The following is a 72,089-nucleotide window of genomic DNA, read 5'->3' as shown; positions in this document are numbered from 1 at the left end:
GGCAGTTCAGTGCCTCCTCCATACCTTACAGCATTAGTGGCTCAGTTACAGCAGCAGCTAGCTGAACTGCAACAGGAGATAGCCACCTTAAAGGCTAATCAGCAGAATACTCCCACAGTCACCCTGAAACCAAACTTAGCAACGCCACTAGTCTTAGAGGTTCCACCAGTCCAGCCTACAGCACCAGTAGCCCCAGCAATAGAGGCAAGAAGAGAAGCCTATCTGATCCAGTGGCAAAGAGTCAAGCCAGAGAATTTCTCAGGCACCAGTGAACCATGGGATGCACAAGCCTGGTTCAAAACACTGGAGAGTACGATGGAGCTTCTGGACTGGCCAGAACACGAGAAGGTGAAATGTGCCTCCTTCTGCTTGACAGGAGATGCACGCATGTGGTGGGAGAGAATTAGAGCGAAGCGCCCAGTAAACCAGATGACATGGGCTGACTTCGAGAAAGAATTCTTTGAGGAGTTCTTTCACATGCGGGTCACAAACCGCCACTACGACGAGTTCACTGAGTTTCGCCAGGGCAACCTTTCAGTGGAGGAAGCCGTGAAGAAATTCAACAGATTGGCTCGTCTATGCCCTGAACTGGTCAGCACAGAAAAAGAACGAGTTCAGTTGATGCTCAAGATGCTGAGGCCGGAAATAGCGATGAACGTGGCTGGCGGCGTTCATAGGCCGCAAACCACCGAAGAACTAGTCAGCAGTGCTCTGACCACCGAGCACTACCAGAACAATATCAAGCAGCAGAAGCAAGTCCTCTCAGAGTCCAAAGGGCAAGGAGGCTCCGGTACTCAGAAACACCAGGGCCACAGCTCCCACGGCTCTAACTGGAAAGGGAACTCTAGCAACAAGCGCAAGCCAGGAAGTTACCCAAAAGGAGGACCCACTAGTAAATAACCCAGTTATCCCAAGTGTGCTACTTGTGGGAAATTCCACCTTGGAGTTTGTCGTAAGGGCACACGAGGATGCTTTGAGTGTGGACAGGAAGGGCATATGGCTAAGCAGTGCCCAAACAAGACCAGCTTTCCTCCACCACAACCGATTCAGTATGAAGTCAAGCCAGCACAGTTGCACCAGATGCAGGCTGCTTTAGATGGTCCACAGATCAGCCAGGGCAGACTAGAAGCCCCTCCAGCTACGACCAATGTGAGGATTTTCTCACTCACCAGAGAGGACATAGCGAATGCCTCGACAGTTGTTTCAGGTCAGATTAGTATATTACAGCAAAGTACAACTGTCTTATTCGATACTGGGGCAACCCATTCTTATATATCCAGGGCATTTGCCGAGGAGTTAGCAATACCTCCAGAGGTACTCAGTAGTCAGTTTCTGACGACGTTGCCTTCAGGAGAAATTATGGCATCCACGCAGTGCCAGTCATTATAGCAGACAGAGAACTCTTTTGTGATCTGATAGTGCTAGATATGACTGATTATGAAGTCATCTTTGGAATGGACTTCCTGATCAGATACGGTGCCTTTATAGAGTGCCGTAAACAGAAAGTCGTATTCCAACCTGAAGCAGAAGCACAGTTCGAGTTTATCGGAGAACCAAAGAGAAAGGCCAAGAAGTTTCTCTTAGCTATGAAGGCACAGAGATTAATGGATTCAGGATGTACGGGATTTTTAGCACACGTAGTCAGTACCAGTCAGGACAAGGACCAACAGTTAGCAGAGGTCTGAGTCGTATGTGACTACCCAGCAGTCTTCCCTGAAGAGTTACCAGGCTTAGCACCAGACAGGGAGATTGAATTCGAGATAGAGCTCATTCCCGGTACCAATCCTATTTCCAAAGCACCCTACCGCATGGCTCCAGCAGAACTGACGGAACTTCATGAGCAATTACAGGAGCTGCTTGACAAGGGCTTCATACGCCCTAGTCACTCACCATGGGGAGCGCCTGTATTGTTCATGAAGAAGAAAGACGGGAGCATGCGCCTGTGTATAGATTACCGAGCGCTGAACCAAGTCACAATCAAGAACAGGTATCCTCTTCCCATAATAGATGACCTGTTCGACCAGCTAAAGGGAGCAGCAGTGTTCTCTAAAATAGAACTCAGATCAGGTTATCATCAGGTGAAAGTTAAAGAGGGGGATATACCCAAGACAGCATTCAGGACCAGATACGGACATTATGAGTTCGTAGTCATGCCTTTTGGCGTGACAAATGCTCCAACTACTTTCATGGACCTCATGAACATGGTGTTCAGGGAATACTTAGATAAGTTCGTCATCGTATTCATCGATGACATCCTTATCTATTCAGGAACTCAGGAAGAACACGCAAAGCACCTGAAAATAGTATTGCAGACCCTTCAGAAGAACCAGTTGTACGCCAAGTTCAAGAAATGTGAATTTTGGTTAGATCAGGTGTCCTTCCTGGGTCACATCATCTCAAAGGATGGTATCATGGTAGATCCCAGTAAGATAGAAGCTGTGAGTAACTGGAAAAGACCCAAGAACGCTAGTGAGATCAGAAGCTTTTTGGGATAAGCAGGATATTACAGAAAATTCGAAGAGGACTTCTCTAGGATAGCCTCCCCACTGACAGCTCTCACCAGGAAGAACAGAAAATTTCAGTGGACAGAGGACTGCGAGAACAGCTTCAGCGAGCTGAAAAGAAGACTGACCAGTGCACCCATTCTAGCTCTACCAGAGAACACAGACAACTTTGACATTTATAGTGATGCCTCTAAGTTGGGACTAGGAGCAGTGCTGATGCAAGATGGCAAGGTAATCGCCTACACCTCCAGACAACTCAAGGATTATGAGAGGAATTACCCCACTCACGACCTTGAGCTTGCAGCAGTGGTGTTCGCTCTCAAAATTTGGAGACACTACTTGTATGGAGCTCAGTGCACAGTGTATACAGATCATCAGAGTCTGAAGTATTTCTTCACCCAGAAGGATCTGAATATGCGACAGCGCAGATGGCTAGAGCTGGTCAAAGACTACGATATAGACATCCTCTACCACCCAGGGAAAGCCAATAGGGTAGCAGACGCACTTAGCAGAAAGTCCAGTGCTACCTTACTATCCCTAGCAGCCATGTCACCGCCCCTACAGAAGGAGATCATAGATCTCGGTCTCGAACTCATAGCTAGGCAGCTCTCTACTATGACATTAGAGTCGACCTTGCTTGGGGACATTCAGACAGCTCAGGAATAGGATCCTGAAATTCAGAAAATCAAGCAAGGGATAGCAGAATCAGAAAGTAGAGAATTCAGAGTGTCCAATAGTGGGGTATTGTACTTCGATGACAGATTATGTGTTCCAGATCAGGAGGAACTACGGAGAAAGATTTTAGATAAGGCTCACAAAACTCCCTATGCGATGCATCCTGGCTCCACCAAGATGTACCAGGACTTGAAGAAACGTTTTTGGTGGTCTAGGATGAAGAGAGACATCGCTAGATATGTCAACACCTGTCTAACCTGTTAGAGGGTCAAGGCAGAACACCAGAGACCAGGAGGAGTTTTGCAGCCTATTCAGATTCCAGAATAGAAGTGGGAAGACATTTCTATGGATTTCATAGTGGGATTACCCAGAACCACGAATGGTTTTGATACCATCTAGGTAATAGTCGACAGGTTGACTAAATCAGCCCACTTCTTAGCTATCAGGATATCCTACTCCATGGAGCAGCTAGCACAGTTGTATCTCAAGGAGATCGTTAGGTTACATGGAGTCCCACGAACCATTATTTCAGATAGGGATAGTAGGTTCACATCACACTTCTGGGAGTGTGTACAGTCAGCTTTGGGCACTAAGTTAAAGTTTAGCACAGCCTTCCATCCTCAGACAGATGGTCAGACGGAGCGAGTAAATCAGGTACTCGAAGATATGCTCCGAGCATGTGCCCTAGATTTCAAAGGAAGTTGGTGCAAATATCTGAGTTTAGCAGAATTTGCATACAACAACAGCTATCAGGCCACTATCGGCATGGCACCTTACGAGGCTCTCTACGGGCGGAGGTGTAGATCTCCAATCTGCTGGTATGAGAGTGGTGAACAGAAAGAACTAGAACTTCAGACAGATCTAGTAGCAGACACCACAACAGCTATACAGCAGATCCGCCAGAGGATAGATACACGGCGCAGACCGTTAGAGTTCTCAGTTGGGGATTCAGTGTTCCTCAGAGTAGCTCCCATGAAGGGAGTAATGCGTTTTGGGAAGAAGGGCAAACTAAGTCCCAGATATGTGGGACCATACCTTATCACTAGAAGAGTTGGCAAGGTAGCATATGAGCTAGAGCTACCACAGGAGATGTCAGCCATCCATAATGTATTTCATGTCTCTATGCTGAAGAAGCATATCTCATATGCCACCCAGGTGATTGAGCCCCAGTCAGTACCAGTCCGCGAAGACCTCAGCTATGATAGTCGGCCTATTCAGATAATCGACCGAGCAGTTAAGAAATTGCGGAACAAGGAGATACCATTAGTAAAAGTCATTTGGTAAAATCACACAACAGAAGAGGCAACATGGGAGACAGAAGCTAGTATGAGACAGAAGTACCCAGAGTTATTTTAAGTTCGAGGACCAGCTTTTTATAAGGTATGGGGAATTGTAATGCCCGAAAATTCTCAAAATAATTATTAGAAATATACTAGTATTTTTATGGATTTTTAGGATATTTTTATGGAATTTTTGAATAGCGGAAGTAGCAAAAATAAATAGAAAACGAAAATAGCCTACGCGGGAATTGAACCCGTGACCTATTGGGTCCTACGACTTATAGCGGACTCTAGTAACCAAGTGAACCCAGCAGGGCCGTGCTGAAAGGAAAAGGAAACAATTATATTTATATTTGAGTTGGGTGAATTTAACCACTTGATATAAATAGGAAATTATTAAGTGGGGTTGGATTTTTATTCGAGATCTTCCTCCTCCTCACCCTAACCTCACGCCACCCCCTCCCTCTCCTCTTCCTCTCTCGGCGCACCAAGCCTAAGGGCTCTAGGAGCACCTTCCGGCGACGACTCCGACACGAGGACGCTTCCTTTCGCGAGAGGAACACGTAGGCACGAGGGAACCGTCGAGAAGATCGTCTCACTACTACAAAATGAGCCTAAGGTATCACTTTGGAAGCAACACTTTAATAAATTGTTGCTATATATCAAATTTTAGAAAAAACATACAACACTTACAAATAAGTGTTGCATTATAATTAAAATACAACACATTATTTAGAAGCGTTGCCTTTGTTATTAGTAAAGGCAACACTTTTGTAGAACTGTTGCAATTGATGAATGGCGCGCGCGGGATTATTTTTTGCCAAATAACTCTCGCGAACCGCCTGCCATTGTGAACAAAATACTAGCGAACTCCCTTTAATTTTGCGAGCTCACTCACAAAACCTAAACCGGACCTCCCTCACACCAACTCTTCTAATTTCGCGATCTCGCTCACAAAACCTAAATCGCGAGTTCCTCCCCTCCCTCCACCGAACTTCTCTCCCACTAACCCTAATCTCGCAACCTCCTCACTCTGTCTTTGCCGAACATCTCCGACGACGCCCTCTCCGCGAACTTAACATCTTCACCGGACTCCTTTTTTGGTTCTCTTGCAATCACTGTCTTTCTAAGGTTAGATCTTCACTTATTTGCTTTTATTTTTCTTGTATTTTATTTCTGTTGAACACCTTGGACCGCTGCCAAGGGTATTATGTTTTTGCAACTCCCTCAAGATTTTTTTCTCCCAATCCTTATTCTTCTTGTATTATTTTTCTTGTATTATGTTGTCTTTCTTCTAAGGTTGGATCTATTATTCTAAGCTTTACAAAATGAGTTATGCAAAATGAAACCACAACTTTAGATTGAACACTGATGAGGTATTTGATTCAATTTCATGATCATATTGTATCAAACCATTTGATTCAGCTTCTATTGTTGTTCTTATTCCTTGAGGCTCCTAAAATTGAATTAAGCTTGTTCCTATTCCTATATGTATGTGGTATGTGGTATTATAATTTTATCAGTCTTGCTTTGACTTGGGTAATTCTGTTACTAATAGAAAGCACTAATGTGACATTATTACAAATGCTTATATCTTTATCAAATTCCTCAAAATATCTTCATTCTATTTAACAATGGTAGTTTTATACCTAATAGGTGACCAAATTTGTCAAAGCCGGTTTATCAAAGTCATTTGCTCATACTATTAAAGATTGTTCTAGCAATTTATGGCTCTTTGTTTGTAGTTGTAGAATTTTAGAGTGATGGGTGAAGACAGAAGCTGGATGTATTTTTCTAGATGGGTGCCTGAATTTGAAAATGGATTGTTGAACTTTCTTAACATATCATTTGCTAAAGCATCTTCAGGAGGTCAAATTAAATGTCCTTGTAGGCGGTGTAAAAATCGATATTGGTATCGTAGAGATGAGGTGTATAATCATGTAAAAGTGAGGGGTTTGTGGAAAATTATGATTTTTGGATTTTTCACGAAGAGGATCCATCATCATTTAAAACTACAAGAGATTTAGATGACGATGTTCCAAGAATGCATGATAACATTGATGAATTATTGCATGATAGATTTAGAGATGTCGTAGAGGAAACAAGTAATGTACAACAAGGTCCAAATGAGGAAGCCAAAAAGTTCTATAGGTTGGTTGAAGAGGGTAAACAAGAGTTGTATCCTGGGTGCAAGAATTTTTCTAAACTTTCTTTTATCATTAGGTTGTTTATTTACAAGACACTTCATGGACTTAGTAATGTAGCATTAAATGATCTTCTACAGCTCTTAAGGGAAATGATTCCAGATGCAAAGCTTCCACCAAATTTTAATGAAGCTAGAAACATATTGAGAAATTTGGGTTTGGATTGTCAAAAAATTTATGCATGTCCTAATGATTGTATGTTATTTTGGAAAGAGCATGAAAATGATAATGAGTGTCATACATGTCATGCTTCTAAGTGGAAACAATCACAAGAAAAAGATGGCAAGAAACCAAATAATGAGGCTGAGAAAAAACTGTCAAACATTCCAGCTAAAGTATTGTGGTATTTTCCTCTAAAATCCCGATTGCAAAGATTATTTATGTGTGCTAAATCTGCTATGTATATGACATGGCATGATAGAGGATGTCCTAAAGATGGTAATTTAAGACATCTGGCTGACGGGAAAGCTTGGAAAGAGTTTGATATGTTGTATCCTGATTTTGCAAAAGAACCTAGAAATGTAAGGCTAGGCTTGGCTAGTGATGGTTTCAATCCATTTCGAACAATGAGTATTGCTCACAGTACATGGCTTGTGGTGTTGGTTAACTATAATTTACCACCATGGATGTGTATGAAGCCAGAGTACTTTATTTTGTCTTTGCTAATTCCTGGCCCTGAATCTCCTGGGAATAATATTGACGTCTACTTGCAACCCTTGATTGATGAGTTAAATGAGTTGTGGAATGATGGGTTAGCAACATATGATAAGTTAAAAAATGAAACTTTTCAAATGCATGCAGCCCTAACATGGACCATTAATGACTTCCCAGCTTACTCAATGTTGTCGGGATGGAAAACTAAAGGCAAGTTTGCTTGCCCTTGTTGTAATTATGAAACTAGTTCTTTGTACTTGAGTCACAGCAGTAAAACATGCTATATGGACCATCGCAGATTTTTAGACTTGGACCATCCATGGCGTCGTAATAAGAGTTCTTTTAATGGGCATACTGAGGATAGGCCACCTCCAACCCCTTTGACCGGGGTTGAGGCTTTGAGAGACTTGTCTAACTTTAAGAATGAATTTGGGAAGACTCGAAAGAAAAAAAATGATGCCACATGTCCTTGGAAAAAGAAGTCAATATTTTTTGAATTTCCATAATGGCAATTCAATTTATGTCGGCATAATCTTGACGTGATGCACATTGAAAAAAATATTTGTGATAGCTTGATAGGGACATTGTTGGATGTAGCTGGTAAGTCGAAGGATCATGCAAAAGCTCGATTTGACCTTATAGAATTGGGGATCAAAGAAAACCTTCAACCTGAGCTATCTCTTGATGGTGAGCATGTTGTTTTGGCAAAGGCATGTTATGCTATGTCTAAATTTGAAAAAGATATTTTCTGTCATGCCATAAAGGGAGTCAAATTGCCTTATGGGTGTGCATCAAACATAGCAAGGTGTGTACGCACTTCAGAAAGAAAAGTGGCTGGTTATAAAAGTCATGATGCTCACATTTTACTGCAATACCTGCTTCAAGTAGCGGATAGGAAATCCCTCCCCAAACATGTTGCTATCCCTTTGATTAGATTGGGTGCTTTCTTTCGATGTTTGTGTAGTAAGGTTGTTAAGCTTGAAGACCTCGATCAGTTGGAAATAGAAATTGTTGAAATATTATGTGAGCTTGAGAAGATATTCTTACCAGCCTTTTTCGATATTATGATGCACTTACCGATTCACTTGGTAAATGAAGTTAGGCTTGGTGGACCAGTGCATTATCGATGGATGTTTTCTGTCGAAAGATATCTGGGTAAATTAAAGTCTTATGTACGAAATCGAAGGTATGTAGAGGGGTCTATTGCTGAAGGGTATTTGATTGAAGAATGCGCAACTTTTTGTTCACGGTATATGGATGAAGGTGTGAAGACTAGACTAAACAAGGGTGCTCAAGATTCAGACATGCCTTGTGTTTATTCAAATGAATCCAACACAACAGTTTTTAAAAATTCTGGACACCCTTTAGGAGGAAAGAAAAGAAGAAAAGGCAAACTCTTCACTCTAGATCCAGTGTGTGGTGAACAAGCTCATCGATATGCCTTATTCAATTCTGATTGCAAAGAGCTTGACAATTATATAAGGTAAATAGTTTAACTACCCATTATAAACTAGCTTCATGATTTTGCTATTTTTTCAATAAATAATTAATTGTATAATGAAGTGTACATCATTTGGTAATATACATGTTCTTGATTAATGCAGTGAACATCAACTTCATATTAATAGACAGCTAGGAAGAAGTAGATGGGCACGAGCACAAAACCACAGCAACCAGTTTACTAATTGGCTGAGAGAAAAAGTGATTAACCATAGTGTTTCAGATCACATTTTTTGGTTAGCAAAAGGTCCATGTCCTACAGCTAGGAGATTTACTGGGTATTATGTCAATGGATATAGATTCTATACAAAAGTGCGTGACGCAAAATGGAAGACTCAGAATAGTGGAGTTTTTGTAAGAGCATCAACTCCTAGCTTTGCAATCTCAAGGGACAAAAATCCTGTGGTTGGAGATGTTGACTACTATGGTGCAATAATTGAAATAATAGAACTCAATTATTGGTCCAAATCCAAAGTAGTTTTGTTCCATTGTGAGTGGTACCAAGTGGAGAAAGATGACTATGGTCTTCCTTGTGTTAATATGAAGAAGCTGTGCTCTTTGAATGATCCTTATGTCATGCCTTCTCAAGTACATCAAGTATTTTATGTACCAGATCCTCTAGTAGACAACCTTCAATATGTTATGAATCGTGTTCCTAGAGATCTATATGAGGGTGATTATGGTATAAATGATGGAAACACATACTGGTCCGAACTTCATGATAATGAGATACATCCAGTTTTACAAGTTGGGGTTGAAGACATTCAGTTATCAAGAGAGGATATGCGTCCGATCTTTATTGGTGCAAATACAAATTTAGAAGACATAAATGGAGATGATGACAACGATGATGATGATTCTGTTGATGAAACTTTATGGGATTGGATGAATGCCGATGAAGAACAAGAAGCTGATGATGATTAAATCATGATGTTGTAATGCTTGAACAAATGGCAATTAATGATTTGAATGTTATGCTGTGATATGTAATCAACCCATGATAATTAATGATTTGAATGTTATGCTATTGTAATGCTCAACAAATGACAGTTAATGATTTAAATGTTAAATAAATTATGATATTTTATATCATCTTGCTGGGGTATTCTTATCTTATTTTATAATGTTACAAAATGCTTTACACTAATGATTAAAGTTGCTGATTTCAATTCCAGCAATTCAATCACTAATGGGAAATAAACGCCAGAAGGATGATTTAGAGAAAAATAGTATGACTGCATATGAGAGAGTTAGAATGCTAAGGGTTCAAGAGAACCAGGCAAAAATGAGAGAGCTTGGACTGAAGGATATTGGTAATACTATGCCATCTTTGGCGACCAGTACTAAATTGAAGAACAAAAAACAAAAATCGTTGGGTACCAGTGACTATGACGCTGAACAGTTTTTGGATGAAAATGGTGGTGGCAAGGATGATGAAAGCAGTTCCACAGATGGTTTTATTCCAACAAAGGTAACCAAGTATTCTGTTATGTACTTATGAGAACTTGAAAACTAATTTGTCCAGTTTTATAACATTAATACTTGTTGTTGCTTTATTTGGTTATTCAGTGTGATCACATTCTGTGATGTGTATGGTATTGTATAGGTACAGACTGCCAGACAAAAATACATTCCACCGATGTCAGTCCAAAAATATGTGGAGTTACGTAAGAAACATAGAACACCTCCTCCAATGAGCAAGGAGTTACCAATTGCTTCACGTGTGAAGGCAAGACACAATCAGACTTCTCGTCAAGTTGTGCAAGATAATGTTGCAAAAAATAAAATGAGTGGAGATGCAACTACTGTTGGTGAAATACTCTCACGGACAAAACAATTAAAAACACCAATTGTGCATTCCAAGAAAGGAGATTCAGTTCAAGTGCTCCATGACATAACAAGGCCTAGGATATCACTTATGAGAACTGAATCTCCTGATAAAGGTATATATTTTCTCTAATATATTTGTTTTAACTATTGACACTAATTTAAGGACCATTCTATCTAGATGCTAACCTGGATGTTTTAACTCTTGTAAAAAATTGATAATGCATTATTTTACATTTCATGGAAATTAGATGCTAACCTGGATGATATAGAAGGGATTTCATGGGATAACAATGATAATGAAGAGCAAAATCAGATTGGAGGTGAAGATGATGCAAATGACAGAAATGAGAATGACATTGGATGTGAATCTATGGACATTGAAGAACAAAGTGTGTCTAGTGAAGATGACACCAATGAACTTGATGAACAAGCATTTTTAAACATCGAGTCACAACCTACAGGTATAAATATATATATATATATATATATATATATATATATATATATATATATATATATATATATATATATTCAGCTTTACTAATTCTCATATAGCCCTATGTGAACCTTAAAAATATAGCCTCATAGTTATCATATATATACAACATACTATTTCTCTTTTGTGTATCATTTAATGTGAGTATATGGCTAAGATGCAGTTCTTAATAATAAGTACTAATTTCTTCCTAGTATTCGTCTCTATAAGACGGTTCAATCAACCAATTAACCCCTTGTTTATCTTTCATTATTTTCAATTTTTCACATTACTAGGCTTTATTGCTAAAATGAGATGTGGACATTCTACGATAGATATGCTTGTGGTGATAATGAAAACACTATGTTATTCTATCATTGAAGGGTAGGGTGAGACCTTTTACTCTTTTTTGTCTCCTAGTATCTTAAGCAATGATGTCAGGACTAGTATCTATTATAGTAGAAGTGGTGTGGTTGCTTTCCTCAATTAGTGATTCATAGTGTTGTGGGTTCTCAATCTGTGAAATTATGCACCTGAACATAGAAAATTGAAATATTGTTCAATAATGCAACATTGTGTCAGACGACCTCTTTTATCAAATTGAGTGAACTAGAACTTCACCTCTTTGAATGTTAGATCTTGTGGACTAAATTTTTTTGAAACAAAATAAAAACAAATTATAAATTAACCAAAAAAAGTAAACAACTTTTTTAGAAGTTGCTTTATGTCGTGTTTATGCCAATAAGTCTATCGTTGAACTTTCCATGCCTCATATATTGATTAATTCAGTGTAGATTTGCACTCGGTAGGCCATGATCAGACTATCCTCTTTCTTGAATTTATGCATTTTCTGTTTATAGGGGATCTAGTGCACTGTATCCCTTATATTTAACTCCTCATTGCCTGTTGCTCTCTCTAGTAAGAAGAGAAAATATGAGAACAAAATTTTATTGGCCTAAACTAATTAGACCTATCAGCATTGGGAATGAGTCATGACACTGTCCCATGCGACCTAAACTACAAGTTACAGAGAACACAAGAATGACTTGAGACAATTATGTTTTACGATAGACAGGTCGACTTGTTTATTAAATAAATTAAAATTTTAAAATATTTGTAATTTTTACATTATCTGAATTAGTTTCTAGAACGTAATAAAGCTTGGCAAGGAAAACAACACTGGCCTGCAGAACAGGGAAAAGTAGTGGTTATAACAAGAACGTAGGGATTGTTTTTATTCAGGGCATTGTGGATTTTGTTGTGTTCAGTGCATAACTCATTGTGGTTATATATATTTTCATATGCAAGATTCAACTTTACGTCATGGTTTCTAATTTCAGCTAAAGATGATGCAAAAAAACGAGGGCCAACCATGATGCATCATGTTCACAGTCGCGGAGCGAATGAACGTAAAGTCATCATTTGCAATGAGTTTGGGCAACCTATTGGACCAGTGATACAACAAAAAAATGTTGTGATTGAGTTATCTCAATTTTTGGGCACAATAGGTCGTGAGTATAAATATGCACCCTTGGTTTATCAATCTTGGAAGAAGGTACCTGATAAAGAGAAGATGTGGGAGTATGTGTTGGTATGTATTCCAATTACTTGATTCCTTTTTTTTTGGCACCTATTTAACTACCTATCTTTAACTATGTGCATAGGAGAAATACATTATACCTGATGTATGTAAAAGTTGGGTGTTGAAATCTACCGGTGCTGCATGGAGAGGGTACAAATGTCGGGTAAAGCGAAAACACTTCTCCAAGTACAAAGATAACAAGTCTAGATGGAACAATCGACCTAAGACAATTCCAGAAAAGGATTTTCTTAAACTGTTGGGAGTATGGAACCAAAAGGAAGTGAAGGTATATTTAGTACTAGTCTTGTTGATATTCTTTTTCAATACTATCCTTCCTGTTTTCAACTCTTAATTACATAAGCTGCCAAGTTGTTATACTTCTTTGGGTAGAAATGTTCTTCTATTGCAAGAGAACGATGTAAGTCTCAAAGGAATAGGCACACGACTGGTCCGAAGAGTTTTGCTAGGGTTCAAGAGGAAATGGTAAAGGTTTTTTTTCTCAAACTTTATTATTGTCTTATTGTTTGGTTTCATTTGATAGCAATTTTTTTAATATTATATACATTTATCATCAAAACAGAAAAATGAAAATCCAGACAAGAACCCACCTTCTTTAGCTCAACTTTTTGAGCGCACACGCCAACGAGTAGAGGGAAGGCATTATGATGAACCATATGATGACATCGCGAAAAATATTGTAACTAAATTACTCCACTTTCTCTTTATATACATGTATATGTATTCACTGTTGGGATTGTTTTGACTGAAACAGTTAATTATATATGTGAAAATCTATTATTGATAATATTGTAGGAAGCTATGAAGAACTACAAGCCTTCAGCTATGGAAAGTGGTGATGCAGATCCTTTTCTTGCCGTTATGGGCAAGGATTATGACGGACGTTGTAGACTTTATGGTAGAGGAGTTACTAGGAAGATGTTGAACAAGGTCAGTGCACCGACGCCATCGTATATGGTATCTGAGGAGGTCTTTGAGTCTCTAAGAAGTACCACTGAGATTGAACAAAGATATAAGAGAGATAAGGCAGAATTAGAGCACTTGCAAAAAGAAATTGAAGCTAATAATGAAAGGCAAAGGTTGGAGCTGGAAAAGATGCGAAGGGACATTGACCTTCAACGTGACAAAATTGTTGAAGATGCAGTCTAGAAAGTTCTTGTAAAACTACCTCCGGAAATTGCAAAACAATATTTTTCCTAAGGTATGTTATAGTTTTATATGTAATTTCTTACCTATATGTTTCAGTTACTTGATCATATGTTAATAATAAGGTTCCAGCCTTTTGTGTAGGATTTATAAGATTCTTTCATGTTATTATGGTTTACTGAATAATTTTATTAACTTTCAAAAATAGTCATTTCTGCAATCTAAACTAACTTTTACTCCACGTTTTTTTGGTATCTTTTACAGCCTTTTGTGCCTATTACAAAATTGTTTCAGTTACTGGATGTATATGGTATCTTTTACTGCACTCTATTATTTGTTCTTATTTTCTAGATAACTCATGCAATCTAAACTAAGGCATTTTAATATCTCATTTTGCTATCATGAATACCTTTGAAAGTCTTCATCTGTTAGTATCACATCATTGATGTTTCATTGTCAAAATTTATTTATTTATATTTTTCTATGCCCATAGTACATCCAAAAGAGGTAAACTATATTTTGTTGCTTGATCTTCCACGTTTTTTTGTGGTTCTCATTTCTGTTGATTGATCTTCAACTTTTTTTGATCTTCCACGTTTTTTTGTGGTTCTCATTTCTGTTGATTTATCTGCAACGTTTTTTGATCTTCCACGTTTTTTTGTGGTTCTCATTTCTGTTGTTGATTTTTAAGGCAAGCAAAAAATTTGTTTAGTTGCCTTTGTAAATGTATAGTTGCCTTTGCTCCATATGAGAAAATCACGTATTCTGGTAACTTCATATTCCTGATCTTAATAGCAGAGAGACCAAAACAATCCATATCATGACAATTCACAAAGCAAACTAAAAAATAATACTTCATATTCTGGTAACTCTACCTTAGTTTATCATTCTTTATATGGTTGGTTCCTAGTTGTGCTATGGGGTTTGGTACTTCTTTGCGGTTGCTTATTCTGATATTCATTTTTAACTTTCATTGCAATGTGTATTGCCAAATTTGAGTATTCCCATACTAAATTTAGTAGATGTTATTTTCCAGCTGAAGGATGGTGGTTGGATAAGGTGTGTTTAGATATATTGTCAATTGAGCACAAATGTTATTACTTTTGCTACATGATTAAATCTCTATTCTTACTTTTATTGTCCACATTGTGATGCTTTTCTTGTAGGCAGCAAGCATTTTGGATAGCTAAGCAGCTATTACAGTTGGGAATGGGAATGGGTGTTAAATTTTGGATACCTATGTAATTTTATTAAGGCTGCAAGCAAAGAGTTTGTATTGTTAACTTTTTGTAAATGTATAGTTGCCTTTTTTGGGGAAATTTATGAATGTATTAATTGGTGGATTTTGTATAGTACTTTTGTTGGCTATATATATATTTGTAGATGACAGTTGTTGGGTTTTTGTAAAATTCTTAAACAGAATATAATGTGGTATAACTTTTGTAATATAATGATCATATTTAGAATAATCTATTTTATACAAATGTGTTTGATTGGATAATATAATTGCATTATCAATAATATATTGGTGAAAAAAATAAGTGTTACTATTAATGGATAAAAGTGTTACATTTAAAAAAATAAAACACAAATATAAGTGTTGTATATGTATAATAAGTGATGTGTTTAAGAGGTGAAATTTTTAATAAAAAGTGATGCATTTAATTAAAAAAGTGTTGCATTATTGGGTTAAAAAATTGTAAAAAGTGTTGCTATTAATAGTCAAAAGTGTTGCAATTGTCTAAGAGTAACAAAAGAATAATTGTTGCTGTTGGAAGAAAAAAGTGTTGCATATAGAGAAGTGTTGCCTTCGCTATGTATCGCGACAGTTTAAGAATGTGTTACATAAAATAACAAAAGCGTTGCGTTATATCTAACATGACAGGACCTGATAAGATAGAATGAAAAGTGTTATCTTAGGTATAATACAACATTTATATGACCAAAAACAACACTTTTGGGGTGATATCTTAGCCTCAATTTGTAGTAGTGGATCTCCACTGGAAATCTAGCAATTAGAATCGTAAGAAAACTAGCACAGGAGGTAAGAAACCCCTCACCTGCAGTATAAGTAGCTATTCGTATGATTTTTATGCATTAGTTTAGTCGTCTGCAAATTTTGGCACATAGGGTGTGCACTAGCGCACACCAAGTTCTCGATAGAATGTTTAGCACAGTCAAATGCAATGTAGGCATTTTAATAGCTTAGATAAAATGCAATAGAAGCATTTTACAGCATAATTAAGTCTTGCTACCGCTTTTACAGGACTAGATGTCCAATGGGTGGGCTCCCACAGTCGCCTCTAGGCTTAGACAACCTAGTAAAAGCAAGACAAGAATTATTAGCTTATATTCAGTATTTTACTTTTAGCAGTGACACTGTACTGGATTAGATATCCATTGGGTTGGGCTCCCACAGTCGTCCCTAGGTTCAGATAACCTAGTAACCCTACTAAATTCGGGACTTGCAAACCCGGGTCTAGTTAGGGATGTGCGCATAGCAAGTACAGTTGCCGGGCCCAAACAGCAGCATGATTATTATTTTTAATCTATTTACGAAAATAGCTTTCAAAACTCCACAGATAGTTATGTGAATTCAGTATAGCTTAGCACTAGTCTAGAATTAGCTCAGCTCAGTTTTTGTATCAGTTTAGTCTTTCTGTTGATACAACATGATAGTTTATAATTAGCTTTATTGCCATTTGCTTCTATGTGTTGTATGTCATGCCATGCTTAGCATATTCAGAATGTATTTCAAATAGCATATTTTAAAAACATAATTTGCATCGTATGCATGTTTTAGTGAGGTAGATGGTTTCTTACTAAGCTCTCAAGCTTACAAATACTATTTTCCTTATACTGCAGATAAAGGTAAAGGAAAGATGGACTAGCGGAGGCTGGAGGACAATGCAACCAAGATGTGTGTGGAAGAAAAAGGAACTTGGAATAAAGATACTTGGAAACTAGCAAACTTGAAACTTAGCATTTATAATTTTAGTTACTTCTCTACCTTTTAGATTGTTGAGTAGTATGAATTGTGTAGTATGCATTAGATTTGATATTAGATAGCACTCTATGAGTAATGTTATGCCTAGTAATTTATCTCATGCTTATAGAGTGGATGTATGTGATTTAGGCACGAATTAGTGCTGAAATCAGAGCTCAGCTGCGAAATCAGAAACCCCCAATCGATCAGCCGATCGATTGGAGGCTTCCCAATCGATCGGTTGATCGATTGGGTAGCTATTATTCGCAAACAGAAGGTCTCAGGATCGATCAACCGATCGATTGATTTAGTTCAATCGAACAGCCAATCGATCGGGCCTGACACCAGCGAACAGAACCTTGCTGAATCGATCCTCCGATCGATTGGCGAGTCTGGATCGATCAGCCGATTGATCCAGAAATTTCTACCGTGCACAGAAGCACGCTGGATCGATCAATGGATCGATCAGGGAATTAGCTCCCGTGAACAGAGAGCTCCCGAATCGATCCTTGGATCGATTGATTAGCCTGGATCGATCAGCCGATCGATCCAGAATTTTACCCGAGTACAGTAATGAGTTGGATCGATCCGTGGATCAATCGGAGGTCTGGTATCAGCTGTGAACATCTAAGTTCAACTCTGGGTGATAGCTAAAGCCCAGAACACCTCCTCTAGCCTAGCTACCACAGTTCAAGATGTAGTTTGGACATGAATTTTAGATTGTTATAGCGATTCACAGAAGAATTTATATTAGCTTAGCAAAACATTTAAATTATTTCAGTTTTCCGCACAGTGTAGCTTAGCATAATGTGACGTTCCGGCCTTACAGCCTAGTTAGTAGAAGGCGGGTCGTTACATTAGCTGGGTACCATTCAGTCGTTTGATCGAATTCTCGTTGTTGGCTTTCTAGACTCTCACCTGAAAATGAGTTAAAAGCGAGCAAAACTCTCGTGGCCAGCGACCTCTCAATCGGGCATAACAACTAGTCGGCCAGATTCTCTCTATGATCAGTTGTTGGTCTCACTTGCCGCTCTATTCGATACTCATCGCCTAGTCGACATTCATCTCAGTCATCACTCACACCTCACTCGCCGCTTTGCCCGGCACTCACCATTCGCGTCTCACTCACCGCTCCCGTATCACTCACCAATCACATCTCACTCGTCGCTTTGCCCCTCATTTGCCGCCCTATCGACACCTGTTTTTACTTCTTGCTTGGCATTTTCATAATCGCCCAATCACTCTGCCCAGTATCGCTCGACCGTCTTCTCGATACCACTCGGTCTCCCTCGGCTTTCGCTCGATCGCCAACATGGCATCCGCTCGACATTATTTTTCGTGGCTCGGTCGAAACTCATCTCACTCGTCGTTCAGTCAGCACTCATACCACTCACTGCTCGGATCAAGGGCTCTACTCTCATTCGCCTTCGATCATACGGGCTCCACACCCACTCCATTCATGGGATTCGCTCCCACTCACCTCACAGGTTTCGCTCCCGTTCGCCATTGACCTCTTGGTTTAGATTGACATTGTCTTTGTTGCCTGGATGGCACTTTCTCATTCACGCGCTCAGCTCTGCTTACCCTTCCTCTTTCCATCCACTCGGCATTAGCTCGGTCGCTCGCTCGACATTCTTTCAGTCGCTTGGTCGACATCTTCGTAGCCGCCCGATCAGTATCACCCGGCTATTCACTAAGCCTTTCGCTCGACCACTCACTTAGTTCCATTCAGCCTATCGCTCAATATTTCTCTCGGTTGCCCTCTCGGTGTCACGCCCCGGATAAGTCCCTGTCCGAATAAATTTTGACAACACCTCCCCTGTACGGGTGACAATCTGAAGCATTTCTACAGACACAATATACATCAGCCACATGCAGTTGGAATATATACACAACCACGCAGTTAATAATCTCAGCCTACACGGCTGGACAAATATAACAACAACCACGCAGTTATATATATTTTTATCAGCCCACTCGGTTGAAATCAAAACCAACACAGCGGAAAAACATAAATACAAGCTCATACAAAACAAAACAAAACACTGCTAGCCGGCTAGGCTTACACCACACAACAACATAACACTCCGGAAACAAAACCGGAACACAAAGCCAAATACACACATTCATCTATCAAAATACAATTAAACAAAAATGGAGACAGGTCTTATGATGTGACGTGGGGACCAGCAGACAGGATGCTCCAAGCGACTCCATAAACAACCTGGTACCTGAAAAAGATAGTGTCCATGGGGGTGAGTTCAACAACTCAGTGAATACCAATAGACATGCCTAGTAAGATATATCTAACAGCAATAAACATGGAATATAGCTTCCTAATCATATATAGGAAAAATACAAAACTGAAAGGTAACTGAGGAAGATGTACTCACCAGGAACTCCTATCCAGAACAAAAGGGTCGTCAAACCAAGAGGGTCATATATCCTGTATGCATGTCAAACAAATGCATCCAACCAAATGCAGCAAATAAATGCAGCAAGCACAAGCAATAAATGCATCAATGCGTATGATGTCAATGACATGTCCTGGTCACCCCTACTCTCCAGTCAGCCGTCTCACACATGATGGTGAGACCGAGTGGGTAGGGCTGTGACAACCGTGCACTCTGACGTCACTGCTCCTGATAAGTGACCGAGTGGACGGGATGCTGTTGGAGTACACCTATCCTCCTACCCCAAATCATAAATGGGGGAGCTCAATGCTCTCATCTCTCGGTACACGATGACGGGGAGGGATCCCTGTCCTGCTACAACACTGCGTCACACTAACCCATGAGTGGACCAACGGAGCCCTTGACAGAGCACCTGCTGCAACACACCCTGCCTGAATATACCACTAACCCATGAGTGGTCGTGTGTGCAGATACATGTAACTGGCGATGTGCTCAACAATAATAGAGTCGACAATCGCACAACATGCAATCATGCAAATGGTGCATGACACTAAGCATAGCAATATCCTAAACCAAATCCATATATATATAAAAATGTGTACCCTAGTACCAGTAAGTCAAATCCACAGATCTAGGGTATACATGTCCTCTATGGCAAAACAACCTAGGTCATGAACATTCCACCTCCATAAAATATGTACCAACAATATACATGGATCAAAGCAAAAGGGTCTAGTTATACAGATCAGATATGATATAAAAATATAGGTACACATGCCAGATAAAAAAAATCCAGAATCTAGTCCTAAACTCAGTAAAGCATGGTATGTTACTTACTCTAGGAACTAAGGTACTCATGGCAATAATCACGAGGTATAAACATGGATACATAACAAACGACAAAACAGAACATGCTATGAGTATCAAACCATGACATACCAAAGACAAACATGATCATTGCTTGTAGCTATAAAATACTATACATATCCAGTTGACAATATCATAAAAGATAAGTCAAGAGGTACCCGCCTCAAATAGAAGGGTCCAATCCGGTAATAGATCCCTCGTCGAGACACTCGTCTCGAATCCAAGTCCTACAAATCAAACATACAGATTTAGCTAATCACTTATAAGTTAAATAGATAAATCACATCCTCAAACCTAATTAGGATAATCATAATCAAATACGATTATTGATTAACCACCTAAGCTAGAGTTAAACTGGTTTAACCCTAATAAAGCCATCATCTACCTTAGATTAGTTTAGGTTAAACATAAACCCCTTTCCTAATCTAATAATCTATATTCCACAATCGAAATTGCATTAGATCTATGTAAAAAAATAAAAAACCATCCATCACCCAAACTTGTACTAGGGTTTAGTGAATACCTCTAAGATGACAACAAGGTAGCTGCTAAGGGGTAATCGAGTCTGTCCAGCGATGACAAGGTCCTGCAAATCTGGTGAAGAGGAAGCAATGAACCTCCCTGATGGAATCCATAATGCAAGTTCCACCAAACACATTAACACTTACTGGACGGATCAAAAATCAATAAGACAGTCTATTAACAGCTTACCACAGTTTGTGTCGGTAGTGCCAGGAGCTAACCATCACCCAAAATCGGAGGTAGCTATTGGCCGATAGTAGTCGCAAGACAACTGTAGAGATTGGCGATGATGGGATCAAAGGCGGCCGCTCAATATTGGTCACTGGAGGAAGAGGTAGCCGTCTGAAAGCCGATTGAAATCACATCCAGCAAAACTTGGACTCGGATCTTCACCTAGACCGAGAGATTGGAGACTGACGGCTTCGCCTCGGTTGGTGCCAAGTGCTCAACGCTAGGGCAAAGAGAAGGCAGCTCTGCTCAGCGGCCGGAAGAAGAAAACAGAAGGGAAGAAGGGTTCGGCCGGCGGAAGCTCGCGGCGTTGCGTCGGTCATAGGAGAGAAAGAGGGCGTCGGGAGGCGCTAGGGCACAGGCGATGTGCTGGCTTCCTGTGGCCGGTGATCGGCGCACGACTCGGCATGGATGAGGGGGAGAGGAGATCGACTCTGGGAGGAAGAATGAGAAGAGAAGAAATTGTGCACAGGCGCCGGTAGGGCAAAGATCGGCGTCGCAAGGGCTCGGGAGGAAACCGTCGGGCACAGGTAAGAGCACGGCATCAGGGAGAAAGAAAAAGAAATAGGAAAAGAAAAAGGAAATTAAGAAATACATTTCCTTGCTTAAATGGGTAGCCTAAACAGGCTTTCCCGGGGCCCAATTTTCATCCCCCTAAACTCGCTCATACGGTTTTCGAAAAATTCCAGAAAAATTTCTGAAAATCCCGAAAAATTCCCTTATCATTATTCCCCCATTTTTCCGGTATTTTACATTCTCCTCCACTAATAAAACTTTGGTCCCCAAATTTCGGTATCTACCATCAGCAAATACTAACAATAGGTAAATAGTATAAAATGCTGAGCGGTAAATTAAATCACATACCTCAAGTGAAAAGATGGGGGTATCGAGCTCGGATAGTATCCTCGAGCTCCTAGGTAGCCTCCTCGTCCGTATGGTGCTGCCATCCGACTCCAACCAGTCGGATAGTCGTGTTCCGCAACTGACGCTCCTTCTTGTCCAGAATCCGTACCGGAACCTCCTCATAGGTAACGTCAGGTTGAACGGAAACTAAGATATCTGTCAGCACATATGTCGGGTCGGATATATACCTCCTCAGCATAGACACATGGAATACGTCGTGAACGCATGTCAGGGACGGGGGTAGTGCCAGCCGGTAAGCTACCACTCCAATCCTCTCCAAGATCTGGAATGGGCCAAGGTATCGCAGAGCTAGCTTACCTCTGAGGCTAAATCTCTTCACCCCTTTCGTGGGTGAAACTCGCAGAAAAGCATGGTCGCCAATAGAGAACTCCAAGGGTCTGCGTCTCTAATCAACATAACTCTTCTGGCGGTCCTGCGCCTTTGACATCCTCCGTCAGATAGTACGGACCAACTCTGCCTCATGCTGAGCACTATGAGGTCCCAACCACTGGGCCTCCCCCAACCTCATCACTGAGGGTGGGTGTCCGACAAGGCCTACTATACAACGCTTCAAAACGGTGTCATCTGGATGACCGAATGCAAGACGTTGTTGTGGGCGAACCCTACCAATAGCAAGTGGTTCTCCCAACTACTTCCAAAATCCAATACACATGACCTCAGCAAGTCCTCTAGCGTTTGAATGGTCCGCTTTGACTATCCATCTGTCTGAGGATGGAAAGCTATACTGAAATAGAGCTGCGTGCCCAAGGTCTGCTGCAGACTCTGTCAAAAATGAGACGTGAACTGGGGGTCTCTATCCGAAATAATAATCAACGGGACACCACGGGATCTAATGATCTCCCGGCAAAACAGATCTACCAATCGATCCAGGAAATCAGTCTTCCGGATCTCTAACGAGTGTGTGGATTTGGTTAATCGATCAACGATTACCCAAATCGCGTCATGGCCTCGTCGTGTCCTCAGCAAACCCACCACAAAGTCCATGGTAATGTGTTCCCATTTCCACTCGGGAATAGGAATCCGCTGAAATAAACCGGCAGGTCTCTGATGCTCGGACTTCACCTGCTGACAGACAAGACATCTTGCTACAAATTCTGTGATGTCTTTCTTCATACCGTTCCACCAGTAGGAACGCCTCAAATCTCGACACAAGCGGGTTCCTCTTGGGTGGATCGTAAATCGAGAGCGATGAGCCTCCTGAAGTAGCTCCTGTAAGACTGGATGAGACTGAGGTACGCATAATCTACCTCGGAAGTATAAAATACCCTCCTCGTCTCGTGTGAACTCGGTCTGCTGCCCGGAAGCTATCTGGCTGCCTATAAACTGCAAATGCTGATCACTGGCCTGAGCCTCTCGGATCCTCTCGCCTTGATCGACGACTGAGCAACCATGGTAACAAGAATACCCTGCTCTGTCTGTCTCTGCTCCTTAAGGTCTAACTCAAAGAAACCCTGAACCACGTCTGTAACTAAAACTCGGTGGCAAGCCAAAGTCCCTCTGGACTTCTTACTGAGTGCATCGACAACCACATTAGCTTTCCCCGAGTGGTAGTACAATCAAAATCCTTCAGGAACTCCATCCATCTCCTCTGTCGGAGATTAAGTTCCTTCTGGGTGAAAATATATTTGAAACTCTTATGATCAGTGAGAATCTCAAATGTAATACCGTATAAACGATGCCGCCAAAGCTTCAGAGCAAAGATGATGGCAGCTAACTCCAGGTCATGAACTGGGTAGTTCTTCTCATGCTCCTTCAACTATCGAGAAGCATAGGAGACTACCCTGTCGTGCTGCATCAGAACAGCGCCCAAACCCTATAGAGATGCGCCGGTATAGAGCACGAATCCGTCCTCTTCAGAAGGTAAAACCAAAATCAGAGCCGACACTAGTCTCCGCTTCAGCTCCTGGAAGCTGGCCTCGCAATCCTCAGTCCAAGTGAACTTCACGCCTTTCCTGGTCAGACGTGTAAGTGGCATAGCAATCCGAGAGAAACCCTCAACGTATCTCCGGAAATATCGAGCCAAACAAAGGGAGTTGCGAGCCTCCTATATAGACTCCGTCTACTCCCAACGGTAACGACCCCTATCTCCTGTGGAACCACGGTATACTCCTACTGGTGACTGTGTGTCTCAAATATCTCACAAAAGATAACCAAAATACGCCCTACTGATCTTCACATATAGACGTTTCCATTGAAACATCTCTAGAACTATGCGAAGATGGTGTACGAGACTCACCTTGGATCCGTAATAGATCACAACATCATCAACAAAGACAATGAAAACCGATCCAAACATCCTAGGAATATCTAATTCATCGAGTCCCTGAAAATATCTAAGGCTCCGCAAGCCCTAATGGTAAAACCAAGACACATAATGTCTGTATCACAAACATTTCTAACCATAAGATCCCCGACAACAAGTCAGGAATCTGATCACCAACGATATAAATCACCAAAGAATAGATCCTCCAGTGTGAGAGCAACGCTCCATCACACGAAATACCACATATGTGGGAGCAATGCTCTACCACAAAAAATCCTCTATATGTGGGAGCAACGCTCCACCACAAATAATCCGAAATATGTATCTACTATATATATATATATATAGGAGCAATACTCTACTACAAGCAATCCACAATATGTGGGAGTAACGCTCCACCACAAACAATCCATAACATGTGTGGGAGCAACGCTCCACCACAAATAATACATAAATGCCAAAGGCACCTAACTATCCAGCTAGAGACTGCATGAGATCTCTCTACCACAGATCACTGTGGGTAGCCTAGGGTATAACAACCTAGTAAGCAATTCAAATCCATAGTTAACTCTATCATCATCCTAGTGGGTCGGTCACCCACTAATAGGAGAATTAGTTGACAGAGTAATACCACAAATGTCATAATGTAGACATTCAACATTCTACATTCAACATAGGTAGAATCATCATGATGCTACCAACCATACACCTGGCACACGTGCACACACAACATATGTATGATCGACATAATCCTCCAATTAGTACACACCAAACATACTCACAACAAAGGTATAAACCATCGTGATACCTCCAACAATGCATACTGAACCCGTGTGCACATATCAATATAGGTATAATCGACAATACACCTCAAACAACACTCACATGACATATATACACCTATGTCAAGAGTAAAATCAACGTAATACTTCCAACAAATCATAATTGACATGAGTGTACACACAGAACAAATATAATGAACAAGATACCTCAAATATTATACCGAACACATCTGCACATATCACAGCTCAGATTAAATTGATAAGATACCTCCAATAAAACACTCAAACACATGTGCACATTTCACCACATAGATTTAATCGACAAAATACCTCCAATAACCAATCAGACCACTCGGGTATAATCTACTAGAAATCCACCTCAATCATAACTGAAAAAGTATACACCCACTACATGCAATTAGACCGTCCATCATAACACTCCTACTACGCATAATAATCATATGTACACACCACATAGATATGCAGAATCAGCATTCAATCAACCTGATATTTCCCATGCTACATATAAGTTATCCAACCAGGTATATAAAGTCTAAAAATTAAAGTACCCATAGAATAGGATACATCGATCCTCTATAGACTGACCAAGCCGACAATGGTATACGGCTAATTCAGTCTTTTCCACGTCAGTACAAGCCCTGTACTCAAATGTGCTCCAAATATCCAATTAAGCACGAATAACCCAAAGATCAAATCTCTATAAAATAGAGTATGATGGTCCTCTACTGATCGGACCAACAAAACTAAATCAGTCATCTACCAACTGATCAAGATTACATTAATCCTCTTCAAGCAACTATGGTAAATCAAACTTCTACTGACCGATCTAACAAGAGTAAACCAATTATATACTAATGAAATTAACTAAGATAAAATGGTATACTACTGCCTAAGTCAACATGAATATGTAGATACTATCCACTACACAGCTAATAATAACAGAGGCTGGTATGCGCTTCGATCTTCAAACCAACTAGTAGTAACAGAAGCTAAAACTACTGGTGATATGATATGGAAAATCACCAGAGACTGTAATCCTCGATCTCTATTAAAGTCGACCATGATCAGGGGTTTACCTAACACATAAAATATATGCCATATCAACTCGACAGGTACTAATAAAAAATGTTAATACATGTCATAAACTGTAATAGTCAAGGTGCATATACTAACAAAAGGTAGGATAACAGTATACCAACATACCTCCTATAGCTTAGAGATGTCCTCCTGCTGCCAGGTCCCAAAACCCGAAAAGTCACATCGAGAAAACTAAAACACGAAATCCAAAACACGGGATATAAAACTCGTACCGTGTTGTGATACCAAATAAATTAGTATCAGATAAATCTCAAAAATCTAGAACATATAGCAAGTATCGTATAACTTGGCTCTGATACCACTAAATTGTCACACCCTGGATAAGTCCCTGTTCGAAGAAATTTCGGCAACACCTCCCCTGTACGGGTGACAATCTGAAGCATTTCTACAGACACAATATGCATCAGCCACATGCAGTTGAAATATATACACAACCACGCAATTAATAATCTCAGCCTACACGGCTGGACAAATATAACAACAACCACACAGTTATATATATCTTTATCAGCCCACTCGGCTGAAATCAAAACCAACACAGCGGAAAAACATAAATACAAGCCCATACAAAACAAAACAAAACACTGCTAGCCGGCTAGGCTTACACCACACAACAACATAACACTCCGGAAACAAAATCGGAACACAAAGCCAAATACACACATTCATCTATCAAAATACAATTAAACAAAAACGGAGACAGGTCTTCTGATGTGACGTGGGGACCAGCAGACAGGATGCTCCAAGCGACTCCATAAACAACCTGGTACCTGAAAAAGATAGTGTCCACGGGGGTGAGTTCAACAACTCAGCTAATACCAATAGACATGCCTAGTAAGATATATCTAACAACAATAAACATGGAATACAACTTCCTAATCATATATAGGAAAAATGCAAAACTGAAAGGTAACTGAGGAAGCTGTACTCACCAGGAACTCCTATCCAGAACAAAAGGGTCGTCAAACTGAGAGGGTCATAAATCCTGTATGTATGTCAAACATATGCATCCAACCAAATGCAGCAAATAAATGCAGCAAGCACAAGCAATATATGCATCAATGCGTGTGATGCCAATAACATGTCCTGGTCACCCCTACTTTTCAGTTAGCCGTCTCACACATGATGGTGAGACCGAGTGGGTAGGGCTGTGACAACCGTGCACTCTGACGCCACTGCTCCTGATGAGTGACCGAGTGGACGGGATGCTGTCGGAGTACACATATTCTCCTACCCCAAATCATAAATGGGGGAGCTCAATGCTCTCATCTCCCGGTACACGATGATGGGGAGGGATCCCTGTCCTGCTACAACGCTGCGTCACACTAACCCATGAGTGGACCAACGGAGCCCTTGACAGAGCACCTGCTGCAACACACCCTGCCTGAATATACCACTAACCCATGAGCGACGATGTGCTCAACAATAATGAAGCCGACAATCGGACAGCATGCAATCATGCGAATGATGCATGACACTAAGCATGGCAATATCCTGAACCAAATCCATATATATATATAAATGTATACCCTAGTACCAGTAAGTCAAATCCACAGATCTAGGGTATACATGTCCTCTATGGCAAAACAACCTAGGTCCTGAACATATCCACCTCCATAAAATATGTACCAACAATATACATGGATCAAAGCAAAAGGGTCTAGGTATACAGATTAGATATAATATAAAAATATAGGTACACATGCCAGATAATAAAAATCCAGAATCTAGTCCTAAACTCAGTAAAGCATGGTATGCCACTTACTCTAGGAACTAAGGTACTCATGGCAATAATCACGAGGTATAAACATGGATACATAACAAACGACAAAACAGAACATGCTATGGGTATCAAACCGTGACATAGCAAAGACAAACATGATCATTGCTTGTAGCTATAAAATACTATACATATCCAGTCGACAATATCATAAAAGATAAGTCAAGAGGTACCCGCCTCAAATAGAAGGGTCCAATTCGGTAATAGATCCCTCGTCGAGACACTCGTCTCGAATCCAAGTCTTGCAAATCAAACATACAGATTTAGCTAATCACTTATGAGTTAAATAGATAAATCACATCCTCAAACCTAATTAGGATAATCATAATCAAATACGATTATTGATTAACCACCTAAGCTAGAGTTAAACTGGTTTAACCCTAATAAAGCCATCATCTACCTTAGATTAGTTTAGGTTAAACATAAACCCCTTTCCTAATCTAACAATCTATATTCCACAATCGAAATTGCATTAGATCTATGTAAAAAAAAAACCATCCATCACCCAAACTTGTACTAGGGTTTAGTGAATACCTCTAAGATGACAACAAGGTAGCTGCTAAGGGGTAATCGAGTCTGTCCAGCAATGACAAGGTCCTGCAAATCTGGTGAAGAGGAAGCAATGAACCTCCCTGATGGAATCCCTAATGCAAGTTCCACCAAACACATCAACACTTATTGGACGGATCAAAAATCAATAAGACAGTCTATTAACAGCTTACCACAGTTTGTATCGGCAGTGCTAGGAGCTAACCATCACCCAAAATCGGAGGTAGCTATTGGCCGATAGTAGTCGCAAGACGATTGTAGAGATTGGCGATGATGGGATCAAAGGCGGCCGCTCAATATTGGTCACTGGAGGAAGAGGTAGCCGTCTGAAAGCCGATCGAAATCACATCCAGCAAACCTTGGACTCGGATCTTCACCTAGACCGAGAGATTAGAGACCGACGGCTTCGCCTCGGTTGGTGCCAAGTGCTCAATGCTAGGGCAAAGAGAAGGCAGCTCTGCTCAGCGGCCGGAAGAAGAAAATAGAAGGGAAGAAGGGTTCGGCCGGCGGAAGCTCGCGGCATCGCGTCGGCCATAGGAGAGAAAGAGGGCGTCCGGAGCCGCTAGGGCACAGGCGATGTGCTGGCTTCCTGTGGCTGGTGATCGGCGCATGGCTCGGCATGGATGAGGGGGAGAGGGGATCGACTCTGGGAGGAAGAATGAGAAGAGAAGAAATGGTGCACAGGCGCCGGTAGGGCAAAGATCGGCGTCGCAAGGGCTCGAGAGGAAACCGTCGGGCACGGGTAAGAGCACGGCGTTGGGGAGAAAGAAAAAGAAATAGGAAAAGAAAAAGGAAATTAAGAAAATATACATTTCCTCGCTTAAATGGGTAGCCTAAACAGGCTTTCCCGGGGTTCAATTTTCATCCCCCTAAACTCGACCATACGATTTTCGAAAAATTCCAGAAAAATTTCTAAAAATTCCGAAAAATTCTCTTATCATTATTCCCTATTTTTTTTCTATATTTTACACTCGGCACTGACCGCCCATCCACTTGACATCCGCTCAGCAACACTCGGTCATTCGCTTTGTTCCGTTTGGCCACACGCTCAGCATTCTCCCAGTGGTTGTTTGTCATTACCTCGATAGCCCACCCAACATCAACCTAGTCATTTGCTCAGCATCGCCTGACCCTCTGCTCGATATTGTTCAGTCTCCCATTCAGCATTCGACTGATCACTTGCTCGGCATACACTCAGGCACTATTTTTTATCGCTCGCTTGGATTTGTTTAAGTCACTTGCACGATATCGCCACAGCTACTCATTCGATGACAAGCCTAGTGATATGACTCTGTATTCTGTAGAGATTCGACTTTATATCAGGCTTGATCTAGTCAGCCGGACTCGCACCTCTATCGACTAGACTTGCAGGGGAGGCTTGTGATATGAATGTGTTAAAGGGGCCCAAGGTAATTAGGGAGAAGGGCATGGGCATTTTGTGATTCTACTATTTAGGGCATTAAGAGGGGCTTTTTTAGGGTTTGGGAGGTCCACCGCCACGAAGGGAACGAGGAGGAGAGTCAACGCCTCCTCCCTTCTCCAGGCCGACGCCGCCGAGGTTGTAAATGCCACCGGGTTGCCGGCCGCCTCCGACTTTCCCTCGCCGTCACTTTCTCTCCCTCGAGTGGTCACCTCCTTTTTCCCATTCACACACACCGTAGGTGACGCTAGCATCAGCTGCCTCTCCTCTCCACACGGACGTTGTGTTAGAGTGTATACTAAAAGTCTAGCTTTTGTAAACATTTATTTTCTAAAATAAAAGAATCATATTGGTCAATATCTGCATTTATTTATTAAATGTAATTGTTCAATTAATTTATATAGTAGACAACATGAAGTGTGGTGTCACACTTAGAAGATCATGTTGTTAGTTCTTTATAAATTATAAATAGTTGCTCACAACTAAGATAGAAAGGAACAAACTATCAGTATAGTCGTAGTGTAATTAAGTATTAGTTTATCTTAACTAATAAATTACACTGATACACTTTAAGTGTATTGAGTAGGATCATTTAGGTAAGTTCTTTTTGTACTGACTTAGTAAAAGAACTAAACCTTAGTTATTATGGAAGTGTGTGCTCTTAATCCTAATATAATAACAAGCACATATATTTAATATTTATTTCTTTGATTTATCAAAGGGTGAGGTTTAGCTCGATAAATCAATATGCCCGATAAGTTGGGAAATGATATTACTTATAGTGTGTGTTGTTGATTATAGAAGGAATCTGTGTCCTAGTTATCTAGGTTGAGAATGTCCCCAAGAGGAGCTCATAAGGATTGCCATGTTAAACCATGCAGGTGGACTTAGTCCGACATGACAATAAAGTTGAGTGGTACTACTCTTGGAGCTAGATATTAATTAAGTGAGTTGTCAGTAATTTACTTAATTAGTGGACATTCATAATCTTAAACACAGGGAGACTAACACACTCATGATATGAAGGAGCCCATAATGTAATTTGGGATTGGTGCGGTAGTGCAGTAATAACTCTTTAGTGGAATGAGTTGTTATCGATAAACTTGAGTTGTGTGTTCGGGGCGAACACGGGATAGTCAAGCTCATCGGAAGGCCAAAACCAATTTCTCCTCTAGATCCCTGTCGTAGCCTCATTATAGCCTCAAGTCCATCCAAATGAAAGGCTCTTCTTGGTGTCCAAGAAGGGAGTCGGACCATTGCTTTGTGACCAAGCAATGGCCGGCCATATCCTCTTGAAGGGGCCGGCCCTATAGCTTGGTGACCAAGCTTGTAGGGGCCGGCCACAATAATTCAAAAAGGGAGGGTTGTTTTGAATTTTTTAAAAATCTTCTCTTTGTAGAAAACTATAAGTTTTAAAAGAGAGATTTTAATTTTTAAAACTTTCCTAATTTGAATTTGGCCACATGTTTTAATAGAGAGTTTTAAAAGTTTTAAAACTTTCCTTTTTAACCATCTTCATGGTTTAAGAAAAAAGGGAGATAAGTTTTAAAATTAAAATTTTCTATCATCATGTTAAAAAAGGAAATTTTATAAGAGAGTTTTTAAATTTTAAAACATGGTTTTAATTTTTAGAAACTTTCCTTTTTTAACTCCTACTTAAGGAAAGAGAGCTTGTAAAATTTTATAAGAGTTTATCTTGTAAAATTTTATATAAAAAAATTTTTCCTTTCCTTTTAGTGTGGCCGGCCACCTTGCTTGGTGCCCAAGCAAGGGCCGGCCAATAGGATTAAATCAATCCCAATCCTAAACCAAATAGGATTGATCTCAACCATTGATTGATGATTAATTCAATCAATAGGAAGGAAAAGGAAAATAAAAAGGGAAAAGAAAAATTATTAAAATCTTTCCTTATTTGCCTTGGGCAAGTAATATAAAAGAAGGGGGAAGGGGGCTTCATGAGATACAACTCTTATTCTTTTGCTTGGGTGATCTCTTGGTGGCCGGCCCTCTCCCTTCTCTTCTCCCTTTGCTCTCTTTTCTATTAGAGGTAGTGGTGGCCGAATATTGCAAGGAGGAGAAGGACTCTCTAGGGTGGTGTTCATCTTGGAAGATCGTTGCCCACACGACGTCCAAGGCGAGGCGAGGAATACGGCAGAAGATCTTGAGGTCATTAGCATACAAAAAGAAGGTATAATTAGCAATTGTTTTCCGCATCATGCTAGTTTTTCTTTTTGTAAGAATTCTAAATAAAAGAGGCAATTAGATCTAGTTTTTCGAAATAGTTTTTCGAGTTTGTGTTTTCTTCTTTTTCGAACTTGTGTTTCGATTGTTCCTTTTGGTTGACCTAGAGTTATTTAAGGAAATAAATATTAGCTTTCCTTAAAAGGCTTTGCCTAGGCGGTGGTGGTTGCTCCTATATCCAAGAAGGCCATGTGCCTCGCCATGCAGTCCTGGAAGCCAATTTTGGAAATTAATATTTATGGAATTAATAATCTAGATAGGTTTGAATCAATAGTGTTAAGTTCTGCTTGCGATTCAAATCTAAACCATTAAGAACAGATAAGTTAAATTTGGAATCAATGATGTTAAGTTCCGTCTGCGATTCCTAATTTAACTTCTAAAGAACACAATAGGTTATTTAAGGAAAGGTTCGACACTTGTACAAAAAAATTTTATACAGTGGAACCGGTACGTTTTCCTTGGATTAACCAACAATTGGTATCAGAGCTAGGGTTTGCCTCTGTGTATTTTTAGAATTCAAATAGGTTATGCACATGTCATGCATAATTTAGGCAGGAAAATAGTAGGATGTGCTAACTCTTTGGTTGCAGGCTCCAACTATTATGGCTTATTGTTATTATGTGTGATTGGACCCTTGGACATGTCAATGTCATTATTTGTGTTCATGATTGTATGTATAAAATACAGCAGGAGCTGTATTATTTTTTAGAATTTTATTTTTCGATCTAGATTACATGTACATTCCCTCGAGGAATATAGGATCGATATATGTAAAATTCTTTTCTTGTTGCGAATCGGATTCTTGCGAGGCGTGGTACATTTGGAGCACCAGAGGCGCAGCGGAATAAGAAGCAAGATGGATGCGACAACTCGACCCGATGGCGGTGGCTAAAGATGGCAGCAGCTAGGGTTGGAGCATACCGAAGACAGTGAAGGAAAAGGTCATAATAGTTGGAAAATTAATTTCTAAATTTATTGCTTTTATTTACTGTGATATTTATATGCATGTGATATATGCTAGCATAGGTTAAAATCCTCAATTTTAAATAACTAAGTGGGAGAGGGATTTTAATAAATCTCATGGTCTCCATTACTGGTTTGTAAGTGATGCAACAAGCTTGCGTGTTGGCTCTGAGTGCCTCCCTCCACAACGGATGGGTTTGTTGCGGATCACTAGATCAAACTTCCTTTTATGGATGGTTATAGGAAATTATTTAGGAGCGTGTGATCTTCTCCAACTGAAGGGGCACAATCCTATTTAATGGACTTAGTATCAAGTAATGGTATACACTTAAACACATTCAATAGTATCCTCCCCAACGGAGTCACTGCTATTGTATTGTGTGACCAAAGTAAAACCAACTATTAATTTTATTTGTCATAAAGTTAGGATGACAAGATAATAAAATTAATGGGTCACACCCTCCTCTTACAAATGTTGAATTTGTATACATCCACACTAACGTGGCATGCAATATTCACGGTAATTTGAGGTGTTGGTTAATTTAAAATAGTATTGTTTGAGGAATCAATATTATTCTAAATTTAGAGTCTTGACCAAAGTTTTTTTGTGATTCTTAGGATGACTTTCAACCCACTAGCCATTATACTGAAAGAGAACAAACTTACTGGTCCCAATTATATTGATTGGAAAAGAAACCTGGACATTGTTCTTACTGCTGAAAGCTATAAGTTTGTACTGACTGAGGCTTGCCCTGAAGCACCTGACGGTGACTCTACCCCAGAGGAGATTGAGTATCATAAGAAATGGGTAAAAGCTGATGAGATGGCGCGGTGTTACATTTTGGCATCTATGTCAAATGTATTGCAACATCAACATCAAGATTTACCAACAGCTTATGATATAATGAACAATCTCAAAGAACTCTTTGGGCATCAGAGTCGGACTGCTAGGAAAGAGGCAATAAGGAAGTTAATGACAGCCACCATGTCTGAGGGGACACCCGTAAGGGATCATATCCTCAAAATGATGGCTTATCTGAATGAAATACAAGTCCTTGGAGGAGAAATCGATGGAGAAACCCAGGTCGATATAATTCTCCAAACGCTACCTAGAAGTTTTGAGCAGTTCCGCCTGAACTATAACATGAACAAAAGAGAGTATACATTGGCGGAACTTCTGACAGAACTACAGGCAGCCGAGGGAATATTTCGTCAAAGTTCTCAAATTCACTATGCTGAAAATGGTTCGACTTCTAAGCCGAAAGGCAAGAAGAAGAAGAAACAGGTCTTTTCAGCGAAGAAGGTGAATAAACCTCAGAGTACAGGACAGAAAGCTGGAATGAAGAAGCCGAAGGGCAAGTGCTTCATCTGCAAGCAGTCTGGACATTGAAAAGCGGACTGTCCTCGTAGGAACCAGAACAATAAAGGTATATCTCATACTCTAGTAGTTGAAACATGTTTAGCGGTGTTATCTACCAGCACCTGGTGTGTAGATACAGGTACCACTGATCATGTCTGCAATTCTCTGCAGGGGTTCCAGGAAACCCGACGACTAACTGAAGGAGAGATTACCGTCTACATGGGCAATGCTACTAAGGTGGCGGCTGTTGCAGTGGGAGACGTCTACTTATCTTTTGATAGGAATAGAAATTTGATTTTAAGAAATTGTCTTTATGTACCCAGTTTTAGAAAGAATTTAATTTCAATTTCTAAACTGTATTTAGATGGATATTCAGTCTCTTTTAGTAACAATGTCGTTATAAAGAGAAATAAGGTGATTATCTGTTCTGGTGCATTGGTTGGCAATTTATACACTTTAAATCCAATTTCTCCCACAAAGCAAAATATGGAAATTAATAACACATCTTCTAACTCTAATAAGAGGAAAGAACCTTCGGAAATGAACCAAACATATCTTTGGCATCTAAGGCTTGGACATATTAACTTAAGTAGGATTCAAAGGCTTGTAGCCAATGGACTCTTGGGTTCATTAGAGTTGGAAAACTTTCCAACATGAGAATCCTGCTTAGAAGGTAAAATGACCAAGAGACCTTTTAAGGCCAAGGGGTATAGAGCCAAAGATGCGTTAGAACTGGTTCATTCTGATTTATGTGGTCCTATGTCTATTCAGGCAAGAGGTGGTTATGAATACTTCGTCTCCTTTATAGATGATTATTCAAGATACGGATACATTTACCTGATGCACCGCAAGTCTGAATGCTTTGACAAGTTCAAAGAATATAGGGTTGATGTGGAGAAACGTCTTGGTAAAAGTATCAAGACACTACGGTCTGACCGTGGTGGCGAATACCTCTTTGGAGAGTTTAGGAATTACTTATCAGAAGTCGGGATTCAATCCCAATTGACTGCACCTGGTACACCCCAGCAGAATGGTGTGGTAGAACGAAGGAATAGGACTCTTATGGAAATGGTTAGATCGATGATGAGTTATTCAGAATTACCAAATTCATTTTGGGGATATGCTTTAGAAACAGCCATGTACACTCTGAATATGGTACCTTCAAAAACAGTTCCTTCTACACCCATGGAATTATGGAATGGGCGTAAGGCTAGTTTGAATCATATCCGGATATGGGGTAGTCCAGCACATGTGCTGAAAGGAGATACTGACAAGTTGGAATCACGTACAGAAGTTTGTCTGTTTATGGGATATCCAAAGGGAACGAAAGGTGGTTTGTTTTATAATCCTAAAAATCAGAAGATCATTGTTAGCACCAATGCTCGATTTTTAGAAGAAGATTATGTAATGAACCATAAGCCCATGAGTGAAATAGTTCTAGAAGAAATTAGAGAGGACACGTCAACTTCAGTACCAACAGTTCAAGATGAAGTACCACAAGAGACTGCAACACGTGTCATACATGATACACAACCACAGACGGTGCCTCGTCGTAGTGGGAGGGTTGTGAGGCAACCTGAGAGATTCATGTTTTTGGGTGAGTCTTCAGACTTCATCCCAGGTAAACATGAACCTGATCCCCGATCATATGATGAAGCACTCCAAGATATAGATGCAGTATCTTTGAAAAAGGCATGGAGTAGCCTTATCTAAAGAGATGTCTCCAAAGACGTCAAAGGAGATTGAAGACATGAAGGCAGTTCCATATGCATCGGCCGTAGGAAGCCTTATGTATGTAATACTGTGTACGAGACCTGATATCTGTTTTGCCGTGGGCATGGTTAGCAGATATCAGAGTAACCCTGGACAAGGACATTGGACTACTGTAAAGCATATATTAAAGTACCTGAGAAGGACTAGAGATTATATGCTAGTTTACCAAGCAGACGATTTGCTCCCTGTGGGTTACACGGATTCGGATTTCCAATCAGATAGGGATAATAGTAAGTCTACGTCAGGCTATGTGTTTACTCTAGGAGGTGGAGCCATTGCATTGAGGAGTGTTAAGCAGAAATGTGTCTCGGACTCGACCATGGAAGCTGAGTATGTGGCAGCCTCTGAGGCAGCCAAAGAAGTTGTATGGCTCAGGAACTTTCTAATGGATTTAGATGTGATTCCTGGTTTGCCCAAGATCATCACAATTTATTGTGATAATAGCGGTGCAGTTGCAAACTCGAAGGAACCACGAGCTCATAAGGCAAGTAAACACATAGAGTGCAAGTACCACCTGATACGAGACATCGTCAAGCGAGGAGAAGTTGTTGTCGCCAAGATTGCATCAGAAGATAACCTAGCAGATCCTTTCACAAAGGCCCTTCCGGCGAAAGCTTTTGATCGGCATGTGGAGGGGATGGGAATCAGATGTAAGGCAACAGATATGGCAGCTTAGTCTTTTAGTATAAGTGGGAGATTGTTACAGTGTATACTAAAAGCCTAGCTTTTGTAAACATTTATTTGCTAAAATAAAAGAATCATATTGGTCAATATCTGCATTTATTTATTAAATGTTATTGTTCAATTAATTTATATAGTAGACAACATGAAGTGTGGTGTCACACTTAAAAGATCATGTTGTCAGTTCTTTATAAATTATAAACAGTTGCTCGCGACTAAGATAGAAAGGAACAAACTATCAGTATAGTCATGGTGTAATTAAGTATTAGTTTATCTTAACTAATAAATTACACTGATACACTTTTAAGTGTATTGAGTAGGATCATTTAGGTAAGTTCTTTTTGTACTGACTTAGTAAAAGAACTAAACCTTAGTTATTATGGAAGTGTGTGCTCTTAATCCTAATATAATAACAAGCACATATATTTAATATTTATTTCTTTGATTTATCAAAGGGTGAGGTTTAGCTCGATAAATCAATATGCCCGATAAGTTGGGAAATGATATTACTTATAGTGTGTGTTGTTGATTATAGAAGGAATCTGTGTCCTAGTTATCTAGGTTGAGAATGTCCCCAAGAGGAGCTCATAAGGATTGTCATGTTAAACCCTGCAGGTGGACTTAGTCCGACATGACAATAAAGTTGAGTGGTACTACTCTTGGAGCTAGATATTAATTAAGTGAGTTGTCAGTAATTTACTTAATTAGTGGACATTCATAATCTTAAACACAGGGAGACTAACACACTCATGATATGAAGGAGCCCATAATGTAATTTGGGATTGGTGCGGTAGTGCGGTAATAACTCTTTAGTGGAATGAGTTGTTATCGATGAACTTGAGTTGTGTGTTCGGGGCAAACACGGGATAGTCAAGCTCATCGGAAGGCCAAAACCAATTTCTCCTCTAGATCCCTGTCGTAGCCTCATTATAGCCTCAAGTCCATCCAAATGAAAGGCTCTTCTTGGTGTCCAAGAAGGGAGCCGGACCATTGCTTGGTGACCAAGCAATGGTCGGCCATATCCTCTTGAAGGGGCCGGCCCTATAGCTTGGTGACCAAGCTTGTAGGGGCCGGCCACAATAATTCAAAAAGGGAGGGTTGTTTTGAATTTTTTAAAAATCTTCTCTTTGTAGAAAACTATAAGTTTTAAAAGAGAGATTTTAATTTTTAAAACTTTCCTAATTTGAATTTGGCCACATGTTTTAATAGAGAGTTTTAAAAGTTTTAAAACTTTCCTTTTTAACCATCTTCATGGTTTAAGAAAAAAGGGAGATAAGTTTTAAAATTAAAATTTTCTATCATCATGTTAAAAAAGGAAATTTTATAAGAGAGTTTTTAAATTTTAAAACATGGTTTTAATTTTTAGAAACTTTCCTTTTTTAACTCCTACTTAAGGAAAGAGAGCTTGTAAAATTTTATAAGAGTTTATCTTGTAAAATTTTATATAAAAAAATTTTTCCTTTCCTTTTAGTGTGGCCGGCCACCTTGCTTGGTGCCCAAGCAAGGGTCGGCCAATAGGATTAAATCAATCCCAATCCTAAACCAAATAGGATTGATCTCAACCATTGATTGATGATTAATTCAATCAATAGGAAGGAAAAGGAAAATAAAAAGGGAAAAGGAAAATTATTAAAATCTTTCCTTATTTGCCTTGGGCAAGTAATATAAAAGAAGGGGTAAGGGGGCTTCATGAGATACAACTCTTATTCTTTTGCTTGGGTGATCTCTTGGTGGTCGACCCTCTCCCTTCTCTTCTCCCTTTGCTCTCTTTTCTATTAGAGGTAGTGGTGGCCGAATATTGCAAGGAGGAGAAGGACTCTCTAGGGTGGTGTTCATCTTGGAAGATCGTTGCCCACACGACGTCCAAGGCGAGGCGAGGAATACGGCAGAAGATCTTGAGGTCATTAGCATACAAAAAGAAGGTATAATTAGCAATTATTTTCTACATCATGCTAGTTTTTCTTTTTGTAAGAATTCTAAATACAAGAGGCAATTAGATCTAGTTTTTCGAAATAGTTTTTCGAGTTTGTGTTTTCTTCTTTTTCGAACTTGTGTTTCGATTGTTCCTTTTGGTTGACCTAGAGTTATTTAAGGAAATAAATATTAGCTTTCCTTAAAAGGCTTTGCCTAGGCGGTGGTGGTTGCTCCTATATCCAAGAAGGCCATGTGTCTCTCCATGGAGTCCTGGAAGCCAATTTTGGAAATTAATATTTATGGAATTAATAATCTAGGTAGGTTTGAATCAATAGTGTTAAGTTCCGCTTGCGATTCAAATCTAAACCATTAAGAACAGATAAGTTAAATTTGGAATCAATGATGTTAAGTTCCGTCTGCGATTCCTAATTTAACTTCTAAAGAACACAATAGGTTATTTAAGGAAAGGTTCGACACTTGTACAAAAAAATTTTGTACAATGGAACCGGTACGTTTTCCTAGGATTAACCAACACGTTGTTGATTTCACCTCCGTCGTTGCCGCTTCCTCTCCCGTGAGCGGTCGACTTCTCACTTTTGTTCACGCAAACTGCTTTCGACGCTGCCTCTCTCCCTCTTCTCCTCTGATATCTCTCGCGACGAAGAGGCCGATAGCGTCACCCACCAAGCGCCAACCTTCCCTCTCTCTCTCTCTCTTTCCAGCAACCATGTCGCTTCCATCTGTTGGCGGTTATGCAGTCACCCTCGTCGCCTCCAACAGCTACCCTCGTTGCCTCAAGCATAGGTCGTTGCCCCTCTTCCAGCGAATAGTAGCCCCAGACAGTCCTTCTCAAGCCCTAGACAGGCCTTCTCAAACACATCATGCGACGCACGACAACAGTGGCCATGCTGCCTTCTCTCTTCCCCAACACAGTACCCTTCCCTGTCCATTGCTGATGCCTTTCTGGCTCTGCGACGTCTATTATGTGCAGGCCATCTAGCCGCTACTCTTGTCCGGCTTTGTGTCGTTGTCATATCTCATTTTGCATACCAATGTTTTATCTCGGCCTATTTGCAGAGGTCATATCCTGGCCTACGTGTCGATCTCATATCCCGGTCTACGTGTTGATGTTATTGTAAAATATCAAACCAGATAATAATTAAATAAAAAGATTAATGGGTGAATAATTTTATTAGAATTTTTAGAAATTTTTAGAAATTTTCTGGGATTTAATCGGAGCCATGCTTGTTATATTTAGGACCTAGGTTTTTGATATCCTATCTAACCTGTGTACTTTAGATTTTCATATTTGACCATCGATATTACAGTACACATTTTAAATATATGGATATGGTTATGCTGATCAGTTTATTGCTATGCTTAGTGTCATGCATCATGGTTGCATGCTGCGCGATTGTCGGCTCCACTATGGTTGAGCACATCGCCAGCTACATGTACTGCACACACCACCACTCATGGATTAGTGGTATATCAGGCGGGTGTGTGGCGGTTCTGCTGTTTGGCTCCGTTGGTCAGGTGACTCAGCGTGGTAGCCGGCAGACAGTTCCGCTCTGTTTGGCTCCGCTGGCATTTAGTGTAGTAGCGTGGTAGCCGGCAGACGGTGGACTCTGTTTGGCTCCGTTGGTCAGGTGACTCAGCGTGGTAGCCGGCAGAGATACCTCCCCGTCATCGTGTACTGGGAGATGAGAGCATTGAGCTCCCCTATTTATGATTTGGGGTCAGAGGACAGGAGTACTCCGACAGCATCCCGTCCACTCAGTCACTCATCAGGAATAGTGATGGTAGAGTGCACGGTTGTTACAGCCCTACCCACTCGGTCTCACCATTGTGCGTGAGATGACTGACTAGCGTCAGGGGTGACCAGGACGCATCATTGGCATCATACACATTTTTGCATTTACTGCTTGTGTTTGCTGCACTTATATGCTGCATTTGGATGGATGTATATGTTTGACATGCATACAGGATTTATGACACTTCCGGTCTGACGACCTGATTATTCTGATAGGTGGCCTTGTTGAGTACAGTACTTTTCAGCCTTTTCTATTATGCATTACCTTCTTTTGTTCAGGAGACTGTACTCCATAGTTATTACTATTTGTTATAGTTTACTATACATGTCATCTAGGTATCTGCTGAGTTGTTGAACTCACCCCCGTGGATACTATATTTTTTAGGTACCAGGTTGTTATGATGTCGCTTGGAGTATCCTGTCTGCTGGTCCCCACGTCACATCAGAAGACTTATCGATTTCACGTATGTTTTGTTTGTTTATGTACCAGTTTGTTTAGCTCTGTACTCCGGTTTTGTTTTTGGAGTGTTGGTGTTGTTATGTGATATTTTGTATTGGTTGTTGGTTGTGTAAGCCTAGCTGGCTAGCAGTTTTTGTGCTTTGGTTTGTATGGGTTTCTGTCATTTCCGTTGTGTTGGTTTTGTTCCAGCCGTGTGGGCTGAAGATATATATATAACTGCGTGGTTGTGTGTATATTCCTGCCGCCTGTGGCTGATGTATATTATGCCTGTAGAAATGCTTCAGATTGTCACTCGTACAGGGGAGGTGCTGCCGAAATTTCTTCGGATAGGGACTTTCCCGGGGCGTGACAATTTAGTGGTATCAGAGCCAAGTTATACGATACTTGCTATGTGTTCTGGATTTTTGAGATTTATATGATACCAATTTATTTGGTATCATAGCTCGGTTTACGAGTCTTATTTTCCTGTGTTTCGGATTTCGTGTTTTAGTCTTCTCGATGTGACTTTTCGGGTTTTGGGACCTGGCAGTGGCAGGACATCTCCAAGCTATAGGAGGTATGTTGGTATACTGTTATCCTACCTTTTTGTTAGTATATGCACCGTTGACTATTACAGTTTATGACATGTATTAGCACTCTTTACTAGTACCTGTCTAGTTGAGATAGCATATATTTTATGTATTAGGTAAAACCCTGATGATGATCGACCTTGATAGAGATTAAGGGTTACAGTTTCTGGTGATTTATCATATCATACACCAGTAGTTTTTAGCTTCTGTTATTATTAGTTGGTTAGCAGATTGAGGCACATACCAGCCTCTGCTATTATTAGCTAGGTAGTGGATAGTATCTATATCTTTATGTTGACCTAACCAGTAGTATATCATATTACCATAATTTCATCAGTAAATATTGGTTTACTCTTGTTAGATTGGTCAGTAGAAGTCTGATTTACGTTTGTTGACTTGTGTAGTCGTGATCGATTTACCTTAGATGCTTGTAGAGGCTTTATTTATTCTTGATTAGTTAGTAGATGACCGATTAGTTTTGTTGATCTGATCAGTAGGGGATTGACCTACTTTACTTTTAGATGTTTGAATCTTGGGTTATTCGTGCTTAGTTGGATATCTTGAGCACATCGAGTACCTAGCTTATACTGACGTGGGAAAGGATTGAATTAGCCATATACTATTGACGATTTGGTCAGTCGGTAGAGGATCGATGTATCCTATTTCCATGAGTACTTTAATTTTAGACTGTATGTACCTAATTGGATAACTTAGAAGGTGGTATAGGGTTTGTGTGGTAGATTGGATTAAATATGCTGATTATGCATAACTATGAAGTGTACATATGATTGTTATGAGTTGAAGGAGTTCTATGATGGATAGTTCATTTGTAGATAGTGTGGGTATTCCCATCTAGATATGGTTATTGTAGGTTCCTTGTGGATTATATCTATTTAGTTAGCTGTACGTGCCTGATTGACATATTGGAGGTATCTTATCGATTTAAATCTGTGTCGTGGTATGTGCACATGGGTGTGAGTGTCATGTTGGAAGTATCTTGTCGACTACATCGGTGTTGTGATATGTACATTGTGTTTGGTGTGGTATCTGAGGTATCTTGTTGATTATGTGTGATTTGTGAATGCACCTGGGTTTTAGTATGCCTTATTGGAAGTATATGTTGATTATATTCTTGGCATATGTGTATATTTGTCATGTGAGTGTTGTTTGAGGGGTATTGTTGATTTTACCTACGATGATATATGCACACGGGTTCGGTATACATTGTTAGAGGTATCACGGTGATTTATACCTATGATGTGAGTATTTTTTGTAAAATACCGCGAAAATAGGCGAATATTAATAAGGGAATTTTCCGGAATTTTTGGAAATTTTTCGGGAATTCTTCGGAACTCGTACGGACGAGTTAACAGGGATGAAAACGGGGTCCGGGAAAAGCCTGTTTGGGCTTCCCTATTTAAATGAAGAAATGCATGATTTTTCTTTTAAATTTTCTTTTCTTTTTATTTATTCCTTTTTCCTACGATCCTCTACTGTGCCAGTTCCTTTCTAGCGTGCCCGTGCCCTATTTCCTCACCCGACGCCGTCTTCTTCTCCAAACCGTAGCCGCGACAGTTTCCCCTCTTCTCAGCCGTGGCCTAGGGTTTGTGGCAAATCCCTTTATCTTCTCGTCTTCTCTCTCGCCGAACCTGATTTCCCCTCTTCTTCTCTTCTCCTTCTTCTGCCCTAGTGCCGACCAAGTTTTTGTTTCACCTCTCTTCCTTTCTTCCGGCAAAGCAAGGGCCGACCGACTGTTCTACCTCTTGATCGTCGGCTATCATCACTCGACCGCCACCATTCATCGCCGGAGGTGCTTCTTGTGTTTGTGGTCACTGTGGTCGCAGGATTCTACCGAGCCCTCTTCCCCATCGGTTGATTGTTGACGCTGTGCCCTGGTTCTTTTCTCCACTGCCGGCTTCTTCTTCCATCAGCCACCGACAGAGAGGGAACGAGGGGCACTGGTTAGGAGAGGCAGGTTTGAGAAGGTATGTGAATATAATTTGGGGATGTTGCGTTGAGTTGTTGGCTGATCACAGTGGATTCTATCACTGTTTATTTCCGCAGCAGTAACTTCTAGTTCCGGTCATTATATCACTAAGGTACGCGTCTCCGGCAGTGACTCAACAGTCAGGCATACGCAATTGGGTGAGTTTTGGATTGAGGTAAATGCATTGTTGTGAGTATAACTGTGGATTTCATGGTTGTAGGATTGTGTTGAGTTAATCCAATTTGGAATTTCTTAATTCGATTAGGATTTAGTTTAGCTAATTAATGCGTGATAGAATTTGCTAAACTAAATATTGGTGATATACAGGACCTTGACGCGAGACGTGTTTCTCAATTATTGGATTGGACCACTTTATTGGAGGCGGGTACTTTGACTTATGTCTTTTGATATGCATGATAAAGTGTTTAACATATAGCAAGAATTGTGTTTCCATTTGATTCGGTTGGTCACTACATGATCTGTTACATGTTGTTTGTTTATTTATTATGCACTGCATGTTATTATTTATCTGACCATACATGCTTTCGGTAGTGACCCAACCATGTGATACATCATGTTCAGGACCTAGGGTTTATATGATACCCTAACTGTTTGTGTACCTTCCATCTGATACATTGACTTGTGGTACACCTTTTATTTATGTATGGATCTTGCTATGCTATTCATGAGATTGCCATGCTTAGTATCATGCATCATGTTTGCATGCTGTGCGATTATCGGCTCCACTATGGTTGAGCCCATCGCCAGTTACATGTACTGCACACACCACCCATGGATTAGTTGTATATCTGGCTGGTGTGTGGCGGTTCTGCTGTTTGGCTCCGTTGGTCAGGTGACTCAGCGTGGTAGCCGGTAGTCAGTTCCGCTCTGTTTGGCTCCGTTGGAATTTAGTGTAGCAACGTGGTAGCCGGCAGATGGTGGACTCTGTTTGGCTCCGTTGGTCAGGAGACTCAGCGTGCCGTCGTTGTGTATCGGGAGATGAGAGCATTGAGCTCCCCCATTTATGATTTGGGGCCAGAGGACAGGAGTACTCCGACAGCATACCGTCCACTCAGTCACTGTCAGGAGCAGTGATGTCCGAGTGCACGGTCACCATATGCATTTATTGCATTTTATTGTTGTGATTGCTGCACTTATATGCTGCATTTGTATGGATGCATTTGATTGACATGCATACAGGATTATGATTTCTTCGGTCTGATGACCTGTTACATTTGTACCTTGATTCCGGTTAGTACAGTTATCTCCTGATTTCGTTCCAGTTCCATTTATTCCTTCTCGTATTCAGGAGACTGTACGCATGATTAGTGTTGTATGTTATTTGTTTTATTATGCATATCAGTTGTACCTGCTGAGTGTTGGACTCACCCCGCCTCCATTGTTGATATTTTCAGGTTGAGGCTGTCCGGAGCAGTTCCATCTGCACGTAGAGCTAGTTCTCTACCAGTTCGTTATTTGTTTTATTTTGTTTTTTTTCTATATCAGACTTTGTTTTAGCATTGTCTTTGGATTTTTACTATGGATATTGTATGGAGTGGTACCTTTTGATGGATTTTTGATATGATATTGGATTTCATTCTACTACGTGCCTGCCGGGACGGCAGAAGAGGTGAGTTCGTTGGATTTGAGCTTTACGAGTGTAGTGGAGTAGGGTGGATTTCGAGTCAGAGTCCTATTGTTGTTGTTTACTATTATTAACTGCGTGGTTGTGACAGCCAGAGGCTGAATATCTTTATAAACTGCGTGGTGTTTGTTTTTTTTTATTTTTGTTATCATTCCAGCCGCCTGTGGCTGATGTATATGTGATATGTAGAAAGTTTCATATTGTCCGCCGTACAGGGGAGATGCTGCCGAAATTTCTTCGGACAGAGACTCCTCTGGGGCGTGACATTTTTTGTGTGTACTAATTGGAGGATTATGTCGATCATATATATGTTGTGTGTGCACGTGTGTCAGATGTATGGTTGGTAGCATCATGATGATTCTACCTATGTTAAATGTAGAATGTTAAATGTCTACATTATGATATTGGTTGTTTTACCCTGTCAACTAATTCTCCCATTAGTGGGTGACCGACCCACTAGGAGGATGATATAGTTGACTATGGATTTGATTTGCTTACTGGGTGGTTATACCCTAGGCTACCCACAGTGATCTGTGGTAGAGAGATCTCGTGCAGTCTCTAGTCAGATAGTTAGGTGCTTTGGGCACTTATGTATTGTTGTGGTAGAGCGTAGCTTCACATGTTATGGATCGTTTGTGGTAGAGCGTAGCTTCCACATATTCTAGATTCCCACATATTTAGGGATTGTTTTGTAGTGGAGCGTTGCTCCCACATATTGCGGATTGCTTATAGCGGAGCATTGCTCCCATGTTTATTGTAGATACATATTTCGGATTATCCCACATATGGAGGATTTCTTGTGGTTGAGCGTTGCTCCCATATATGTGATATTTTGTGTGATGGAGCGTTGCTCTCACACTGGAGGATATATTCTTTGGTGATTTATATCATTGGTGATCAGATCTATTTATTGTTGAGGATCTTATGGTTAGGAATGTCTGTGATACGAACATTATGTGTCTTGGTTTTACCTTTATGGCTTGCGGTGCCCTGGATGTTAGCATGGACTCGATGATTTGGGTATCCCTAGGATGTTTGGATTGGTTTCCATTGTCTTTGTTGACGATGTGGTGATCTATTTCTGATCCGAGGTGAGTCAAGTACACCACCTTCGCATAGTTCTAGAGATGTTTCGACGAGAACATCTATATGTGAAGATCAGTAGTGCATATTTTGGTTGTCTTCTGTGAGATGTTTGAGACACACGGTCATAGTAGGAGTATACCGTGGTTACACAGGAGATAGAGGATGTTACCGTTGGGAGTAGACGGAGTCTATAGAAGAGGCTCGCAACTTCCTTTGTTTGGCCGATATTTCCGGAGATGCGTTGAGGATTTCTCACGGATTGCTATGCTATTTACATGCCTGACCAGGAAAGGCGTGAAGTTCACTTGGACTGAGGATTGCAAGACCAGATTCTAGGAGCTGAAGCGGAGACTAGTGTCGGTTCCGATTTTTGGTTTTTACCTTCTGGAGAGGATGGATTTGTCCTCTATACCAACGCGTCTCTACAGGGTATGGGTGCTGTTTAGATGCAGCACGGTAGAATATTCTCATATGCTTCTCGATAGTTGAAGGAGCATGAGAAGAACTACCAGTTCTTGATCTGGAGCTAGCCGCCATCATCTTTGCTTTGAAGATTTGGCGACATCGTTAGTACAGCATTACATTTGAATTCTCATTGACCATAAGAGTCTCAAGTATCTGTTCACTCAGAAGGAACGCAATTTCCGACAGAGGAGATGGATGGAGTTCTCGAAGGATTACGATTGTACCATTAGCTACCACTTTGGGAAAGCTAATATGGTTGCCGATGCACTCAGCAGGAAGTCCAGAGGGATTTTAGCTTGCCACCGCGCTGTGGTAACAGACTTGATTTAGGGATTCTCCGAATTGAGCATTGAGGAGCAGTGATGGACAGAGCAGGGTATTATGGTTACCATGGTTGCTCAGTCATCGATCAGGACGAGGATCCGAGAGCCCTAGGCTGCTGATCAGTATTTACAGTTTATTTGCAGCCAGATAGCTTCCGGGTAGCAGACCGAGTTCACACGAGACGAGGAGGGTGTTATACACTTCTGAGGCAGATTATGCGTACTTCAGTCTCATCCGGTCTTATAGGAGTTACTTCCGGAGGCTCATCGCTCATGATTTGCTGTCCACCCAGGCGGTACCCGTGTATACCAAGATTTGAGGTGTTTCTATTGGTGGAACAACATGAAGGAAGACATCGCGGATTTTGTAGCTAGATGTCTTATCTGTCAGCAGGTGAAGGCAGAGCACTAGATACCTGCCGGATTATTTCAGCAGATTCCTATTCCTGAGTGGGAATGGAACATATTACCATGGATTTTGTGGTGAGTTTGCCGAGGAGACGATGAGGCTATGACATGATTTGGGGTAATCGTTGATTGATTAACCAAATCGGCGCACTTCTTGGCGATTCGGAAGTCGGATTCCCTGGATCGATTGGCAGATCTGTATTACCGAGAGATCATCATATTATATGGTGTCCCTTTGACTATCATTTCGGATAGAGACCCTCGGTTTACGTCTCGATTCTAGCAGAGTCTGCAGCAGGCCTTGGGCATTCAGTTCTGTTTTAGTACAGCTTTCCATCCGCAGACAGATGGGCAGTCAGAGCGGACCATACAGACTCTAGAGGATTTGCTGAGGGCACGTGTATTGGATTTTTGAGGAAGTTGGGAGGACCATTTGCCATTGGTAGAATTCGCCTACAACAACGGTTTGCATTTGGCTATCCAGATGGCACCGTTTGAAGCGTTGTATGGTAGGCCTTGTCGGACACCCACCCTCTGGGATGAGGTTGGGGAGGCCCAATTGTTGGGACCTTATAAAGCTCGGCATGAAGCAGACTTGGTCTATACTATCAGACGGAGGATGTGAGAGGCGCAGGACCACCAGAAGAGTTATGCAGATCAGAGACGCAGACTCTTAGAGTTCTCTGCAAGTGACCATATTTTACTACGAGTTTCACCCACGAAAGGGGTGAAGAGTTTCGGCCTTATCGGTGAGCTGGCTCCGCGATACATTGAACCTTTCCAGATCTCGAGAAGGATTGGAGCAGTAGCTTACGGGTTGGCACTATCGCCGTCCTTGGCAGGCGTGCATGACGTATTCCTTGTGTCTATGTTGAGGGGGTATATACCCGACCCGACACATGTGCTGACTGATATCTCAGTTCCAGTTCAGCTTGACGTCACTTATGAGGGGTTCCGGTACAGATTCTAGACCGGAAAGAGCGTCAGTTGCGGAACAAGACTATCCGACAGGTTAAAGTCAGATGACAGCATCATACGGACGAGGAGGCTACTTGGGAGCTCGAGGATACTATTCGATCTAGATACTCCCATATGTTCACATGAGGTATATGGTTAAATTTACCGTTCAGTATCTATACTCTTTGCCTGTTGTTAGTATTTGCTGATGGTAGATAAGGAAATTTGGAGGACCAAATTTTTATTAGTGGGGGAGAATGTAAAATACCAGAAAAATGGCGAATAATGATAAGGGAATTTTTCTGAATTTTTAGAAATTTTTCGAGAATTTTTTGGAGCTCGTATGGTCGAGTTTACGGGGATGAAAACGGAACCCCGGGAAAGCCTGTTTAGGCTACCCCATTTAAGAGAGGAAAAGTTTATTTATTTATATTCTTTTCTTTCTCCCCCTAAACGTCGTTTTCACTCCCTCACCGCCGAACCCGACGCGCCCTCTTCTTCATCCTCATTTGTGCCCTAACCTCCCTTCCCAACCGGCGCCGATCACTTCTCTTCATCTCCGGGTGGCGCCGAAGCTTCTTTCCCTTCTCTTGCTACTCCTTCCCATCTCCCTTCTCCTCCGTCCCTGCACAAGCGCCGGCGAGCACGAGACACTGCCGGCCGAGCCATAGCCGCCTGATTTGGCCGATTTCCTGAGCCCTAGGTTGGGTTCACAACCTGACCGAGCCTCCACTCCCTCTCCTTCCTCTCGAGTCGACGCTGCTTGATGCCGTGCTGCCGGCGGAAATCGTCCGATCGCATAGGTGTTGTGCAGTCACTGATCCTGCTTTCTTCTCCGCTGATCACCGGAGGTTATTGGTTCATCTTCCTCTCAAGGTTGTCGCCTACACAGGAAGATCTTCGGCAAGGAAGGGGGAGCCAAGCCCTAGCATCGATATTCGCTCGCGATCAACCCATTGCCGGACAAGCCTTCCCTGATTCCATCTTTAGCCGATCTCCTCTCGTGCCTTGCTTCCTCCACAGAGCAGACACCTTTGCGGAATTGATGTTGCATCACCGGAACAGCAGATTCTAACCGAGAAAGTATGGCTGCATCCTTACCTTTTTCCTCCTCTTTGTTCTGTTCGAGTGCCACCACCAGAGGGTGATCAATCTAGGTAAGCTTGTCTGGAATCTTGAAGAATTCATTGATAATGGTCTAATTAGTTTCCGTTGTGATGTTCTTCCTGATGTTGGACTCGTGGGAGGCATAGGAACAACTCCTTGATGGACTTCCTCTAGGCAGATTTCTGTCCTATGCATTCTTGCGGCTGAGTAAGGTTTCGGTTGAAGTTTTGGGGGTTGTTTGAGGTGAGTGTGGTTATGTTTGTTGGATTCTAGTAGATACATTCCTGTACAAATTGCTTCTTGGATTTATCATCTACTTTGGTTTGAATATTTATGTGGAATTAAACAGGGTGACCTAATAGACGTTGGATTAGGTTCTAGGTTTAGCTAGTTGTTGATTATGTGAATAGCTAAATAATATATATATGTATATCATGTGATTGCAGGACTTGGATTCGAGACTAGCGTTTCAACGTAGGACTTCTGGACACGATCTACGTATAAAGGCGGGTACCTTGACTTATCTTTTTGATATGTCTTGTTGATATGTCTAGTAGGTTATAGCCTTTAGTAATAATTATGTTCGTCCTTGTTTCGGTACGTCACTACCCGATACTCGTTACATGCTTGTTTGCTCACCTGTTATGCATTTTATGCTAGTACCCATATGATTATATATATGCTCAGTGAGGTAGTGACATACCATGCTTGTTATGTTCAAGACCTAGGTTTTTGATATCCTATCCGACCTGTGTATTTTAGATTTTCGTATTTGACCATCGATATTACGATACTCATTTTAAATATATGGATATGGTTATGCTGATCAGTTTATTGCTATGCTTAGTGTCATGCATCATGGTTGCATGCTGCGTGATTGTCGGCTCCACTATGGTTGAGCACATCGCCAGTTACATGTACTGCACACACCACCACTCATGGATTAGTGGTATATCAGGTAGGTGTGTGGCAGTTCTGCTGTTTGGCTCCGTTGGTAGCCGGCAGACAGTTTCGCTCTGTTTGGCTCCGCTGGCATTTAGTGTAGCAGCGTGGTAGCCGGCAGACGGTGGACTCTGTTTGGCTCCGTTGGTCAGGTGACTCAGCGTGGTAGCCGGCAGAGATACCTCCCCGTCATCGTGTACCGGGAGATGAGAGCATTGAGCTCCCCCATTTATGATTTGGGGTCAGAGGACAGGAGTACTCCAATAGCATCCCATCCACTCAGTCACTCATCAGGAGTAGTGATGGTAGAGTGCACGGTTGTCACAGCCCTACCCACTCGGTCTCACCATTGTGCGTGAAATGACTGACTGGCGTCAGGGGTGACCAGGACTCATCATTGGCATCATACACATTTTTGCATTTACTGCTTGTGTTTGCTGCACTTATATGCTGCATTTGGATGGATGCATATGTTTGACATGCATACAGGATTTATGGCACTTCCGGTCTGACGACCTGATTATTCTGATAGGTGGCCCTGGTGAGTACAGTACTTTTTAGCCTTTTCTATTATGCATTACCTTCTTTTGTTCAGGAGACTGTACTCCATAGTTATTACTATTTGTTATAGTTTACTATACATGTCATCTAGGTATCTGCTGAGTTGTTGAACTCACCCCCATGGACACTATATTTTTCAGGTACCAAGTTGTTATGATATCGCTTGGAGTATCCTGTCTGCTGGTCCCCACGTCACATCAGAAGACTTATCGGTTTCGTGTATGTTTTGTTTGTTTATGAATCAGTTTGTTTAGCTCTGTACTCCGGTTTTGTTTTTGGAGTGTTGGTGTTATTATGTGATATTTTGTATTGGTTGTTGGTTGTGTAAGCCTAGCCGTCTAGCAGTTTTTGTGCTTTGGTTTGTATTGGGTTTCTGTCATTTCCGTTGTCTTGGTTTTGTTCCAGCCGTGTGGGCTGAAGATATATATATAACTGCGTGGTTGTGTGTATATTCTGCCGCCTGTGGCTGATGTATATTATGCCTGTAAAAATGCTTCAGATTGTCACTCATACAGGGGAGGTGCTGCCGAAATTTCTTCGGACAGGGACTTTCCCGGAGCATGACAAAGGTTTCCATCATTTTTGTTATCACATGAAGCATAAAAACCTAAGCTATCAACATATAAAAATTTCATATATCATAAAGGAGCATAACAACATATTTCCTTTTCAAAATTTTTGCTCTAACTCTTTGTAACCCATCTTGGCCGAAACTTTACATTAGGGTTTTCCTCATTTTTGTTACTACATGGAGCATAAAAACCTTAAGCTATCAATATATAAAATTTCATATATCATGAAGGAGCACAACAATTATACTTTCTTTTCAAAATCTTGCCCTAAACTCTATGATTCATCTTGGTCGAACCATTAGGTTAGGGTTTCTAATTCTTTTATTGACATATAAGGTCTTAAAACTTAAACTATCAACACATGAAAGATCCTACATCATATAAGAGCATGGATAAGCATGATACCAAAAGAAACTTTGCTCTAGATCATCCCTTTTTGTCTTGGCCGAAACTTCAAGATGAGGTGAATATATATTTTTTTTCTACAACATAAAGCATAACTTGTAACTTGTAAATCCTAAGTGACCACTAATCTATCTTGTCCAAAACTTTCAAGGAATTTCATAAGATTTCAAAAGCATTTTCATACAACGCAAATCGAAACTACTTGTACTGCAGTGAGGGGATACTCACATCCTCGCTTGATTCTTTTTTTTTCTTAGGGAAGAGACCTTGCTTGTGGAGCCTTCCTAGAGAGTAGCTTCTTGCTTGGGCTCGGCAATGGTGAGGGGAAAACTCTTGGTCACGGTGAAGAGGAGGAGGAAGGGAGGAAGAGAAAAAAAATGAACTCTCTTCTTTAATTTCTCCTTTTATTCTACATGAGAGGAGGAAGGGAAATTACATTTTTCCTTCTCCTTTCTTTTACTCACTCTAAATGAAAAGAAGAAGCAAGGCTCCTCTTTTCATTTGAGAGGAAGAGGGCAACTCCAATTTCTCCTTCTAAGTGAAGAGAGTCTTCACTTCCTTACCTTTAACTATGATTTCCCTCTCCTTTCTAACAATAATTACTCTTGGTCTATTGATTAACACATACATGTATCTAGTAAGAGATCCAAGGTTCAAACCTTGGTCATCTCTTTTTGGTTCTCTTATTTTATTGTTTTTGAAATTTTACATATAAGGCCTATTTATTTTTATTCATGATAAAAATATCTAAAATCTTGCTAAGTACCCTATGAGTGTTACACAATGTGCAACCATACTAGTTAATGTCATTACCCAACCATGGGAAGAGATCCTATATATATACTACTTTGATCTCTTAGTGTTCTAAAATGCCAAATGCCACCTGACTTCTTTGCATGTGGTCACCATCTCATCTGTCTTTGGGAGATCTTCGAAACTGGATTATTTTGCATGGTTCTTGCCAAATGGATTTGTCTACCACAGGCATCTTAGAAACTCCACTAGCTGCCTATAGTAGTATACTTACAATATGTTGTGATTCTATAGGTAATTTGAAGTTAATTCTATTGATTGTTTGGACGTTTCCCCTTTGAGTCTAACTCTTTTATCTAAGGGTTTTATGAATATAAATATAGTCCTAAGGCACGAAAGTTTCAGTTTTTTTGATATAAAAGGATTAGGAAATATTGATTGTCTGGTCTTTTAAGCTTGATCTCTTTTACACGTAGCCTGAACCTCAAAGCATTAATTTGTATCAATTTTGTAAAGACTCTTGTAGTAGGGGGCTACTTCACCTTTGGAAAAGGTCTGATAACTATACAATCAAAAGGGCTTGTGGGAATTATTCTCTGATGAATCATAGGTTGAGAAACAGGGGTTCTAAATCATGCGATTTCGACTTATTAGTGTATGTCATGTATGATTTTATTTATTGTGATTTCGCTGCACATATTCTGTCTGATGACTTCTGGATTTTGAAGTAGTTGACTTAACCACAGTTAGCCAGAAAGTAGTGTGGAGTAGCGGAAGCATGATGAGCTCATAGCCCACAGAGTCATATCTTACGGTTGGAGATTTGTTCATGGATACTTGGATTGAATGGTATATGAGTATGTTGTTTGGTGGTTATCCTTGGATGAGGATCCCTGAGTTGAGTAGTAAATTTGGAGACCAAATTTTTATTGGTGGGGGAGAATGTAAAATATCGAACCAGATAATAATTAAATAATAAGATTAATGGGCGAATAATTTTATAAGAATTTTTAGAAATTTTCTGAGATTTAATCGGAGCCCGTAGGGCGTATTTTGAGGGGATAAAATTATAAGCTTTGGAAAAAGTCTGTTTGAAATACCTATTTATTAGGGAGTTGATTATTTTAATGAACCTAAGGTTTAAAAAAAAAACACCTAAGCCGTCCTTCTCCCAAACCCTCGCCGAACTCCCTTTGTGCCCGAGCCTCACCTTGCGACGCTGCCACCGCCGCATCTCCCTTCCCTCTCGCGAGTTCCTGGACGCCGCCGACCTCTCCCCCTCAGTCGACGAGCCACAGACGGCGCCCCCATCTCACCGCCGAAACCCTCAGACGCCACCTCTTCCCTCTGCCTAGTGCCAGCCGCCGATCTCTCCCTCACGCGGACAGCACAGCGGCGATTCTTCTTCCTCGCATGCGAGCACACAACGGAAATCCTCCTCCCTTGCACAAGCACCGCGGACCACAGTCACCGATTCTCTTCTCTCGGAGTCGTACCCCGACTGATCCGGCAAGTACTCTCTATTTATGCGAGTATGATATTGGGAAAGTAGAGATTGGGCGATAGGAGAGGATTTTAGGTTTGAATAAGATCATGATCGGCTTATTGAACTACGATTTAGGGTTCTGCAGAGGTTCTTGTCCGTCTTTGTCTGTCTTGCGTTCTTGCTCGATTTCCTCTCTGTTTCTGGTTATTTCTTATGATCGGATTCCTTGATCGATCTTGGTTTAAGTGGTTGGTTTGATGCCTTTGTTTGCTGTGTTCTTCAGAATTGGAAGTTAGTTTGGAGAATTTGGTTTTTGTTGATTGTTGTAAATTCCATTAGGAGGTTACCTTGAATTGTCGATGCATTTTGTGTGGCTGTCGTTGTTCTGGTTTCAGTAGTTAACTACAAATTTGAGGTTTGTTGTATGATTGATAGACGACTGGTGCTATTGGGAATTGGTTAATGGGTTTCTTAATAGCTGGTTGTGATATAGTGGCCAGACTAAGGTGGTTGTAATGAGATTTCAATATGGTTTATGCTTTTGAGATGATTTCAATATTCTTTTGGTTCCTTGGGAAGATTTCCATTGGTGGTGTTCTAAAGTTAATTTGTGTCCAGGCTTGGTTATGATTTCGGTTTGTTTCCTTTCCGGTTGGGATAGATTTAGGTGGTGTGGATTTTAATTAAGGATTTATTCATTGTATTTGGGTGAATCGAGGTTCATAGTTGAATTAGGGTTTTCCCTAATTAAGTTAGGTTTCGGTTTAGCTAGTGTTGTTTATGAAATTAGCTAAATTGTACATCACGTGATTTGCAGGACGTTGATTGAAGACGGTTGACACGATCTACATATAAAGACGGGTACTTCTTGCTTTGTTTCTTTTAGTGCCTTGATATTGGTGCATGAACTATTTTGGATAAGAAACTATTTTACCTTGACTCCACTCTTATTTTTCCTGCGCTTGATACTTCCACGCAATTTTTGAGAAATTCATTTCCATATCTATACAGTCTCTTTTGTCGTCTATGATCTGTAGCAGATACTAGATACCATGTTTGTATGCTTTGACTGTTGCTTATTTATGTACGATATTGAGCATGCTGGCTTCATGTAGCATACCCGTTTCTACTTATATATATATATATGATGACTGTTGCATTGTTCGCATCATGTCATTGCATGCATGTCACATCCTCGACCACTCGAGAGAGTGATAGCTGGAGTTGATGTCGCTTGTCTTGTCGTGCCGCACTCGGCCACTCGTGTGAGTGGTAGCTGGAGTACGAGCAGCAGGGACCCCCTTCGCTGTGTAGCTAGTTAGCTACTCAGCACCTGTCCATCCGGTCACTCGCGGGAGTGGCGGCCTTTGGGTGGTACAGTTGTCATTGATCCGGCCTCTCGACCATACAGGGGTCATGGTGCAGAGTGGTGGGCGGGGTGACCATCCGTGCATACGCTGTTATTATGCCTGCTTTGGCTGCTGCTGTTTACTTATATTGTTATTGCTTACTTATGCTGCTGTGGTATATTTATGCTGTCGTTGCTTCTTGCTGTTGTTCACTTATGCTGATATGTTGTCTTATGTTGAGATATGCTCACGTTGTAGGTGGTTAAACCTTGGTTTATTAATTGGAAATGTTTATATACCTTACCCATTACCTCTGTAGTTATGAGCAGTACTACAGCAGATTAGTACCATTTCTGACTTTCTATATCTAGCCTAGGATATGGTTCCAGGTATGAACCTTTATCATGGTTTTATTTTTTTGTCTGCTATTCTCTTATGAGACTGTATTCCTTTTGGGTATTCTCTATTGGTTGGTTATGTTCATGCACTATCTCTTTCCTTACCCGCTGAGTTTCAATACTCACCACCCCACAAAATGGTTTTCTTTCGTATGGTAACAGATAGATGAGTCATGGATACTTGGAGAGATGCCGGCTGCCAGTCCTGGGTTCTACGTCACACTCGAGGATAGTTTTCGTTTTGGTTTTGTTATCGTTTGGGGTGGTATATTGATTTTGTGTATTTTGTTTTTCAATAAGTCGATGTGAATTTTGGGTCAAGTCTGTGATGACAGGTATTTTTGTTAGTGTCGTTGTTAGTTTTACGTTCGTATCGTTTTATGTCTTCCGCTGCTGTGTGTTTACGTTCAGTCGTGTAGGCTTATTAAACTGCGTGGTTGTATTTATTTTGTTCCAGCCGAGTGGGCTGATGATATAAACTGCGTGGTTGTGTTTATTTCATTTTTGTCCAGTCGGGTAGACTGAGTATATTAAACTGCGTGTTATGTTATTTCTATTTTGCATATATATTCCAGCCGAGTGTAGCTGAGGTATATTTTGTATGTAGTAATGCTTCAGATTGTCACCCGTACAGGGGAGATGCTGCCGAAATTTCTTCGGACAGGGACTCCTTTGGGGCGTGACAGTTATATCCCATCCAACGTGCTGAGGTCGCATCCGACTTCCCGCCACTACATCTAGCTCCACACCGTCAAATCCAGCTCCTCATCCGACTTATTCATCTACTCTTCCAGGTCACGACGACTCGATCAATGCCATGACCAACTCCCCGATCAACTTGAGGGCGCCCTCTAGGCTCGGGTATGTTCTCCATTCTTATTCTATGCGCATTTCATTACTCTACTATTGGTTCTGTTCCTTATATAGTCGTTGGATCTGCCTCGAGCATTGGGGTACCAGGGACCAGGATAACCCACTCGCTAGCTACAGGTAACGTTGACCAGAGGACTTCTGACGACTTAGTCAACATAAAAGGCAGCTCAACATACCCTCCTCCGGGCCATAGCAATTCATACAGCATTCCAACAACATCACCCTGACAGTCAATCTGACTTAGCTTCCAGACAGGATCAGTTAGGTCTCCCCACGAGTATCCGATCACTCATGACCTACTCCAGGCCTCCCCATGAGTATCTGGTCATTCTCACAAATTTTATCAGAATAGATATTGCATCAATTCTGACTAATGGTGAAAAGATGAAAAATGCAAAGTCAGTAAACAGTATATATAATAGATATTTTTTTTTAAAAAAAAAAACCTAATCGATTGGTGGTTTCACCAATTTAGAGCAACCTGGCTCTGATACCACTTGTTGGATTATAACACATGTGAGAGGGGGATGGGGGTGAATCACGTGATTTTGGAAAACTTGTCTTTTCTTTGATTTTGAAAAACAAGTACGCAGTAAAAAAGACGAAAAGAGATAAAAAAAAAGGGGGAAAACTAGAACACAATTGATTTTGCCTGGTTCAAAGCCTTCGACGATTCTTACTCTAAAACCTATGATCCCATGGACCGTATCGATGGACAATCTACTATGATCTTCTTCTGGAACCGCCGAATGAGAGAAACAAGTACAATGAGGTGTAACAGTTTACACTTCCCCTTTTGTAGCAGTAATAAAGAAAAAACACTTAAATAAATTTACCAATTGTTCGGGGCGGGCTTGTGTGTTGCTATCGGTCTGCCGGAGATGGTCGAATCTCTCGGAGGAGCAACTCAGTGGCAGAACGACTTCTTTTACGTAGCAGTAGAACTCAGAAGGACACTTGAGTTGAGTGAATATTCGTTGTCTTCAAATAGTTGCTTCAAGCCTCCTTTGTTTGTTGTCGGGGGCACCTCCAACATTAGCTCTCATCCCTTCAGCTTCGGAGCTGATAAAACCCATTTCCTGTGGTTTTTACCCTACTAAGGGCGCCTCCATCAACCTTTGAGGCGCCTTAAACCTCCGATCGCAATGGACTTGATAGCCTTTGCGAGCTCTACTCTTATCCTAGGCGAGGGTGCCTCCAATCGCCAGGAGGCGCCTCAACGCCTGTTGCTCTGAGGCACATCTAATCGCCAGAAGGTGCTTCGAGCACTGTTCTTCTGAGGCCATCTGTACTTTTTTCTTTTGCAAAATATGTTATTCCAAAAACCAAATACAACCTGCAAAATAGAGTTAGCACAATAAAACATAGTTTATTAATTAGTTTCTGTCTTTCCAAAATCAAAAACTAGTCATGATCTCTATTTAGGTATCCCAAATGAACCTAAATTGGACCAGCACCTAAAGTCTCCAAATTGGATAGTCCTCTTTGGATCACTCTCTTCGAGTGACTTACCTTACTTACGATGCAGAATCGCTTGACAGTCCTCTCTGGATCACTCCCCAAATTGTATTTGAATTTGCAAAAAAGATAAAATTATGATGTTATTTCTAGATCTCATTTGATCAGTTAAACTTATGAGTGAGAAATTTCTATCATTTTGATTTTCTTTTTCTTATTGTAATAGGGAAAAAATATTGTTATCCCACATAATTTGTCAAGTTATTTAGAATGCATTTTTATGGTTTTTAAATCATTCATTTACTTTCATAATAGTTTTAATTTATTGAGTGGAAGTTTTTTTTACAATTAACTTAAGCCCTATAAATTTGAATTTCCAATATTTTTTTAATGTTACCAACTTATATTTGCAATTCGTATAAATGCCATAAAATCAAAAGGCTCATAAAATTTAACTACCATGTTGGAGATAGAGATGTTCTTTGTATATTGCAAGAAGTTAACAAGTTAGTGTTAAGTTCTCTAACAAATAGATGTTTGCCATTAGATGATCTCGATAGGTTGAGTATAAGCAAGGAGTCCATTATTGCCCACCATATCGAAGATTGAACTAATTCTAGCCTATCTTATCGCGTCATGAATTGGTTTGCTCAAATCATGCATTTTTTATCGTATTGATACTGACAAATCTAAGATTTGCACCCTAAAAGTAAGTTAATTTTATAGGAATATTATAGTGAGGATTTGGGTTATAAAGTTTGATTTAAAGATTTTTGATGAATGTATATATTTGCAATGCTGAAGAATACTTTTGAGTCGCAAGATTTATCGCATCACCATTAGTGTTCAATCAACCTAATCATGGAGCTAAGACTGGCTTAACATTACAAGACAACATTGGGAAGATGTAGAACCAATATCATCACATCTAAAACCCTTATTGTCTCAATCATTTGGGTTTTACAACACACATTACAAGAACTAAAACAAAAACATTTTGGATATAAGTCAATTGCAAGAAATCTTCTCTAACCGTATAAAAATGATAAGAAATCCACATGCGAACTCAATTTGATAGATGTTCAAAGCAGTTCCATTCCCACGCGCTTATTGTTGACCATATATTTGAATATTTGCCAAATCTTGAATTTATCGATCAGTTTCCTCATTGTCCATGGTATAAATAGGGATTTGACAGTTCTTAATATACCTCTTTGGGTCATCTATAGGATTCAAATTATCTGCATTTTCCTTGTAAATTTTCACATATGTTCTGGCACCTGCCAAAATCAAATTTTCTACCATAAAAAGATGATAATTGTTCTCGACCACTGAGTCGAATATGTCTGTAAAGTTCGATGAGCATTCCAATTTGTACCCGTTACAAAGTTTGCATTCACATACTAAAACCAATATATATCCAGTGCAGAAGCGCATGAATAGATGAAGCAAAGAAGTTTATTTGTTTCGATAGACAAAGCATAAATTCCACAAACTCTAAATTTAAAGAACAGAGAGATTCTTATGAATGACAGAAACAACACTTTGAAAATAGATTAAGAGATTGATAGACACATGAAGTAGGAGGGTTGTAATCAAATTGCTAAACTCTAAAACTTTACGAGATCCCACATGCCATATCCATGAGTTGTCCTGGTGACCCGAACATCAGCACATGGCACCTTCATAATTCATATACTATTTACAATTTGATTAGGATATTTCCAAAATGAAAGAAGTTTTCCGATATAATTGGAACTTTTCATGTAAGTGAGATGTTCATTGAGGTGTAACTGAAGAAGTCATCTAGGAGAACGACTTCTGCACGTGCACAACAAGTGGATGCTCGAGATATACCTAGATGATAATGGTGCAAAAAAACCAGGCGTTCTCTCATTTGAAGCGATAAAAAGTGTTCGTCCTGGGGGGGGATCCACTTCGCGATCCTCCGCTAGATGGATTCAAGATGGGTATCTTTGTCAAGATGGGGATGAAGGCTCCTCTCAATTCCAAATCGATCTTTTCTAGTCTTTAAAATAGCCCCTCATCGCACATGAATAGCATCATAATCACCAAGTAGGTGTTTGATCTGCAAAAGTATTTGTATTTAAGACCAACATCAGAATTATGAGAAACTTTCCAGACTAAGCCAAGAAATATTCCCAAATAAAAAGACTGCATAGAAACATAAGAAGCATTATAAGCCAGGCAGGCCTCTTACGCGAATAACCTACAAAGTTCATTCTTGTCATATTTTATGAATCTACTAAATCTTATTGCATTCTATAATAATAACAAGAATGAAAAGTTATTCATGTGTGTTGGAGAAATTCTCCAGTGGTATCTCAATATGCATCCTTTGTCTGTCACAAGAACAAATTCATCAAATGTTCTCATGTCACACGTTTGCATGAATTATTCATTTGAAAGTGAATTTCTCTTGAAGGGTTTGTGCCATAGAAACATCACAACCCTCACAAAAAGTGAATTTCTCTTGAAAGATATTTTACTTGTATTATGAGATAGTTATTATAGCTATTTTGCAAGTCAAATAACTCGTTGGAGAACCAATACCTTATCTGCTACATACCTTAGTCTTTTGGCAGCCATCATAGGAAGAAAATCATGTGGTAGCAAAACAGAGCTGTGATTGGTTCGATCCTTGCACTCCATAAACCTGGATGTTCATCATGGTCAAGACTAGAGCTTGAAGATTCAAAGATCACCTAGCAAAGTATCGGACCATTTAACCATAGCAACATCTTGGGAAATAAAGAAAATTTCATGTGTGGATTACTTACCATGTAAGAGGACTCGCAGTGCGGTTAATTAGTAGCACATTGGAGTAGTGATTATTTTAGTTGAGATCACTCCTGCTAACTCCATTCATGTGAATCACTCCTTTTCTTCTTAATTTCGAATTTGTTGACAATATGTGTGACCATGCCTTTGAGTTGTCCAAAATCAATCATATTTTACTTGAAATGAGATCCAAATCCTATAAAGAATCAAGAGAACATGAACTTGTGCATCTTCGATTTTCATTCGATTTTAAATATAGAGAGGAATGTGCATATCTTTCAAGTTACAAGTAGATTTGATATCAAAGTGACAATCTAGCTATGTCAAATTGCTAAAGAAATTAAATATTAACAAAACATACATTAGACAAAGTGGAATGGAACCCACTGCACAACCTATCAGAGTTGATCTACGGGAAAGATGCAGAAAGCTACATGAAAAAGTATATGAGCATAAGTTTCCCCGCTATTGATTAAATAAAAAAGGAACAAAATTTGCACAATGCTTCATTAAAGTTTTAGAAAAACACAAAAATAATGTCCGTGACTTGTCAAAACAAGGTCAGCACACAACTGTGGTACAGTATAGAAAATAATAGAGCTTTAATTATATTATTCAAGAAGTTTTTGTGTTTAGTGCAGCTTCCTTATATTCAAGAGGCTGAATATCTTGATTTGTTTCAATGAATTTGGTTGAGATGATAATCACAAAAAAGAATGCCGTTGGAACCGAAGAATCGTCATAACGGTGAGAGTTCGAGGTGCCGTTCACTAGATTCATCATTCTACCAGACGAAATAATTTAATAATGATATTTTAGAAAATGCATTAAAATTTAATAATGAGGATGTAGCTCAGATGGTAGAGCGCTCGCTTAGCATGCGAGAGGTACGGGGATCGATACCCCGCATCTCCATGAATTAGTTTATGTTTTTTATGTTGTACGTCAAAGTTTACCTTGTGTCTTCCTTCACATTGCATTTTCCTTTTTATTTGCAAATTAAATATATATACAGGAATTCATTTATACATTAATTAGCTGTTAGTATTAGGGAGGTTTAAAAATATACTAATTTTTGTTTAAAGTATTTGAAATTGATTGATTGGAGTGAAATACAAATACACACATATTGACACCCAATGAGATATTTTATCCCAAGATCTATTGAATCAAATGTCCATATAAGTACTAACTATACCAACCCATGAGAACGTCTGAAACGGATAGATGAAGCTAAAAAATATTGAATCACTTAAATCAATATTAATGTACTTTTCGAAGTCTTCTTAATGTATCTATGTCCCTAGATTTGAATTTAATAACATAAATCGAGATAGAAGAAATTTTAAACTTACAAACACTTGATAAAATTTATCACAAACTTATTATAAGACCTACAGATAATACTATTCACTAACTACATTATCATTAGATTCCTAAAATTCCTTTGGTTTAAAAAATATTAAATTTTTAAATTTCTAAATAGTATAACTTCATCAACCAATTTCTTCCAAAATTAACGGATGGATTAAAAAAAATCTAAATCATTTGAAACTAAAATCAATATGCTCCTATAAATCTATTTAATATATTTATACTTTTATATCTGAGTACTACAGTTGGGATGAATGATTTTTTAAATAGGTAAATTAAAATTTTAATATGAAAAGAAGGGGTATACGGGAATGTAATACATGATTTTGAAATTATAAAAATTGAATATGTGAAATAGAAAATACTGAAGCTTTTTCACACAGTTCAATGAAATGCCGTGTTAGATTCCAAGGATCTTAGGTTCATTTATAAAGGGTAGCAAATAAAAGGAGATCCCATATTCAATATATCATCAAATGAATATTAAAAAAAAACATCCTATAAAAAAATATTTTATATAAAAATATGCTTTTTTTTCAATATTATTGTATCTACTACAACCTAATCAATTATTTTATTTTAATCAAATTTATTATTTATATAATACGCTTATATTAAAATATTACTTGGTCAAAATCATTTAAATTTTATTAAAATTAATTTAAATTATTAAAATCATTTTAAAATATTTGTAACACCTACCTAAATTGTTGTTATAAAACTCCTAGTGACGAGTCGAGCCAATCGGAGGGATCAAACCCACATACGGCTTTGGCGGAAAATTCGATCAGCATACGAGGGAGCGAGACGGAGAGAGGGTGAGCGACGGAGGAGAGGTCCTGCTCGCCGACGCAGCTGCAACGACGAAGCAACAAACCTTAACTGCCTCCGGAACAAAATTGCAAGCAACAAGACTCTCCTTTCTTTTCCGTAGCCAAGGAGAAGGAGACATGAGAAAGATCATGGATTGCAATGTACTCTCGCCTCTTCTTAAAAAAAACTGTAATGGCCATTTAGACTAGGTGGACTTGTACTCTTGCCTCTTCTTGCAAAAAAAAAAAAAAAACTACTGTAATGACCTTTTATACTAGATGGAGTTTAGAGTTTAGAGTTTAGGGTTTAGAATTTAGTCTCATATCATTTGTTTTTATTGACGGAGTGGAACTACCGCTATAAAAGTAGAGGCTATGGTTCTATTTTATTCATACCTTTCTCGGCCTTTTGGCTAAGATCAAGTGTAGTATCTGTTTTTATCAGTTTAATATCTGATATGTGGACCATTGGTTCACTATGATATTAAATTAATTTTTGTTTTGGGGAGGGATCATTACAATAGCTTGCTACTAGATCCTTCACGCGTCATCCCTGTGTTGCACTTTTGCAGGGGTTCGGCGCACCCGACCAAGTTAAATTAAATTTTTATATTAAATTAAGTTTATTTTTAAATTATTAATTATAGTCCAAGAAATTAAATCTTAAAATTTTATATATTTTAAAATAAATACAAATTATAAAAATAATTGAATTTTTTTTACTAATTTAATTAAAATTTTAAATTTGATTAGGTTATTTAAATATAATTGAAGAACCATAATTAGGGTAGTTTATTTTTTTAATTTGGTTAGAAAAAATAATTTTACTCTGCCCAAGAAAGATAAATCACATACCAAACAACTTTCTAAGTGGGATGACATTTAATCATTAGGGAATACCAATTTGATTACACCGTGAGGGCAGAGTTTGGTATCAAGTATTCAATTTTCGTTGACTAATCCTGGGTTGATCAATCCAGCCATGAAAATTTTCCATCGGTCCATCAGTCCAGTGTTCTTAGATCAACCATCCATTAGAGAAAATTCATCCGTTAATTCACCTAGATTTAAACTCGATCTTAAATATTTGGGAAACTAAAAGAAGTGTCCTACCGTGGTACTATTAAACAAGAACAAACTTATTTATTGCTTGAAACTTATTCAATTAGTTATTAAATTTAATAATTTAAACTTATTTTATTTTATTTATTTAGCATGTTTATAAAAAAGTTATTGATGATCATTATTCACCATTATACTTTTTCAAATTTATTCGTAAGTTATTGAAGCATGTCCAATTAATTAAAATTGTGTGTATTGAATGAACATAAATAACTCCGTATTAAACTGAACACTAAACTTATTTTTGAACCATTGGTTCATTTACCGCCCTATCCAGCATGCTTGGGATATGCAACAAGGACACAATGATAGAGAATGCTTGGGATGTGTACCGAGAGCACAATGTTGTTACCATCTCGATGATCTTCAACCAACTTCAAACCAATGCTTTGGATAAATAGGCTTGCTCAATCAAACCGATAAGTAGATTGTTCGGTCACACCGAAAGAACTGCCCAAATGAAAGACCATGGGAAACCCCTAACCCTACGATCTATAGAGGGCCCGAACTATAGGAGAATAACTCGAGGGGTGATTAGCTTCCGGTTTAGGTTAACTAACATGTTAAGGCGATTTCATACCAAGAAGCAACAGAGTTGGGAAAGTAGGCAATAAAGTTCTTTAATATATTTTGCAATGAGAGAAGGAAGCAGAAGGGCAAAAGTAAGATTGACTTTCCACATCTCTTCCCTTCAGGCTATTGCAAGTTGATATAAAAGAAACAAAACGAGTTCAATAGGATGAACCTAGCATATCAAATGAGAACCACCAAAACCTCAAGAGCAAGATGCATGAATTGAGACTTCCTCCTCAAAATATTTGACAATACGATTGATCATGTCTGAAAATTGAAAAGAGGTCATGCTAGCAATGGTGACTTGGTTATTGATTTGAATAAGACTTTTTACTCTGAGAAAAGGTTTTCCTTCGATCCCACACACACTAAAACAAACAAACAAAACGTTAGTGCCCAGAAATCGGGGGAAGTCTTTGGCGAAGGGCCTCCTACGCTCAAGTCAGTAAAAATTCTGGATGGGTGAGTGAAGAACAGTAGAGAACGTTTATGTGAGAGTAAGCTTGAGATGTTGAACAAAACATGCGTTGGCAATGGAGAGGACTTCCTTTTTATACCACCTCTCATAACCTCCGTAATCATGAGGTGATGAAGAATGTCAGAGGTTGTTGGATAATGGAAAGTAATAAACTTGTGCAATAATTGTCCAAGGAATCTTCATTTTCCCACATGTGTACCTCTTTTGTCGTTTATAGCTTATGTCATTGATGAGGTAATTAACGGAATATGCTGTCATAAGTGGTCGGTTGATGATAAATATGATAATCCCCAAGAAAGGTTCTGGAAGAATATTCTTTAACATAAGGTTGTTATTTTGACAAGTAGTTAGGATTTGCTGCTCATATTGTCTCATGAGGAACACAGACTCTCTAGTGCTTGCCGTGAAGACACAGACGCCATCAAGGGCATCCCGGGTTGCAGTCACATCGACGTCCCCCGTAACAATTGCGATGCAGCTCGAAGGATCGACATCTGAAGCCGATTAGTGATGAGCCGAGCGAATCAGGGGATCAATCCCAGAGAATTCAGTGGAGAATTTGATGTGCTTATTAGGGAGCGAGGCGGAGATAAGTTCCAGCTTGATACTATCACTAGTACAATAATTAAATTATTAATTATAATATTTGAAAATAATTTTTTGAAGTCAATAAATTTAAAAATTTATCGAAATCAAGAGCATTGGGTTAAATTTAATTGGGATTAAAAATCAATATAAATCGCACTGTAAGTTATAATAGTGTTTAGAATTTTTTTAATTAGGATTAAAAATAAACATAAATCACAGTATAACTTATAATAGTGTTTATGTCACGCCCTAGAAGAGTTCCTGTCCGAAGAAATTTCGGCAGCACCTCCCCTGTATGGGTGACAATCTGAAGCATTTCTACAGGCATAATATACAACAGCCACAGGCGGCTGGAATATACACACAACCACGCAGTTAATAATCTCAGCCTACACGGCTGGACAAATATATCCACAACCATGCAGTTATATATATATTTCTATCAGCCCACTCGGCTGAAATAAAAAAAAAACAACACAGCGAAACATACATAAAGACAAGCCCATACAATGAAAAACACACTGCTAGCCGGCTAGGCTTACACCACACAACCAAAACAACACTCCGAACACAAAACCGGAACACACAAAGTCAAATACATACATCTCATATACCAAGATAAAATAACAAACAGGCGGAGGTATGTCTTCTGATGTGACGTGGGGACCAGCAGACAGGATGCTCCAAGTGACACCATAAATAACCTGGTACCTGAAAAGATAGTGTCAACGGGGGTGAGTTCAACAACTCAGCGAATACCAATGAACATGAGTAGTAAGATATATCTAACAGCAACAAACATGGAATACAGCTTCCTAATCATATATAGGGAATATGCAAAACTGAAAGGTAACTGAGGAAGCTGTACTCACCAGGAACTCCTATCCAGACAAAAGGGTCGTCAAACTGAAAGTGTCAATAATCCTGTATGCAGGTCAAAGTATGCATCCAACCAAAATGCAGCAACCAAATGCAGCAAACACAATCATAAGAATATAAATACATCAATGCATATGATGCTAATGATGCGTCCTGGTCACCCCTGACGCCAGTCAGTCATCTCACACACAAATGGTGAGACCGAGTGGGTAGGGCTGTGACAACCGTGCACTCTGTCGTCACTACTCTTGATGAGTGACCGATTGGACGGGATGCTGTCGGAGTACTCCTGTCCTGACCCCAAATCATAAATGGGGGAGCTCAATGCTCTCATCTCCCGGTACACGATAACGGGGAGGTATCTCTGTCGGCTACCACGCTGAGTCACCTGACCAACGGAGCCAAACAGAGTCCACCGTCTGCCGGCTACCATGCTACTACACTAAATGCCAGCGGAGCCAAATAGATCGGAACTGTCTGCCGGCTACCACGCTGAGTCACCTGACCAACGGAGCCAAACAGCAGAACCGCCACACACCTGCCTGATAAACCACTAATCCATGAGTGGTGGTGTGTGCAGTACATGTAACTGGCGATGGGCTCAACTATAGTGGAGCCGACAATCGCACAGCATGCAATCATGATGCATGACACTAAGCATAGCAAAACTAATCAACATAACCATATCCATATATATAAAATGAGTACTGTAAAATCGATGGTCACATACCAAGATCTAGAGTACACAGGTCAGATAGAATATCAAAAACCTATGTCCTGAACATAATAAGTATGGAATATCCTGATCAGCATAGAAAAATCCATATATACATAATATGGGTACCATAGTATCAGTAGGTCAAATCCACGGATCTAGGGTATACAGGTCCTCTTTGGTATAACAACCTAGGTCCTAAACATATCCCCCTTCCATAGCACATGTACCAACAATATGCACAGATCAAAACCACAAGGTCTAAGTACATGAATCATATATGATATACCAATAGAAATACACAATCCAGGCATGGCATAAAAACCTAAATATCAGATAATTTGGATACACATGCCAGAAACAAAAATCCAGAGCCTAACCCTAACCTCAGTAAAGCATAGTATGTCACTCTAGAAACTAAGATACTCATGGCAATAAGATACTCATGGCAACAAATCACGAGATATAAGCACGGATACATCACGGGCGACAAACCTAACATGCTATGGATATCAAACAGTGACATACCAAAGGCAAACATGTTCATTGCTTGTAGTTATAAAATACTATGCATATCCAAATGACAATATCATAAAAGATAAGTCAAGAGGTACCCGCCTCCAATGTAAATCGTATCGAACCAATCCGATGTCGAGTCGCCCGTCTCGAATCACAGTCCTGTAACAACATGATATACAGATTTATCTAATTACATATTAATTAATTAGATAAATCAAATTCCCGAGAAGCTAACCTAAACCCAAATCCAATTTTAAACCTTAAATTGGATCATCAACTCCTCAATCATTTCATAACTAATTAATACAAATTAGAACTTGCAACAATTATAATCCCTCACAACAATGTAATCATATAATCTAGATTACATCATGATCTATAACTAAAATCAAAACCCTATTCCTTACCTCAACACCAAAGTCTCTTCTGTTGGTCCACAACAGGTGGTTCCTGTCGGAATAAGGGCAGCCGCTGAAACCAAATACACCACCGTCGCAATGAATCTATAATTAGAAACCATAATCCGTAGTTAGCATAACCTTCCACCCAACCCAAGTGCTGCTCACGGCAAGACAAGAATCAGAGTACCAAATTTGAAAACCCAAACCTTAAGCCTTCACCTTCAACCCCTCTGCTGGATGCACCTGCTGTTGGCGTCGGAGCTCTATGGCCGGCGGCTCTGAAGAGGGGCGCCACCAGGAACTAGGGCACGGCCTGGAGGATAGGGCAGAGGGGAAGAGAGGAAAGGAAAGTATGCGACGATGGAGAGGCTAGGTCACGCGACAACTTGAGTGTCGGCGAGAAGAGGAGCGATCGGCTCCGGGGTTCCTGTGGCCGGCGGTGGATCTAGGGCACACGGAAGGAGTGGCCGGAGAGGGCAGCGGCAGTGGCGTCGTCGGCGTCGGCAGGAGAGGGTGGCAATGGGGTTTGCGGCGCCGTTTGAGAAAGCGATTAGGGCAGAGGGAAGAATCGGGCGTGAGGTTTCGGCGGGGGAAGAAGGAACGGATCGAAGGAAATAAAAAAAACAAATAGATAAAAGAAAAGAAAAAGGAAAATGTAACTTTTCCTCATTTTAAATGGGGTAGCCTAAAGAGACTTTCCCGGGACCCATAATTGATCCCCGTAACCTACACCATACAGTCTCCGAAAAATTCCAGAAAAATCTCCAAAAATTCCGAAAAATTCCCTTATCATTATTCGTAAATTTTTGGTATTTTACATTCTCCCCCACTAATAAAAATTTGATCCCCAAATTTCGTTATCTACCATCAGCAAGTACCAACAACAGATATAAAGCATAAATGCTGAACGGTAAACAAATAACATATCTCAAGTGAAAAGATGGGGATATCGAGCTCGGATAGTATCCTCGAGCTCCCAAGTAGCCTCCTCGTCCGAAAGATACTACCATCCGACCTTAACAAGGCGGATAGTCTTGTTCCACAACTGACTCTCCTTCCGGTCTAAATCCGTACCGGAATCTCCTCATAAGTGACGCCAGGCTGTACTAAAACTGAGATATCTGTCAGCACATGTGTCAGTTCGGGTACGTATCTCCTCAGCATAGATACGTGGAATACATCATGCACTCCTGCCAAGGACGGTGGTAGTGCCAACCGGTAAACTACCGCTCCAATCCTTTCCAAGATCTAGAAAGGTCCAATGTATCGTGGAGCTAGCTTACCTCTGAAGCCAAATCTCTTCACCCCTTTCGAGGGTGAAATTCACAGAAATACCTGGTCGCAAATGGAGGACTTTAAAAGTCTCTGACTCCGGTCAGCATAACTCTTCTGGCAGTCTTATGCCTCTAACATCCTCCGTCCGATAGTATGGACCAACTCTATCTCAAGCTGAGCCCTATGAGGTCCTAATAACTGGGCCTCCCCAACCTCATCCCAGAGAATGGGTGTCCGACAAGGCCTACCTTACAACGCTTCAACGGTGGCATTTGGATAGCCGAATGCAAACCGTTGTTGTAGACGAACTCTACCAACGGCAAATGGTCCTCCCAACTGCCTCCAAAATCTAGTACACAAGACTTCAGCAAGTCCTCTAGAGTCTGAATGGTCCGCTGTGACTATCCATCTGTCTGAGGATGGAAAAACTGTACTGAAACAGAGCTGCATGCCCAAGGTCTGCTGCAGACTCTGTCAAAAACGAGACGTGAATCAGGGTCTCTATCCGAAATAATAATCAATGGAACACCACGTGATCTGATGATCTCCCGGCAAAACAGATCTACCAATCGATCCAGGAAATCTGTCCTCCGATTAGCTAACGAATGCGCGGATTTGGATTAATCGTTCAACGATTACCCAAATCGCGTCATGACCTCATCGTGTCATCGGCAAACCCACCACAAGTCCATGGTAATGTGTTCCCATTTCCACTCGGGAATTGGAGTCCACTGAAGTAATCCAGCAGGTCTCTGGTGCTCAGCCTTCACCTGCTGACAGACAAGACATCTAGCTACAAATTTCGCGATGTCATTTTTCATACCGTTCCACCAGTAAAAATACCTCAAATCTTGGTACACATGGGTACCGCCTGGGTGGACAGCAAATCATGAGCGATGAGCCTCCGGAAGTAACTCCTATAAGACCGGATGAGATTGAAGTACGCATAATCTGCCTCCGAAGTGTATAACACCCTCCTCGTCTCGTGTGAACTCGGTCTGCTACCCGGAAGCTATCTGGCTGCAAATAAACTGCAAATACTGATCAGCAGCCTAGGGCTCTCGGATCCTCGTCCGGATCGACGACTGAGCAACCATGGTAACCAGTCTGTGACCACAACTCGGTGGCAAGCCAAAGTCACTCTAGACTTCCGGCTAAGTGCGTCGACAACCACATTAGCTTTTCCTAGGTGATAGCTAATGGTACAATCAAAATCCTTTAGGAACTCCATCCATCTCCTCTGTCGGAGATTAGGTTCCTTCTAAGTAAAACAGATATTTGAGACTCTTATGGTCAGTGAGAATCTCAAATGTAACATCATATAAATAATGTCGCCAAATCTTCATGGCAAAAATAATGGCGATAGCTCCAGATCATGTACAGGGTAGTTCTTCTCATGCTTCTTCAACCGACGAGAAGCATAGGAGACTACTCTATCGTGCTGCATCAAAACAGCGTCCAAACCCGGTAGAGATGCGTCGGTATAGAGCACGAATTCGTCCTCTCCAGAAGGTAAAACCAAAAATCGGAGCCGACACTAAACTCCGCTTCAGCTCCTAAAAGCTGGTCTTGCAAACCTCATGCCAAGTGAACTTCACGCCTTTCCTGATCAGGCGTGTAAGTAGCATAGCAATCCGTGAGAAACCCTCAACGTATCTCCGGAAATATCGAGCCAAACAAAGGAAGTTGCGAGCCTCTTTTATCGACTCCGTCTACTCCCAACGGTAACAACCTCGATCTCCTGTGGAACCACGGTATACTCCTACTGGTGACCGCGTGTCCTAATCATCATCACATAAGACAATCCAAATAAGCACTACTGATCATCACATATAGATGTTCTCGTTGAAACATCTCTAGATCTAAGCAAAGGTGGTGTACGTGACTCACCGCGGATCCGAAATAGATCACAACATCGTCAACAAAGACAATGGAAACCGATCCAAACATTCTAGGGATACCCAAATCATCGAGTCCATGATAACATCTAGGGCACCGCAAGCACTAATGGTAAAACCAAGACACATAATGTCCGTATCACAGACATTCCTAACAATAAGATCCCCAACAATAAACAGATCTAATCACCAACGATATATAATCACCAAAGAATAAAAACTCCAGTGTGAGAGCAATGCTCTATCACACGAAATAACACATATGTGGGAGCAACGCTCTACCACAAGAAATCCTCCATATGTGGGAGCAACGCTCCACCACAAATAATCCAAAATATGTATCCACAATAAATATGGGAGCAATGCTCCGCTACAAACAATC

General features: G+C 40.3%; 1 non-coding gene and 1 pseudogene across 1 annotated transcript; one reads left to right on the top strand and one right to left on the bottom strand.

Annotated features, from left to right (window-relative positions):
* Positions 1–59,420: 59,420 nt before the first annotated feature.
* LOC122043585 lies at positions 59,421–60,992 on the bottom strand (annotated as a pseudogene).
* A 2,659-nt stretch (positions 60,993–63,651) lies between these two features.
* LOC122044569 lies at positions 63,652–63,849 on the top strand. The gene has a single exon (XR_006129604.1). It is a non-coding gene; the product is annotated as a U2 spliceosomal RNA (small nuclear RNA).
* The last annotated feature ends 8,240 nt before the right edge of the window (positions 63,850–72,089 follow it).

The sequence above is a fragment of the Zingiber officinale genome, chromosome 2A (assembly GCF_018446385.1).
Source record: "Zingiber officinale cultivar Zhangliang chromosome 2A, Zo_v1.1, whole genome shotgun sequence".
NCBI lineage: Eukaryota > Viridiplantae > Streptophyta > Magnoliopsida > Zingiberales > Zingiberaceae > Zingiber > Zingiber officinale.
The sequence above is the reverse complement of the archived record's forward strand: the minus strand, read 5'-3'. Positions and strand labels throughout refer to the sequence as shown.